The sequence below is a fragment of the Aquila chrysaetos genome, chromosome 4 (genome assembly GCF_900496995.4).
Source record: "Aquila chrysaetos chrysaetos chromosome 4, bAquChr1.4, whole genome shotgun sequence".
In the NCBI taxonomy this organism is placed as follows: Eukaryota; Metazoa; Chordata; class Aves; order Accipitriformes; family Accipitridae; genus Aquila; species Aquila chrysaetos.
Genome location: NC_044007.1, coordinates 31,328,937 through 31,401,025, shown reverse-complemented (window position 1 = coordinate 31,401,025; position 72,089 = coordinate 31,328,937).

Here is a 72,089-nt window from a genome sequence, read left to right as displayed (position 1 = left end):
CTGAGGAGGAAGGAGTGGCAGAGATAAGGTGTGATGAACTGACCCCAACCCCCATTCCCCATCCCCCTGTGTTGCTGGGGTGGAGAAGGTAGAGAAAACCAGGAGTGGAGTTGAGCCCGGGAAGAAGGGAGGAGTGGGGGGAATGTGTTTTAAGATTTGGTTTTATTTCTCATTACCCTAATCTGGTTGATTGGCAATAAATTAAGTTAATTTTCCCTAAGTCGAGTCTGTTTTACCCATGATGGTTAATTGGTTGAGTGATCTCTCCTTGTCCTTATCTAGACCCACGAGCCCTTTGTTATATTTTCTCTCCCCTGTCCAGCTGAGGAGGGGAGTGATAGAGCAGTTTTGGTGGGCACCTGGCCTCCAGCCAGGGTCAACCCACCACATTCTCACATGCCAAAGTCTTTACTTCTACCTGTAAACTTAAGCAGGTTGAGGACAAGTGAGTGGTCAACCTTGCACAATCAGATAAAAGAGTAAAAGTAGGTATAGTACTTTATTCTTTCTGTAAGGAAACAGCAAAGTCCTGACTTGACCAGTCAGCAATGGAGTGTAATGGGCTGGAGGATGAAAGCTGAGCTAATAGTCAGAGCTGAGCAGATTCATCTTGTTTCCCTAACTTAGTATGGTTCAAACATTTTAATTTTAATTTTTTGTTTCATTTATGGAAGCAGCAAAGGGGCAAATGGATTCTGGAAGAGGTGAGAGCTGAGTAGCTCCATTGCCTTTGTATAGAAAATCCCAAATCTTGAAATCCCTTCGCAGATGTGCATCTTTTGCCAAATGGATTAACTAACATAACTAGTTAATGATTACCTTATGCTGAAAACTATGTGAAAATAAAAATTTGAAGCAATATGATATATAGACAAAGCCTTCAGACAATATTAACTGCCGTTAGGTTAGATTAACTCTTATACCAGAGGATTAACCTCTGAACCTGTTAATGGTGCCTATTGAAGGCAAGCAATTGTTAGGAGACGAAAGTATTTTTGTCTTATTTTATAGGTGGGGGACTAAATCAATGGAAAGTGACCATAATATCCTCCAGACAGAATAGACAAATGCCATTTCAGGGCTTGAGGATTGAGTGTCTCCCTGGTGACCAGCCTGACCTGTGATTAATCTCAAATGTCAAGGGGTTGGACTTGATGATCCTCATAGGTCCCTTCCAACTCAGGATATTCGGATTCTGTGTGCAAAGTAGATGTTTGAACCATGTAACTGATAGGGAAATAATACTAAGTTTGACCACTAACCTACAATACTGATATGATGGTTTTCTCAATGTCGTGCAAAACAAATATAGCAAGCCCAGGAACCGATCTCCAATGTCTTGAGCCTCAGTGTGGCAAGCATAAGACCATTTTTTCCCTTTCTGAAACTTTTCTGCTGAATTGAAAACTTGATAGTTATTTGTTCTTTTTTCTGTGTGTCTACCAAATTACACCACTAATTGTTAGTCAAGGGCACTATGCGCTTGAGTTAGATATTCTTTTCAAAATAAGTACATGTATTAAAAGGAAACATGGGGCAGCAGTGCCAGCACACCTTGAACAAAACAAATGGTGCAAACTAAGATGCTGAGCAACTTATTTGCCTATTGCTGACAGCAGCAAGGGAAAACCTGGAAACACCTATTAGTAAATGAACCACTTTGATAGCTTAGGGAAACAAATTAACTGAAAGATTAATATGTACTTTTTTCTTTTTTGCTATACTGGACATTGAAAATGAATGTTATACGCAAATCCTATTTATTTAAGTCCTCATAGCTCTTTCTAAATGGTATAATCAATGCCACTAGGTACCATGTTATCACTAATTCTGATGCTAAGCTCTTATACATCAGAGTGACATACTATTAAATTATTTTCTAGTTGAAATACATTTGTGCCTATGAACCTATGTTGGATAATAGCAACACCTTTCCAGTTCTGCAGTAGTTAATAAGTTCAGATATTGATGTACAATTCATCACAGAAAGATTGCACTGCTTAATTACATTCTTCTGGGGATGTAGATACAAAAGGATAAAGGTCCTATCTTAGTGTATCTATTTCCCCACAGGGAAGGAGACTATACTGTTCTCCAGAACACACACATACACAGATGTATTACAACTGTGCTCACACTGAGGAAGGTAGTAGCATAAATATTTCAGTAGAAAATCACATTCCTAACAGAAATAGTACTGATACAACCACTGCATGTGTGCCAGACTCCACTGGCAACAGCTTTTTCCTCATTCCCATGATAACAACATTAATAATAGTGAAGTCCTTTGGACCTAATGTTGCATACGAGTGTAATTCTGAAGGACAATCACCTCACTGGCTGAAGATAATCTGCAACAAGGTGATCAGGGCAAATGGCTGCATTAACAGGAATGCAAGTAAATGCTGTGGATAGAAATGGATATATCTTCCCTGCTCCTGATTATTATGTCACTCAGACATATACTAACTTACAGTATCAATGGGCTATTTCAAAGGTTATCAAAACTTCATCATGAATGTAAGTGTTCTGCTGGATCCATAATCTTTTTTAGAAGGCATATTTGTGAAGGCTTTGATGTTTTTAGTCATGCTCTATTTCTCCTTCTGAAACTCCAGATAAATGGTCTAGAGTATATTTACCCTATTTTAGTGATGGGGAAAAGAATTAGGGAGAGAGACCTTCCAACAAGCTTTTACTGTTTTAGGTATTTTTATTTGTTACTTACACTTTTTCTTTCAAAGGAAAAATCCCAGTCTTTTCAATCCTTCTTCAGAGAAGTTGCTTACATGTTTTTGTGCCTTTAACCATTACTATCATTCTTCTCTGACTGCACTTTCATTATTCCACAGTATTCTGTCTTTTTGCACAGTACAAAGCAAAGTATTTCAGATCATACTGTAACACATACTAGTACTGTGACTTCACCTGCAATGTTTTCTGTTCTACTCCATTCATCTGAGAACTCACTTTTTTGAAGTGTGATTTCCTGTTAAATGGACACCTCTACCGGGCTAGCAACAGAGTCCATCTTTTCCTAAACTGCTCCTGTTAATATAAAACAGTAAGTGCAAACGTAATTCAACTTTCCTCTCCAACTGTTGAAAGTGTCTATATCTCTGGAAATCACTATTCTGAGAATATTCCTTGAACTTGAAAGGATAGCAGATAGGCTGGTTATGGCAATTGCATATCATCTTCTAAGATACAGTAGCCATAGTTATAGCAATGAAGAGAGTACAAGTGGTCTAAGCTAATTACACCTGCTGTAGGTAGAATGCTCCATCGTGGTCAAAGAAGACCCCACTGGCACACACTGATCTCCTGACAAAGGTGTTTGGGATTAACATGTGATTGAATGACTAACTTCTGTGTCTTCTGAAGGATTGTCTGAATTTACACTGAGAGATAGGAAATGCCTCACATATTCTGTTACTCGACTCCTTTATATGTTGTTCCACGAATTACATCCTCAGAGAGTAAATATCTGTGGAAATCTAACTCCAAATTCCCATTATTGTTTGAATAATGGTTATTGGATGATACTGTTTAGAAATGCCATGGAAAACTTCTAATTATTCTGTACGAGGCTCAGAAATTTTCCCACGAGTTTCCTTTGTGGTGTGTTTTGCTAAAAAGTGTGACATAGGTTAATATATGTTATATGGTGCAATCTGGACTAATTAAAAATTAAGCAAAATTAATCCTTGTCCTTGGATTAAGAGAGAGAGATGGAAAACTTTAAATATTGAGCCAAACTTGAGTTTGGTGACAACATTAGTGAACTCCTATCTATACATATTAAGTTTTTTTTGTTGACTATAGAATAAGCCTAAACAATGATTACATTAGTTGCTTACCTTTTAGGTAGATAGTTTTAACAGAGCCGGAAATCCACGGAGGCCAATCTAAAAATTTCTAAGTATATCACTGGAATTTAGGTCACACCTTGAAAGAAACACAACTATTCAACAAGAAAAGGAAAGGATGCTTATTCACTAACTGGAAATTTCTGAAATATCAGAGTTGTTCTCCAGATGAGATATGATGAAGACATGCCAAGTTCCTGAAAAAAATCTTCTGTTTCATACTTGCTATGCCAGACCTGGAACTGAAAGTTGACCGAAACTGAAAGCACATTGATATGTATCAGGGAACACAGTAGTTCAATTTTACTAAGGGAGGCCGTACTTACTGCATATAAGAAGGGATGTAGACACATCCTAAAGGACCTCTTCCCATCCCAGTAGTATCATCTACCTGCAAGGTGTCCTTGCTGACCATTGCTAGTTTTTCAAGTATTAGAGAGTAAAGATGGGTAAGATGTGACAATATGAGCTTTGTCCAGTTGTAGCTCAGACAAAGCAGCACACACATTGCAGCTGATGTGGTGCAAAGCATCTTACCTGGCCTCACCTGAGAACAGACATGACTCCACTTAGGCTTTTATTCTGCAGTGTATGTATCATATTGAAAAGCAAAATGGCATGATTCGTAAAGGAACAAATTAAAGGAAAACTAAGTTGAAAGAGAAAGTATTTGGGGGTTGGAGTTTAGTAATAGATTTCAGTGGAGTTAGGAAATATTGAAGATCTGGGGATGTGGGCATTAGTGGTGGTGGGAAGGCAGCTAAAGTAACTGTCGGTCCCCTTCTAATGACAGCTGTTGAGTACAAATCCTCTTTCCGTGGGGGTCTGATTGCTGGGACTGGGGAGAGGGAGTTTCTGAAGAAGCTGGGAATGAGATTGGGAGTCCTAAATCTAGTGCTGTAAAGCAGCAACCTGACTTCCCTAGGCTTTAAAGGTGGTGGGAAAATGGGATTGCAGCAAAACCATGTTGGGGGCGGGGGGCAGATTAAGGACAGCCCTTCAAGTGGAAGCAATTAAGGAAGGACTTCTAAAAAGGTTTTTTCAAATAATTTATGATCAGAGTGACCCAGGTTAGCAAAATCTGATTAAACCGCAAATCTGTCACTAGTATTTCCCCCCATGTATCCAGGACATTTCTTTCTTACCATTTTCCTTGCTGTCTCCTGTGTGATTACAACTGCAGACACAGTTAAGGAAAATTGAAGAATATTAATTCTTCTATGTGTTTAGACCTGTAAAAACATTTGCTTACAGCCATTAGCTTTTCAGTTTGTCTCCATTTGTATATTTTTCCTTCTTATAATTTCTCCCAGAAGGGTTGCCTGGTTGTGTGTTTTTTCAGGCATTTACTGCTTTACTGTGATCTTATAAATCTGATTGTTCTTTTTTCCCTATGTTGCTGCTCTGGCAATAACATACTTTTTCCTGATGCGAGGTTGTGCATCAATGTTTCTTTTTTTTTTTTTTTTTTTTTCTCTAGCATTACTCCTTCTTTGGTAAATGGGTTGTAAAAAACCTATCATTTTCATTTCAGGTGCCAGGAGTGAGTTGACAAAGAAGACTTTCTGCATACCCTGCTGCTCTGCCTGGAAGGGAAAGAGCAATAATCTTTTTGTACACCACACGAAGCAGGTGATAGTCTTTTGCAACTAGAAGGATGTGAAAACTTTGTGAAAATCGTGCTGTTTAATACTTTCCCATGGCAAAGGTTAGCTCCTACATGTGCGTGCTGGTTGAATAATACATTTTCCTATTAAAGCGATATGCTTCAGAATGATTTTGTAGCTGATGAGAATGTAGGAAATGTAGTTTGCCACTGCATTTATTAGGGACACATGCCACAGTCCTAGCTGGGTGCTGCATATCACAAAATACAGAGAGGCATGCATAGGCTGTCTGAAGGCTGTTTATTCCTAAAATGCAGACATTTAAAAGAGCAGCAAAGGGCATGTTATTATGCAGACTTTCAGGCATATTAAGTCTATTTGGAGAAATATGATACAGATATATTGCTGGCAATGCACAAAGAGGTTATAGGCAAGCTATGTGCTAAACAGTGTGGATTTTACAATATGGAAATAAAAATTGATTCCCTGAATGCTTAGTAGTAATATATGCGGTCTAGAAGGAAGGCTTGCTAAGTTGAATTAAAAAAATGCAGAATTTATTGCAACCATTTTGGACTTTGGGAGGCAACATGACCTTGTCATTACAATACCTTCCTGATATCTATCTGATAGGAAAATGGAATTTCTCTTTTAGAACGGGAACAGTTACTTATATTTCCTTCCTGACAAATAAAACTGAAATAGAAGAAGAAACCTTTTACCTACGGGCACCTCGTTGTTATTAATTCCTGCTGTTTTTTGTCAGCATTAGAAAATACATTGTCAAAAATGTCACCAAAAATAAATTCAGGTGGAAGGTATTTAATTTCCCTCTGCCATACTGCTGACTTCATATGTGTTCTTTATCAATCAGAAAAGGAATCTAAATACTTTACAAAGGAGAAGGAAACTCGCCTGTTTTCTGAGGTTAAAAATATGGTTTTGGTTTTTTTTAAAAGGTTGGCATTGTGAGGCCTATATTCAATATGACAGATGTAGATAAATTAATTAAATAAATTCTCAACAACTATAACTTTTAAAATATTGTCAAAGCTGTGTTGTTTCATATTAAAAGAAAAAAAAGTTTATATACTCATTAGGCACTTAGGTTTTGTTTTCTCAATGACTTGGCCAATTTTACTGAAGTTAAAACCCAGAGTAGAAGGGTAATACTTAACATGTACTTCTCTGAAGCAAATTCATATGCGAGGTGAATGAAAGTGAGAGCTGCTCTTAAATCACAAAAAAGAAATGAGATTGAGAGCTGGGCCTTTAATGGAGACACAAGCAAGAGAGCAAGAACCAAATGAGCTAGGAAATCAAAAGACAACATGGGCATCATGAGGGCTCTTCAGATTTCACAGTGACTCAGAAGTTGAAAGCCTCATAACCTATAAGCAGAGGAATGTGAGAACAAGAAGACTCCCTCCCTCCTTTATTCTGCTACATAAACTACTTGGATTACATAATTAAAAAAACCCCAAACACTTAAAGAAAAGCCAATTGAAAAAAAAAAAAAAAATCTACCGGATGAAAACAAATTCTAGCTACTTAGCAACAAATGGAATAAAAACAAAGGAAATCTTGAACTGAGCATGAGAGTCACTGCCTCAGACCTGCTTCTTGACATGTGGTTTGGATTATGCCTGGTTCCTGGAACAGGACCCATCGTGGGTTTGGCTTTAAAGTGCCAGTCCAGCACTGGAATGTTTTCTGACACTTTGAAATAGCTATCACAGCACATCATAAGCAAGGGTTTATTGCTGTCAGAATCCACACTGGAAAAATAGATGCTTTATAGCTTCTGCTGCTCCATAAAGAGAAGCATCTGAGTAGGGATGTAATTAAACATTTAACATCTCAAGCACTATGTGCAATGTTAATCTAAGCAGGTAAATCAGTTCAGCATGAATAACAGTGCAGAGGGCATGCGGTACAAGAATTTACACAAAAAAAATAAAAACAAGAAAGCACAGCCTTTTGCAGGTACTGAATAATAATCATCAAAATGGACTCTACAAGGACAGGTTACTGACACAAAAGGAAAGCAACTGTAAAGCACATACACACCCCAGAAAACCAACAGAATGCAGATTAGTGAGGTTGCTTCTGCTTTCCTATTCCCAAACTTCCTAGGTATTAGTACTTCAAGAAACAGTTCTTCAGCTCTTTCCACATGATTAAATTTTGGTTATCTCAGTGCAGCAGGATAATTGTATGCAGATCTGCAAGAATTTCACATTGTTATCTCCTTTTCAATCTTTACTATACATAACCCTTTGTTTTCCTTTAAAACCAAAAAAAATTAATAAAACTGTTAAGTTGGCTCTTGAGATTTGAATTGTTATTGCTTGCTTTGGCAAGAGAAATTAAAAGGTTTGCTGGAAAAATTGACAGATTACCAAAATTAAGCCACCCATAGTTCTTAAAAACTTCCAGAGAGCTGAAAAATTCAACTAAAACTTTATGATACCATTTGTTTATACAATTTATATGACAATATCAAAGCCTTGGAACTGGTCTTTTCTGGGATAAGGCTTAAGCTTACAGAAATGGTTATTTAATATATTTTCTTCATAAATCTGTCTGATCTGTTGACTAGGTTTGTGCTTTACACAAGGGAGGAATAGGAAGTCTGGACACGAACTCCACATTTCAAGCTATCAGTTCAAGAACTACTGTTACTTCTACGTAGTCCCAATGAAACTAAAGCTGAGCTTCAGGTATTCCCCTCATATGTACCCAGATATCTAGTCCTTTCCAGATATCTAGCTTTCTTATTTCTACTACATCAAAAAGGAATAATAACAAGGAACCCATCATGAGTTGCCACATTCCATAAGATAGGATGTCACATCTTATTCACTCCTTCTAGTCATGAAGACACAGTTGAGACAGCAAATCCTTTGGCATCATGCATTTAAGAACCTAAGGTCCTTATTCAATTAACACAGAAAGGTAGGTGCCTCCTCCATTCACCTGCAGATATGATCCAGAGAGCACCGACTTTAGAAACTCAGAGCAAAAAACTTCTCACACAAGTTGAGATGCTGAGCTGAGACCATGGATATACTCCATCTTGTGGAGAGAAGTCAAGCCACAAAGATGCTCACAGTTACCTGCAGGATCTATTGCTTTAAGTAAAATTCCCTGGTGTCACAGTTGGGCAAGCCTTGAGATGATGTTTTCTTCCAGTTTGATACTGGGTACAAAATCAAGAAAAAGAAACTTAAACACATCTTACGTTAGAAGTTCTCCTTCCTAAGTTCCTGTACAAGTGGGTGCTTATCAGAAATGACCCTTGTGGTGGTATTCTGGGTCTATTCAGCTTTTTAATACTTTTGATCTGCTCCTTCTTCCAAGGCAGAGAAATTTGCAATAACTTTTTCAATTTTAATTTTTTAAAAAATGGATTTTAATGTTATAATGTTTCCCCAAGTTTTGTATTTTTAAGCAAACATTCTATATTTTTAAGCAACATTAACTTGGAAAACTGCTCTACTTTCTTTTCAGCTACATTTCTCTTCTTGCCTTGTCTTGTGCAATGCTACTGTGTAAGACCCTACCTCCCTGCACATAGAATCGGAAATAGTTCAGTGGTCTCTTGATGACAAAGTGGAATACCACAAGATGTTTAAAAAGTGAAATGTTAACATTTTGGGAAAAGAGTTTCCTGATTTATCAACCTGAAGATGAAGATCACTGCTTGAATCTTAAAGCTCTACAAAAACATGAGAAATAAACCCCCAAACCTTTACAGATAGTCAAACACACACATGTAGAGGAAGCATAGATTTCAAATTCACAATTCCCGTACTTTTTCTGTAAATTATTTTGACTGATAAAATAGGTCTTTCAACAGAGTTTGAAATTTACCGCACTAATCCATGTTTTCCCAAAGAATCCACTACTGTAAGTGTATCCATCAAGTAAACATTTTAAAACCTGTCACCTGTTTTCAACTTCAGAAGTTCTTTTGAATCACATGCACACGATAATTATCTTAGTCCTCAGCCACAGTCTGTTTCCACCCTCCAAAGGTCTTCTGGTGGTATATTTGTACTGAAGCTATGGTGTTATCTTTAGCTGTTTTGCAATTTTATATGACGACACATCATTGCTGTTGCTGAGCACATTTTCCATAACATGGTGGATGATGGTCTCTGGTTAAAAAGAATTATTTTGGCAGTGCTAATTGATGGGGCTGCAAATATTTTATGATCTAAACTATTACCCTGACAGGAGTTTTTCTGGAGCAGTATGGACCTACATGGCAGAAATCTCCTTTATATATGATGAAAATACATCATGTTAGAAAATGTATCAGCTGCTCATGGTTAACACTAGAAGCACTGACGTGTTTTCTATTATGATGCATTTTCCCATTATAGGGAAGTGATATATCATATTATTTAAAGTCCATATTAAGGACAAGTATATGGACTGCCAGAATAAGAATCAGCTGTAGATGCTGTATGAAGGTAATCTCTTGGTCTATTCTCAGGTGCTCTACCAAGCAAAGCTTACTCCATCACAGGAGGCACAGAAGTGTCTCCTGTGTGTTTTTAGCTTCCATACATTCATTTTGCCTCACAGATGAAAATCGGATACTGCAGGTCTCAGATGGTGTAAAGGCTGCTAACTGGAAGTGTGCAATAAATAACAGTGTTCACAATTGTAGCCAGAGACCAATTTTGGAATATACATATTGTTTTTCAGATAGGATTCAGTTAGTTAAAATGGCACAAATTATCAGTAATTATTTATACTCTGCAATCATGACTATTCAAATTAAATGGCTTATGGTCTGTGCACAATCTAGCAAGCAACTAATCTTCACATTATTGCAGGCAGTATGTACACATCTTGCAATATGGCATTCTTGTACTGCACGGTAACCAGGGGGAGATATTTTTTCTTTCCTGTATATTCCTGGAAATGAGGAAAGACGACACTAAAGTAAATAATTTTCTGGCTGGTTTCACTTAAAAGCTCCTGTGGAATCTGCTGATAGCTTGAAAAGAACTTAATAAAAAGTTGGAAAAGGGGAGATTGAATAGGATAAGTGATAAGAACAAAGGTGAAGAGAAACCCTGAAAGATTAATCTAGTGAAGTATACTGAGCTTTGAAAGAATCCCTTGAATTAGACAGCTCTCAAACCACTTCAGCTGAATGTGGACCCTGGAGTGCAATTTGCAGTGGTACCAAATTGATAGAAATTGTTTTTCTATAAAGCACCTTGGAGTGTTAGCTTTGATTAATCAGAGGCAATTATCACAGCTAACAAAGCATAGCTACGAACACAGAGAAACCACAGTCACGGCAAAGTTCACAGCCTTCTTGCCCCTAGACATATGAAGTTCCAGAGGAATGTGGTCCATATGCAGACCAATTTGTTGTATACTATTGCAAGTATATTTTCTAAGCACCACAGCTTTTTGTTTGCTTCAAAAATAGATGAGCTCAAGTCATAAACACCTCTGCACTTGGGAATTTTGAAATAACTTGACTGGTTTTCTGTAAACATTCAAGCAACAAGATGCATAGGTTTCATAGTGCACCTCGACCATTGCTAGGGTCCTAAGCCAACTTACAGATTTGGGGTAAATCAGTGCCAAACTGAATGAAAAATGAAATCTTCTTTTAAATGGAACAATTGCTGGTATTCCAGGGGCCAGACTTCCAGTGAACTCTTTCATCCTTTTGCTCATTTTGCTGCTTTAAAATATTTCGGGCTAAATATCACCTGGTATGGAGAAGCAGGTTGGATTCATAGTCTCTACTGAGTTTACTTGCAATGGACTTCAGTTTTTGTTGTCCCCATCTGAGGGGGAAGTAACAACTTCAACTGCCTCAGCTAACTCCATCAGGGAACTGTGAATCAAGGTCCTGCCCTCCCTGTTCTAAACTTAAAGATGCTTGCAAATAAACTGGACTCATTGATGGTCTCTATAAATACAGCAAGTTATGGATTGTGGCAAGTCAGGGTTGAACAGGAGGCTTATTCAGCCAGCTCTGCAATGGGAGCTGTGATACCTGACAAAAGGATCGGTGGTCAGATGGAGGCAGCAAATTCTTATAGCTCCTTGGTCTGACTGTGAGCTAGACTCTACATTAGCTGTTTCAGGGCCAGAAGGGTGACCTGAATTCTTATTGCCTGTGTTCAAGAGAACAATTACATCACTTGAAATGCAGGCTGACAAAGTTCCCCTGAGCTGCGCTTATGACTACTCTCTGCATGTTCAAAAACAGCCGCTGAAATGCAGAACATATAATCACTGGTTTTTTAAATGTTATTGTCTGTATTTCATCTTTTCCCAGGTAACTTCATAAACATTTATTTCCATGGGTAGTAGGGTTAGAGGTTTTTTATAGTATTTTACCATAAATCACAACTAGACCCTCCAAAACAAATAAAAGAGTAATTGTTTCCTTATGAAAGCTATCACAGCAGCTCACCTTGAAGACCTATTTCTTTCTTTTCCTAAGTGCTGTTGGAAATAATCCAAATATATTGGAAGTTATGCTTTCTATTTTGCAGCAAGGAAATGGAGGCATGGGGACATTAAGACTATAGCTCAGAAAACACTTTCAGAGCTGCAGAACCGATCCCTGTTTTACATGGCTGACTGTGGTGGGTTGACCCTGGCTGGATGCCAGGTGCCCACCAAAGCTGTTCTATCACTCCCCCTCCTCAGCTGGACAGGGGAGAGAAAATATAACAAAGAGCTTGTGGGTCGAGATAAGGACAGGAGAGATCAGTCACCAATTACCATCACAGGCAAAACAGACTCAGCTTGGGGAAAATTAACTCAATTTATTACAAATCAACCAGAGTAGGGTAATGAGAAATAAAACCAAATCTCAGAACACCTTCCCTCCACCCCTCCCTTCTTCCCGGGCACAACTTCACTCCCGGATTCTCTACCAACCCCCCCAGCGGTGGAGGGGGACGGGGAATGGAGTTTACGGTCAGTTCATCACACGTTATTTTCTGCCGCTTCATCCTCCTCAGGGGGAGGACTTATCACGCTCTTCCCCTGCTCCAGCATGGGATCCCTCCCACGGGAGACAGTCCTCCACGAACTTCTCCAACGTGGGTCCTTCCCACAGGCTGCAGTTCTTCATGAACTGCTCCAGCGTGGGTCCCTTGCATGGTGTGCAGTCCTTCAGGAGCACACTGCTCCAGCGTGGGTCCCCCACAGGGTCACAAGTCCTGCCAGAAAACCTGCTCCGTAGGCTCCTCTCTCCACAGATCTGCAGGTCCTGCCAGGAGCCTGCTCCAGCGTGGGGTTCCCACGGGGTCACAGCCTCCTTCGGGAACCCACCTGCTCCAGCGTGGGGTCCTCCTCGGGCTGCAGGTGGATATCTGCTCCACTGTGGACTTCCATGGACTGCAGGGGGACAGCCTGCCTCACCATGGTCTTCATCACGGGCTGCAGGGGAATCTCTGCTCCGGTGCCTGGAGCACCTCCTCCACCTCCCTCTTCACTGACCTTAGTGTCTGCAGGGTTGTTTCTCTTACATGTTCTCACTCCTTTCTCTGGCTGCCCTTTCCATCTGTCCCAACTTTTTTTCCTTCTTAAAAATGTTATCACAGAGGCGTTACTACTATCGTTGATTGGCTCGGCCTTGGCCAGCAGCAGGTCCATCTTAAAGCCAGCTGGTATTGGCTCTGTCAGACACAGGGGAAGCTTCCAGCAGCTTCTTACAGAAGCCACTCCTGTAACCCCCCCTGCTACCAAAACCTTGCCACACAAAGCCAATACACTGTCATAGTGCAATTCAGAATCCTAGGCAAGGAGCCTATGTGCCCTGTTCTCATCATGGGGTGGCCTGAGCTCCTCCGAATGGTGACACAATTACAGCAGCTGCTTAGAGGAAATACTTGTCATGGGGGGTGAACCGCAAGCTCTGACTCTGAGCATCTAGAAGAAGTTGCCATCCCCTGCAGTGAAGAAGCCCTGCTCGATGAGGAGCACCTGAACAACCAGCATCTCGTGGTGATGCTACCACTTGCCTTTTGCATAGCAGAAATAGGAAAGCAGGGTGGGGGGGAATAGCTTCATCCCCTCTCAGCCTGAGGATGTCCTTTGCCTCCTCTGAGGGCCTCCCCACCCAACAAGATACAGACAAAAGCGGCAAGGGAGGACTTACCCTCCCTTCCCTCTGCTGTAGCTGTGCTGCTGGAAAGATCATGGCACCAATGCTAAAGAGCACAAGAAGAGACCATAATTGCATCCTATGCAGACAATGGCAGGGGTAAGAATGCAGCAGCCCCAGTGCTGTTCTCTTTTCAAAGGCAGCCTTCACCATCACCACCTTCTTTTCTTTCTCCTTACCCACTCACTGCTGTGAGGCAAGGGGGTGTCCTAAGACTGATTTCTGCCTGACAGCTTGCAACACAACTTCAGTGTCACGTTTCATAATCCTGGACCTCCTTCTTTTTACTAGGTTCTGGGTTGGGTTTCTTTGGCGGGGGGGTGGTTTGGTGGTTTTTGTTTGTTTGTTTGTTTGTTTGTTTTTCCCACACCATGCTTCACCTCTAAAATTAGGAGCTGCATTTAGATTAGAGACTGCAGCCTTCTTGACTGTGGTGCCATGCTTCCTTCCGTCCAGCAGCAAGCCATCAGCCATTCTGCACTGCCCTCTGAGGAGAAAGTTTCAAGAGAAGAAGGAAGGCCTTGTGCCTTCCAGCTCTGCTGGGGCAAACAGTGGGGCAGGACTTTTAAGGCAAAATGAGTAGGATGATTTTTGGTTTGATTTATTTTTCTGTGTGGTGGTAATGCTCTGAAGCTAATCTCTATTGTATTATGAATTGTACATACCTGTAGCAGTGATGGCCAAGAAAATGTTGGCTGTCACAGTAAACTCTGTGCGAAATGAAATAGCATGAAGTAAGTGCTGAGCAAAAAGACACAGAGGTTTCGTTTCTTATTGAAAGGTATTGTCATCTCTGTAGAAAATTGATTCCTTCAAAAGTCAAATCTTACAAAAATGCATTAGGACTACAGAAAAAATTATCCTCCTTTAAAAGCAAAAGTAGCAAAATGTAGCCATTTTGCCAGGTTTGCAAGTTTCATTTTTCTTAAAAATGCAGTTGCAAATGAGTATATTTTTTTAAATTGCACAGAAGGCAAAAATGAGAAAAGTTTGGGATCCAAAAAAAAAATTGGGGTCTCTAGCTCAGCCTGCCCCATTAGTTATGGCTTAGCAATGTGCATTATGCAAACACAGCAACGAGCCATTTAAAACCCGATTAAAGACCTGACCTACAGATTAAGTAGTGCCATCTTAATATTGCACATGAAAGGAATGTCCTGTGTTGCAGGCTAAGATAGCAAGGAATAGGAGGAACTACTCTGGGTTTAATTTTCCGATGCTTATTCCAAAAATAAATAGATTTGTGGGAACAAATAAAGAAAAATGAAATTCAGAACTGATGACCTGTAAAGTCTTTTCTTTAAGTACAATTGTCCCTTATCTGCAGTTCTTTAAGGAGCAGATAAAAATATTATGCAAAATGTTAATGACACATGACAGACTTTTAAAATTTTTTTACTATCTTCCTTCTTTATACCAAAATTATAGCTATAAAGAAGCTTTAGTATTTCTTTCTAGATAGGGAGAGAAACCTTTTTTTTTTTTTTTTAAGTATTACCTTTCATTCCATTTATCTTCTATAAGAGAAGGATTGAAGTACATTTATAATATGATGAGATTAGAAAATGCAGACAATATGAAAGGATATGTGCTCAATATTATAAGAATATTTTTACAGGTAGCTTTTTCTACTTTAGAAAAACTACTTGCTGCTGTTGTATTGCTCCCTTTGTGATGTAGGATGAGAATTGGTTGGGATGCAATGCTGCTTGCAGCTCAGGCAGTTGGGATAGATGCCTTCATTTAATTGGATTGTATAAGCTTTCAGATATGAAACTGTAGGCTGCTGGTGTAAACAGTTGATCAAATTAAAATGCCTTCTTGGACAATAAGGAAACAAAGAAAATAGCTTTATCTGCTTATTACTTTAAAAACATCCTTGCGCTAAAGGAAAAAAAAAAACCCACAACAGAAAAAAGATAGCAAAGATAGGAAAGGTGAAGGCACTTTTGAGAAAGGAATTTTCTTATCATAAAAATGTTGTCAGCTAATAGATGAATAGGTCAGTTGAACAAGCTCTTTAAAATCCATGTGACAGTGGTTACAAAGTGAAAGTGGATAAGCAATTTACAGAATGTAATTTACTCTTTGAATATTAGTTTTACATTGAGGCAATATCCATGATCAGACTACAAATACTTTGGTTAGAATTACTACATTCGGGATAGATCTTTTATGAGTTGATCACAAATAATCCTGCCACAGGTATATGTGTCTTCTAGTTTTGAAATAGGATCTTCAGTGTTTGGTTCACATGATAGCTTTTGAGTATCCTGACTAAGTTTAACCCAGTGTCCTGGTTTCAGCTGGGATAGAGTTAACTGTCTTCCTAGTAGCTGGTACGGTGCTATGTTTTGAGTTCAGTATGTGAAGAATGTTGATAACACTGATGTTTTCAGTTGTTTCTCAGTAGTGTTTAGAGTAAAGTCAAGGATTTTTCAGCTTCTCATGCCCAGCCAGCGAGAAAGCTGGAGGGGCACAAGAAGTTGGCACAGGACACAGCCAGGGCACCTGACCCAAACTGGCCAACAGGGTATTCCATACCATGGGACGTCACATCTAGTGTATAAACTGGGGGGAGTGGGGGTGGGGGGAATCGCCGCTTGGGGAATAACTGGGTGTGGATCGGCGGGTGGTGAGCAATTGCACTGCGCACCATTTGTACATTCCAATCCTTTTATTATTGCTGTTGTCATTTTATTAGTGTTATCATTATCATTCTTAGTTTCTTCTTTTCTGTTCTATTAAACCGTTCTTATCTCAACCCACGAGTTTTACTTCTCCTGATTTTCTCCCCCATCCCACTGGGTGGGGGGGAGTGAGTGAGTGGCTGTGTGGTGCTTAGTTGCTGGCTGGGGTTAAACCATGACACCCAGGAAAAAAAGGGCTGGAAGCCAAAAGGATCTTAATTCTCTGAGTTAAATCTGTTTAGGAATGGTACTGCACACAAAGGATTAAAGATTTCTGCCAAGTTTATATCCCTTTTCCTTTTCTGAATCCCCTTAACTTTACCCTCTGCAATACCATTAGCCAAACTGTAACCCTAAAAAGATTTGGGTTTGATTTGCTTCTAGGGTTTTAGACAAGGATCTCTAGCGGTTATTGTACTCACACCACATGCAATTCACGCAGCCCAAGTTAGAGTGCAGAATCTCATTCTAACATTTTTGTAGGAAATTCTGAGAAAACAAGCTAACAAAAAATCCTGCAGTTGTGAATTCTTGCATTTCTGTGTAATGATGTTCCTGCATATAATGAGTATCAGTGCTGCAATTTTGAATTACAAGAGGACAACTTAACTCCAGTAAAAGTCAGTTTTCACTTGTGTTTATAATGTCTAAATTGTTGTACTGTCTCTTTACAAATAATCAAGGAAATGTTTTCATCGGGATGATTCCGTTTTGTGCTTATCTTTCCTGATCATCACAGTTGTAGTTTTGGTTAGATTTCACACCAAAATGCAAGGATAATTCCATGCCCCCGAGGAAGCAAGTCCCTCAGTCAGCACAGAGGATCTCACTTTTGTGTTCGTTCAGGTCTTCTGGGGCTCCAACCACTGGCTGTCTGGGGATGACAGGGGCCAAATCTTGTATTGCATGCTGAGTTCTTCTGGTACTTATTTGACTGTAGTGGTACAGTGAGACTGTAATTATCATATTTGGCCCTACTTATTGGAGTGCTCACTGTTAGATTATTCTATATTCTGCCAGGTTCAGAAAAGGAAAATAAGGAAAAAAAGAAATACCGAGAGAGGCATTTCACTGGCTAATTTTAGACATCTATCTTTGTGTTCTGCATCTCCCTCTGAAGGCCCTTTTTTTTCTTTCTAGTGTTTGCATATGACTTTACGACTGTAGCTACAGAAGCTCTGATATGTGCTTATGTTAGACAATTAAAGGAGTTTAATGTGGATGTGAATTTTCCCTTAGGCTTATGACAGATGTCCCCAGAATTTGTCTTTACTCTAGAACCAAGATATCCTTTAACATTGGTGGTCATGTATGATTCAGCTTTTTGACTAAATAAATCTTATGTCTTGCCATTTTAATTCTGTCATAACCAAATAAATTCCAGTTGCTGGTTAAATGATTTGAGCAATTTGGGTTCATATTAGAAACAAAGAGAAAAGGATCTGGAAATTATTTGGGCTTTAACCTATCTATGCAATTTAATATGGATTAAACTCTCTGTTGCAAACAAATGGACTTCTGTAAGAGTGATTATACTTATGGATTCAATGTAGTACACAGTGTTAAATTTACTGTAAATTTCCTGAATTATTCCATGGTATTCAAAATGGCACAGACAGAATTAAGACTGGTTCCAAAATCTGGAATTTGGACTACAGTAGGCAGAATTTTTCTGTGCTGGAAGTTTCAGGATTGGTTGTTCTTTCAGTTACAGGTTTATTTCACTGTATATCTGATAAACAAGATTTTACAATAGAGAGATTTCAACAGCTTCAGCTTTAGAGTTCAGCATTTCTGTCTGTTAAACGAACTCAACCAAAATTCTTCCTCTGTACTTTGTTACGTGTCCCTCCTTGTGCAGGTTTCTGTGCTATGTTTTAAGGCTTGGAAGGTTAAGAAAAATTTACAGAATGACTTTCCAATAAGAAGAGATTGGAAAATGACTAAGGCAAATTTGGGTAATGATAATAAAATAACCCACTGATTATCCACTGTCAGGCACTGACAGCTGATGTATGTTCAATATGTGGTGAGTACTGCCAGTTTCATCAGACTGTCTCCATAATGTCAGTGCTCATAACTCTATATGCTGTCGTTTTGGTCTGAGACATGAACAATGGCTTTGTCCTATGAAAAACAAATATTCCCTGTGCTTTGTGTCTTCAGAGTAACAGGACACACTGGTCAAAGTAAGGGTGGTCTAAGTGAAGGCTGAAATAAATTGTCTAGCATTTTATTTTGCTAAGCCTCAAGATAAATAATGATTTGCCAGTCCGTGTGTGGTCACACTCTTGTTCTTGCTGCTAATAATCATACTTGTGACACTAAACAATTTATATAGCCAGTAATATATCAGCCCAGCAAACAAATATGAATCAGTGAACCTGCTGAAAATTCTGTCAGAAATGCCCTTCCTCCACAAAGTCAGCAGAGCATAACACATCAGAATAAAGGTCAGCACAACCCCAATTTAAACATTGCTAGTCGTCTTTGATTGGTTTTGACTCTGAGTCCCATTTATCAGTGTTAGCTACTGAAATGATCTCTGTATTTCCAAACTGTTTCTAATTTGTTCCACTGCAGTCCTTAAAAAGAAAGACAATAATTTCTTCCTCTTCCCTTTGTTCAACATCTTTTGCATTCTCCAAATACAGGATTCTCAGGATTCCAGAAGTAGACGGAACTACATTAACATTACTACTACTACTGCTGCTACTGCTACTACTAGTACTTATTACTATTACTTGTACTACTATTTCTGAATTTTTTAGTTACTCTCAGATACAAAATAACAGAAGTGAGGAAAATAACTGAGAATCCTAAAGACCACTGCTCCCAAATGGTAGTTTTTTCTAAACCAGAACCATCAGGAAAGGCTAAAATTGGGTGGTTTATAAAGTTTTTTGCCATTTTTCTGGTGGGCAGCTAAAGAAAATGGGACTGAACATCTACAGTATGTGCTTTTAGCTTAAGGGCCAATAAAACTGATGAAAAGGGTAAGTGTAGGAAATGCCATGAGATGAAGAGGAAGAAAAAGACAATAAAGATAAATAGATTTGGTAGGAAGCCAGCCTCCTTTTGCTAGTTCACAGAAAATGGAAGCTGCCTTTAGCTGAAGATCTTTCCTGAGTGGATCAAAAGGCACAAAGGTGTTCACTGTTGTCCAATTTGTTTAAATATTCATAGGACAGCTAAGGGCAAGATTCTCCTCCAGTTTAATCAATGGGAACATTGCCACTACCTGCAATAGGAGTGCTTATGGCGTGGTTTCCCTAAATGAACGCGATGTGTATTCCTCTATGCAACATGAATATTCACAGGCTTCAAGGCAATTTGCAGCTCTGTTTTCCATTTATTTGATGATTCCATTGCCTACACTTTATCATCTAGTGACATTTAAAATGCAGTATGGTATCTGAGGCATCCAAACAGGGCTGGTACATATGTCACAGGACTTAGTGGGACCTGTGCCTCCTGGACTGGCAACAGCCAGCCAGGTTGATTGCCCTAGGGTATCTCAAATGACACTAGATGACTATATTAAGGCAAATGTTTCACCTCAGATTTGCTGACCATAAGCTTCCAGTCTTCTACCTCTGCTAAGGTGGCTTGCCGCTTGATTTAAGTCACAAAAATTAGTGAGGAGTTAATTTTGTTCGCAAAGAAATGTGCAAGGCAGAGTACTGCTCTAAGCACTTGGTGGTGATAGGTCCATCTCCTTTTAATGCCATTATTAGCTCTTCCAAAGTGAACAGATTCTAAAATTCATCAATATATCTCTTCTACTGTTAACTGACAAGGTGTTTGAACCACCTTACAGGGCAAAACCAGAAGGGAAGCACTTACTCTCTTGACATTTGTTCTCTAACCCAAATTACCTTTTCTTTCTCTTGCAGGGCCCACATACTGCTCATTCAGTTATATAGGCATTTTGGCAATAGTGTGAGAGCTCTTCCCTTGATGTCTGTCAAGGGTCCATGTCAGTAGTAATAAGGACACATCCTTTCCTGGTGTAACTTGACATATGCCCAATGAAATCACCTAGTACATTAGCTCATTGCTTTTACCCTTGAATTAAAAGAAACAGAAAAAAAAGAATCTTTGGTTTGAGTGGGTAGCTGAAGCAGATAATATCCTTGGAAAGGAAACATAAACTTCTGTTTTTGTGCTTCTTGGAATTTTGTGTTTGCCTTAGCAGCTCAGCTAAAAGGAGAAAGCAGGTTGGTAAGCATGATTTGCATAGTTTGGTAAGGTCAACAGCAAGACTGACTATCTCTTGAAGCATACAATTAAAACATTAAATCATTGATTTCCACAGACTTAGTGTGAATCTTTCTTCCCACCTGAATTATAACGTGGTTTGACAGTTGAAGACAGATTTGTTGTTAAGTCTAAAATTCATGGTTGAATAAAGCTTGAATATAAAGATGGAACATGTTTTCAAGCATGTATAAAAGCAAACATCTGAATCCGTATGCTGTACTCTCAGATGCCTAATAAAGGTCGAGAGCTGAAAAGAATATAGAAGGTTAGAGTGATTGACTTATAGGCAGTTGTTCAAGGAGCTGAATGTTGATAGCTTAGCCAGATAACTTAGCAGGATAAGGTAACAGTCTCCAAGTACTTGAACAGTATAACCATGAAAAAATGCAAGGGATTATTAAGGCCGACAAAAAGGGTATCAGAATCACCATAGCAGACAGTAATGAATAGCACTGTTTCCAGAGCATTTTGTACACAAACACCTTTATAATGAATTAAATCTTATGACATTGTATTGGGTTTGCATGGCAAGGTTTTGGAAACGGGAGGGCTACAGGGGTGTCTTCTCTAAGAAGCTCCTAGAAGCTTCCCCTATGTCTGACAGAGCCAACGCCAGTGGGCTCCAAGACGGACCCACCACTGGCCAAGGCTGAGCCAATCAGCAACAGTGGTAGTGCCTCTGGGATAATGTATTTAAGAAGGGGAAAAAACTGCTGCACAACAGCAACAGGAGAGAGGAGTGAGAACATGTAAGAGAACCAACCCTGCAGACCCCAAGGTCAGTGAAGAAGGAGGGGGAGGAGGTGCTCCAGGCGCCAGAGCAGAGATTCCCCTGCAGCCCGTGGGGAAGACCATGGTGAGGCAGGCTGTCCCCCTGCAGTCCATGGAGGTCCACGGTGGAGCAGATATCCACCTGCAGCCTGTGGAGGACCCCATGCCAGAGCAGGTGGATGCCCCTGAAGAAGGCTGTGACCCCATGGGAGAGCCTGCGCTGAAGCAGTCTGTGCCTGAAGGACTGCAGCCTGTGGAAGGGACCCACGCTGGAGCAGTTCATGAAGAACTGTAGCCCATGGGAAGGATTCACATTGGAGAAGTTCATGGGGAATTGTCTCCTGTAGGATGGACCCCATGCTGGAGCAGGGGAAGAGCGTGAGGAGTCCTGAGGAAGGAACAGCAGAGACAAGGTGTGACGAACTGACTGCAACCCCCATTCCCCATCCCCTTGTGCCGCTGGTGGGGGAGGAGGTAGAGAAAACCGGGAGTGGAGTTAAGCCCGAGAAGAAAGGAGGGGTGGGGGGAAGGCTTTTCAAGATTTGGTTTTATTTCTCATTACCCTACTCTGATTGGATTCGTAATAAATTAAATTGATTTCCCCAAGTCAAGTCTGTTTTGCCCATGATGGTAATTGGTGAGTGATCTCTCCCTGTCCTTATCTTGACACACGAGCCTTTCATTATATTTTCTCTCCACTGTCCAGCTGAGGAAGGGAGTAATAAAGTGGCTTTGGTGGGTACCTGGTGTTCAGCCACAGTCAACCCAACACAGACATCAACATGAGAAAACGAAAAAGAAATATACCCCTCTTTATAGCAGAGGATGGCTTAAACAGTTATAGGCAATTCCATAGTTATTCAAGGTCACTCAACATGTCTTTAGACAATCCAAGTAGAACTTAGGGGTTTTTTTTATTTTTAAAGAGAATCAGGCCTGAAGCAATGGAAAGAAAGCAGTCATAATAATTCCAGAAAATATTTTCCAAATGTAAGATCTATTATTCTGAGCAATAATCTTTGCAGGGAAACAGTAAGAGAGGCAGCATTGGAGTCCAAACTCTGGAGGATATATTGCAGAAAGCAATCTTGTGCTGACATTGGCATTGACTGCATGATTTAATGTTGGGATTTTTTTCCACCCTATCTCAAATATCAATTATTTTAAATTAAACAAGAACTATCTCACAGGATTCATGCAATTTACCTTGTAAGAAGAGAAACTTTGAGCAAGACTGTAAATATACCTCTGAGTTTTTATGACATCAAGCAGCCTTGATTTACTGGTGTCTCTGCAACCCTATGCAGTACTGTCTGTAATTCAAGGCTGCTCATTGTAATACATAGCAAACATTTTACTTTTCTGTCTTCAATGTGTGTGAAATAGTTAATATGAATCCAAGATGAATCCTGGCTTTTTTTTTTTTTTTTTTTCTGTGTATGCTAGTTATTTTTGTTAAGCTTGGCTTAACTACTGTAGGGTCCAACCTCCAGGCTATTTAGAGAATTTTCCCAGAGATGTCTGTATCGCTTTGTCTGCCTGAGTACTAAAGCTTAATGCTCTTGCTTTTCCTGTTTAAATGTTGTTGCCTGGACTAGCCAGGTAATTTGACAATTTTTAAGAAACAAACATTTTGCAGTTTATTTTGCTGATGAAACTGTAAGTGACAGTTGTATTATGGGTTGTATAATTTACTGTAATATAAACACACACTTTAAACTGCATAACATTTGGCCACAAATTATTTCCTTCTTGATATGAAAATATGACCAATTAGCATAGGGTATTATTGATCACACTATTAGTTATTTCAATCTAATAAAGCATTTTTAAATGAAAATCTTAGTTAATGCTGCTCTCAAATATATCTCTGATGATCTCAGTATGGTGATCTCAGTAGGGTGATGCATATTTTGATTTACATCATTCCATAATTCTCATCTGATTTATGTCTGTACAAATGCATTTACTTCAGGGGAGCTGTGCTGGAATAACTGAAGAAAAAAGATGTAACTAATATTTCTCATAAAAAGGAATAAATGGCCAATGGTGCATGAAAGTGCCAAGCGGACATTTGAATAGTCTCTGCCTCATTGTTTGACATTAATATGAAGATTGTGGATGTCATTCTGATCCTAGCTGACATTATTTTTTGCTTTTTTAATAATACAGCTCATTTCAATATCTCAGTTTCAGGCATGAAACTAATCTTTACTTATTTGGAGAAACCATTTCATGATATACTTTTAGGTCTGCCATTTGCATGTTATAATAGTTTTAACTTCTAAACAGAAACTGCATGGCTTATTTAAATATCTGATATGGTATAGCTATAATGAAGTCTCCTTTGACTGAGACATCGGTCAATCCATACTTTAAGACTGCCAACTTTAGTCTAATAAGAGACTAAGATTTCTTATATCAACATCTGTGACTAGTATTTTACATAAGCTTTTGTTACCTGGGAAATTCTATCCCACCCAGCTGCAGATATGTTTATTCATGGAATCATTGGATCATAGAAAGGTTTAGGTTGGAAGGGACCTTTAAAGATACCTAGTTCCAACCGCCCTGCTGTGGGCAGGGACACCTTCCACTAGACCAGGTTGCTCAAAGCCCCATCCAACCTGGCCTTGAACACTTCCAAGGATGGAACATCCACAACTTCTGTGGGCAATCTGTTCTTGTGTCTCACCATCCTCATCATAAAAATTTCTTCCTTATATCCAATCTAAACCTACCCTCTTTCTATTTAAGCTAGTTACCCCTTGCCCTATTGCTACAGGCCATGGTAAAAAGTCTCTCAACCTTCTTATAAACCCCTGTATTGGGTTTACATGGAAAGGTTTTGGTAGCGGGAAGGCTGCAGGGGTGGCTTCTGTGAGAAGATGCCAGAAGCTGTCCTCATGTCAGACGGAGCCAGTTCCAGCCATCTCTAAGATGGACCTGCAACTGGCCAAGGCTGAGCCCATCAGTGACGGCAGTAGTGCCTCTGGGATAACATATTTAAGAAGGGGGAAATAAACCTGTGCAACTGCAGCTGAAAAGAGGAGTGAGAACATATGAGAGAAACAACTCTGCAGACCCCAAGGTCAGTGAAGAAGGAGGGGGAGGAGGTGCTCCAGGCGCCGGAGCAGAGAAGGTGTTTTAAAATTTGTTCTTATTTCTCATTATCTTAAACAGATTTGATTGGCAATAAATTAATTTCCCCAAGTCAAGTCTGTTTTGCCGGTGATGGTAATTGCTGAGTGATCTGCCTATCCTAATCTTGACCTCTGAACCTTTCATTGTATATTGTCTCTATGTCCAGTTGAGGAGGTGAGTGATAGAGCAGCTTGGTGGACACCTGGTGGCCAGCCAGAGTCAAACCACCACAGCCTCCTTTAAGTATTGAAAGGCCGCAGTAAGGTCTCATCAGAGCTTTCTCTTCTCCAGCTCTCTCAGCCTTTCTCATCAGAGAGTGTTCCAGCCCTCTTATCATTTTTGTGGCCCTCCCCTGGATCCTCTCTAACAGGTTCATCTCTTGTGCTAGGGGCCCCAGAGCTGAACACAGTACTCCACTTGGGGTCTCACAAGAGTGGAGTAGAGGGGAAGAATCACCTCCCTTGGCCTGCTGCTCACACTTCTTTGTATACAGCCCAGGATACCATTGGCCTTCTGGGCTGCAAGTGCACATTGCCAGCTCATGTCCAATTTTTCATTCACCAGTATCCCCAAGTCCTTCTCTGCAGGGCAGCTCTCAATCAATTCATCCCACAGTCTGTATTGATAGTGGGGATTGCTCAACCCAGGTGCAGGACCTTGCACTTGGTCTTTTTGAACTACATGAGGTTCTCATGGGCCCACTTTTCAAGCCTTTCAAGGTCCCTCTGGATGACATCTCTTCCCTCGAGTATATCAACTGTACCACTCAGCTTGGTGTCATCCACAAACTTGCTGAGGGTACACTCAATCCCACTGTGTCATTGATGAAGATATTGAACAGTATTGGTCCCAGTATAGACCCTTGAGGGACACCTTTTGTTACTGGTTTCAACTTGGACATTGAGCCGTTGACTGTAACTCTTTGGATGTGGTCATCCAGCCAATTCCTTATCCATCTAACAGTCTATCCATCAAACCCATATCTCTCCAACTTAGAAGTAAGAATATTGTGGGGGACCATATCAAAGGCCTTACAGAAGTCCATGGAGATGACATCAGTTGCTCTTCCTTTTCCCTCTGATGCAGTCACTCCATCATAGAAGAAAGCCACTAGATTAGTCAGGCACAATTTGCTCTTGTGTTGTCCCACAAACCGGGTCCATTTATCTGGTGTGCAAGCCAATAACACACAGTAGTTGAGGTATTTTCAAATTAATTTCATTGATACACATGAATGGGTGTCTGTCTCAAGACAGCACACCCTTGTCTCAAAAATTCTCACATTTATACACTTAACTGTTAGATATTCATTGTTATTTTCCTTAATGATTGGTTCCTTCTTCTCCACCCCTCATGTAAATTAGTGCACAGACTCTGTCTTCCTTCATTGTCTTCTTTTGAGTAGGTGGTATTGCTGGAGTAGGTGGTCAATGAGTTGGTGGTCATGATCTCCCTCTGTAGGAATTACCTTTTACCTACTTATTCTCTAATCTTGGCAGTTTTAGCAGTTCTTCAAGGTTTATTGACCAGACCACAATCCATTACCTTTTCTGACATAAACATAAAGCCCCATTGTCTAGTAGTTAGTTCCTAAACCCTAAATCATGTCTGGTTACTGTTTCCCTATTTTAAGTATTAACTGATGGGGGCTCTACACAGGACTTTAGCAGCTCCCTGGTTATTTCAATCATATTATACATATTAATTGGTAACACTTGGCAAAGCCATGTCTCTAATCACCTCCCTGTCTTCCATATGTTTCGATATGTCTTCCAGTAGGATCTGTTCCATGATTTCTCATTCCCACTTCTTGATTGGTCTGCAATAAATGTGCATGCTGAAGTATGAAATCTTTGGATGACATCAAACAGAGATATGTATTTTAAACTTGTGAATTTATATATTATATGTGATATTAAAAAAAGGCAGCAAACTGAATTGATGGTGAGACACCATGTTTAAATGAGTTAGTAATTTCCAGATGTAGATAATTATTTCAGGAATAGCAATGTGCACTACAGTTTTGAATATCAAAGCTAGATGGTCTAGGAACACTGTCGACATTGCTAAACACTACTATCAGGCACAAGGTAAGGCCGAGCAAGCATAATAACTAGCCAATATTTACATGTGACCAGCCCTTTTTATCCCTTTACCCCTCTATTTCCTACACTTGTTCCTCCCTGAATTACATAAATCTCTCCCTTTTCCTGCCTTGGGTTCCTGCCCAAAACATGCCATAAGGAGTCCTGTGCAATTCTAAAACACTCTTCCCCTGCATACCATCAAGTGTCCCACTCCCAGGCAGCAACCCCCATTAGTCTGAAATGTGATCTGGAGAGCTGCTCCCAATGACTCACGGTGATGAGTTTTTCACACCTGGGCACTGGGGCTGAGGATCTTCTGGGGCAGCCCTGAAAGGGGCCCAGACAAGGTGTTCATTCCTTGGAGGTCCTTATTTTGGGTTCACACCTGTGATTGTGCCCCTGCGTTCCTCTGGGCTTGTCAAGATGCGTCATTGATGAGTTGAAGGCTCCTGTGATGGGCCTGGGAGTAGCTGGGGGCAGGGTATTGTTTGGGTTCTCCCCACCTTCCCCACTGTCTTTTTGTGCTCCTTTGTGAGTGTGCAGATGACATCTTTTATCACATAACAATCTCATGTTATACTATGAGTATACCCATAAAGGTGTTTTTGTTTAGTCTCTTAGATGACTAAAAGGAAGAAGAATGACTCTAAGGACTGGGCAGTATCTGGACAAGCAGAAACCTAAGGTCTAATTCTGCCTTCCTCTGTGACCTTGGATAACTGATCCAGTCTTCAATTGTCAGTGTCTCAGTTTCTAAAAGGAATATGAGAAGTCATACCAGAATCCCAGGGCGATTCTGAAGACAAACACATAAAAATCTGGATGATATTAAAATATCAGAACAATGGAGTCAAGGTAAGTTCCAACGGTCAAAGATCAATCACCAAATACTCTGATGATTGTTACTGATATTGTGATAGCTTGCAGAATTTAATATATTTTGCACTTGTTAATTTTTTGCAGTATTTTTAGCTAATGAGGAGTTTTAGCTGTGTCTCAGAAAACTATTCATAACAATAGTAGAGAAACACCCTCAATATTTACAAAAATGTAGTCTTTTCTCATAACATGCTTTGCAATTATAAATGTTTTCTCTTTCTTACAAAGTACAAAGTTCTGCAAGCTAAAAGCATGCAACACAAAGAGTCAAGGGACCTGCAAGATACTATTAATTGAGGTGTATAACCTCACTGTTCCCTTGTCCATTTATTTTCTTAAATAACAGACTTGCCTTACAGGGAAATGAAAAAAGGTGCTATGGCCAACCCCGACAACTCATCTTGTTCTGTAGCTAAATTACTCAACATCAATCATTTAACATCCTACTGTGGAATTCAGGAATTCAGTCTAGGTGTAATTGTGGTTTCTCACTTGCTTTCAGTTAAAAAGGATTCCATTGTTCAGTTAATGCACTTGAGAAAAACATTGTGACCACTCTAAATAAAAAAAAAAAAACCCTCCACTATTCCAATACATCCTGAAGAACATAGTCTCTGGACATAAAATGGCCATCCATAATGATTTACCCTTGTAGATGCATTACTCAGTACATACCCTAATGCTTTTAAAATGCATTTTATCTAGGAATGTACAGAAGTATTTAATGTTGAATGATCTTTTTCAAGTGATCCTTTTGCTCTTGCTTGTTTTTGCTCAGAGAAGGGGCTGAATGCTATTAGTTTCAAACATGCTTTTTCCTCATGCAAAACTTTCAAACAATTCTATAATTTGTTATTAGTTGCAAATATTTTTTGAAATTTCAGTTTAATTGTGAATGTTGATATCAGATTTACAGTTTTAGGCAATAAAAATATTCTCTTTATCATCATCAAAGGCAATCTCTAGTCAAACTTCCTGTATCACTTTCTCAGCAGTGGACTTCTAAAGATGCATTGCTAAGAGAAGAGAGAGATGGGGAAAAAAAAAATTTCTTCTTTGTAGCTTACAGCTTTTAATTCTATGTGTTTAGACTGCTGGCAAGAAGGACAGTGTTACAAGCCCTGGAGGATATATTTGCAGTCCATGTGTGCATTTGTTCATTAAAGATCAAAGTGAGGTAACTAGCTCAGTTCTTAGGAGTCTCCAAATAGCATTTCATGACATGAACTAAATTTAAATGAGTAAGCCAGTTGAGAAAACACTTCAAGGAGAGCCCCATTATATATATTCTGAATTATGAAGTCCCCATCCCATCCTGGCAAATATATATGATAAATGTTAATTATAACAGGAATGCTAAAATTCCATTGTGAAGAGATACTTGTTATCCCCAAAGTGACCATCAGCTGTACTTAGCTTTAATCACAAACAGGAGAGGTTTTTACCTGCTTCTGGTACAAAAGTACCAGCTAGCTGTGTTAAATGGGGCAAAGATCCTATTTCCTGGGTACTCTCCTCATAGTATTGGACACACTTGTCTTAAAATGCCAGTTCATCAGCTCAAGTGGCATCATACCCTCAAATAAGAAATTTCTTCTCTCTTAAATGGACACAGCCTTTCCAGAGGGCATCTTTAGGTACTACTTGCAGAGACTCATTTATGTCTTTCTCTTTCTGTGGGATAGAGGAGAAAATACAGGAAATTAGGAATAGGTAAATCTATAATCCTGTAGCTTGGTATCAGCTCACATTAATTACAAGGCTGCTTTTATAAGCTATGTTCTATTGAGACATTTTATCACTTTGAAGCCAAATGAAATGTTCCATGCATTTTTTTGAACCAGCTAAGATAAAAGCAATATATTCTAAATCTGTCACTATCCAGCTCAGGACACTTCCATCTCAGCTAAACTTTGAATGTTATCACTGAAAAGCTTATTATTCTTTGGGTTACATCTTTTTAATTGATTTTACTGTATTTCACTTCTATGTATTTTTCAGTTCTTTTCAAGTTTTCTCATTTTCTATTCCTATTATCCCTTCATTCATCAGGTCTCTTTGTATTCCCACATATAGTTCAGAGGTTTAAAGACACTTTTCTCCAGATCTTTGCACTTTCATTAGCGTATAGTTAAATGGTACTGAGAGATCTTGTTACTACTATTTCATACTGCTCATTGCCATGAGACTAATTTTTTCTCTCATGGAACTTCAAACAATCCATCAACAATCCTGTCTCTTTATATTTAGATCAAATGTTGAAGATTTGTTATAAACAAGAATTAATATCTCAAAACATTCATTACAAAGATTGTTTTGTGAAAATTGTACTTGGACTTTAATATAGTATCCAACCTCAAATGGCACAACAGGCCACATTCAAAGCTGATGTTATTGGGTACAATTCTGTTGAGCTAAATTAAGCTGAACTTGTTTATATGGGAACTCAATCTAATTTGAAGCTGAAATGTGAACATGAAAATGCATCAGATAAAGCACTGGTGTCCTGTTAACGAAGCTTGATGGCAACAGTTCATATAATGTTCTAGATACACACCACAGACATTGCCAAAAGCAAATTTAATTAGATATGTGAAGAATTCCTATAGATCTGTTCTCACTTACTGAAATGTAATAAATGAGGGTAGATCTATGTCAATTTGCTATATCAGCTTTTAAGCTGGCTTCAGAATGCTGCATTCTGAAGTAAAAAAATCCAACAACCGTGGACATCTATAGAATAATAAATACCTCATTTTCTGTACCAGGTCATTACTGAGATCTTTATTAACATTGCTGTATATTTGAATTGAGCCATTTTCTGTGTATTGTATGCATATTTAAGTCTGAAAAATAAAAAAAAAGGAGATAGATGGGTAGATAGATAGATAGATATAAGATTTGTAGACACCACAGAGTCATTTGGCCATATCTGATTATCGCATGCAATTAATTAAAACTAAATGCTGGCTCATATTCATCACTTATTAGAAGTTCATTTGAATAACAAAAGGGATAAAATACAAAACTGCATCATGAAACAGAATGGGCATTCAGTCTGGAAAATACAAGCATTCATTAGGGCCGTATCAGGTCATGGCTGCATGAAGGGTATTTAAAATGCAGAAGAATTTGAATGAATAATAAAGTCTTTTTGGAAGCTGATGTTACAAATCAAGATAATTGTTCTTCTAAATAAACAAACCCACAAGTTCCACAGACCTTAGTGTATAACTCAAGGTTCAGCCAGTTTGAATTTGTTTCTGGAGATAACATTTTTTTAAATGAACGATCACTTTCCAAACAGTTTTTAAGAAACAGGCACACAACAGTGGCAGACCTCCAACAAGGCAGGAAGAGTGTGTGTGTGTGCTGACTTAAAAAATGAGTGGGCTCAGAACACCGCTTGAAGCATATCTGGGGCAGATTCAGCTCTTGAGAAGGTCAAGAATTGAAGTACTCTGGCCAAAAAATCAATCCATTCTGTAGAAATGGCTAGGGACTAACTGTACGTTGCAATAATGTTCACAAAAAGAGAAAAACAAAGCTTATGCCTTTGATGGAGATATTGGTTTGTGATGGACTTGTATATCATTTTATCCTCTGCCTGCCTGAAAAATGATGCCTTTCTTGTTAGTAAATGCTGGGAATTTTGCGAAAGCAGGTAAGTGACAACTTCAGTTGCAAATACTGCACTGTTTGAGCTTTGTGAATGTAGCCCAAAAGAAATACTAGAATTTCTATTTCCATTGTCAGTTATTTGATTGACAAATGATAAATACAGATCAGGAGTATTGCGATAGCTATAATGAAGAGAGGTACAAATATATTGGCAAAACCAGCCAATTTGTTGTCTGTCTGTCTGTGTATATATGTACACATGTAGTTATGTATGTATGTATGTATCTTATCTCATTTCATTATATGTATTTCAGCAAGAGTTATCCCTAGTTGTTTCCTTGTCCAAACTAAACCAGAAGATTGGCAATTTAGCTTCCCTTGGGTAGTTTTTAAAAGCAAGAAACAATCTGTTCCTGCAGATAGTTGTCTCCACAGTGGTCCAGGGTTGAAGTTACCTTTTTATATTTGGCTGGTATAACTCTGTAGTTAAAATGGAATCTTTTCTCCTCTAAAATGGTCTCAGTTGCCTCCTCCACTCTGTTTAGTAGACAGAGCAAACAGTACTCTTTCTTTCACCTCAACTGGAATCACTAAACTTCTTTTGACTTATTTAGTATATGGAGACATGTCTTGTTCATAGGGCTCTGTTACTCTGCAGAAATGTAGGAGTGTAGGTATTTACTGCTTCTTTTCTTTAATGATTCTTAAATAACATTACTGTTTTTATTAAGATATTTCTTCTTGCCTTGAAGTGCCTTGCATTGTGGGTCTACTGCTTCCCCTGCACCTTTGTTTTATCTCAGTAGGATGCTTCTTTCATGTCCCATGACTGCATGTTTTTGAACATTAATTTTCTCAGCATTTCTAACTAATTTTCTGAAAAGCAATAGTAAAGTATTTTAAATAGAATGCATTTAAAATAGAGATTTATAAACACGTTATTAGACATATGGCATTCATCCCTATTTGAATACACAAACAACACAACAGTGAAATTGTGAAAAGAGGCTTTTGTAACACAACCCCGCCTTCCGTTAGAGATCAAAAAGCAGTTTTCATATGAGACATAGCAGACTATTGCAATTATTTGATATATTAGCTGCTTTGTCTTAAACTTTTCTGCCATGGTAACAAAAGTAAATGAGTTTATGTTTACTTGAATGTATTAATCTGCTTTAATTACTTGAAATAAACTAATAATGGTAATTTGCACCGAATAATACTGCAACATTAGTTGCCAATTTGATTTTGGTTAATAAATTAATGTTGTGTATGAGCTCTGGGAGAAACAATGTTCGAGAATTTTGTTTTCTCAATCCACTTGTTTCATGAACACATGCAATCCCCTTAGACATCAATAATTTTAAATTAAATGTTTTCCTTATTGGTACCCTGCTGACTTTTAGTCTCTGCTACCCCCAAATGAAATGTCAAAATATAGCTAAGTCTCTGTAGTTTAATCTAGTGCCAAATAATCAAAGTTTAAAAATTATATTCTAAAAATGTGGTTTTATTAAAATCTTTGTATTCGAAGACATTTAACAAAGTACTAAAAGGACTTTCATATGCTGCCACAGACAGTATAATTACCTAGGGTTTCTGTATAAAATGTCAGTAGGTGACCATTTTTTGTTACTCAGAAAGACTCTCATTTGTAAATTAAAATAATGTTGTTGGTCTGGAATGATCTATCTGATTTCTTTTTTTCTTGAGATTATAAGTCATATATTATAAGAATGAACTGAAATAGTATACTGAAGTAGGTGAGTAATTTTATAGAGGAAATTAAGAGCTCATAGTATTATTCTGGGGAGATGTAATATTTTTCCAATGCATTCTGGTCTTGTTAAATGCTGAAAGATCTTAATTATGAGCAAAAGACAATGAAAGTACTAAATAAATAATAGTGAAGTTTCTCTGGTCTCTGATAAAACAAAAAAGGCTGGGAAAAAATATCTCATTAGGCACATTTTATTTTTCTAGAAAATTCTCGAGTCAAGTGGTTTTTGAAATTAAAAATAACAGGCAAGCAATAATTGGGAAATAAGTTGTACAGATTTTTAAATAGTTAAAAATACTAAAGAAGTTCTGTCTTCAATATGCTTTATACAGCCTCCTTATTTAATATCAAAGTATGGGATAGCAAATTGCCCACTGTTTTTTGAGAGAACACTCCTTTTAAAAGAGAACTCAGGGACCGGGCTTTCACCGGGATTCTCAGGTTTCTCCACATGTCCTGCCTTGTGGAAAACGTCCACAGATTTGCTGTTTTGAAATCCTATCCACATAGGAAAAAAAAAAAGGAAGTAGATAGCACTTGAGACACTTGCCCATGATTTCTGGATGTCCCACATGGCAACTAGAGCAGTTGCAGAAATGTCCAGAAATTCCAGATTTTTTCACTGTTGAGGATGTGCTAGTCCTATTATGCAGAGAGAATCTGGGAATGTCAGAGCTAGTCTGATGCATTTAAGATGTGTCTAACTTTCTGAGCATGAGGACATTGGGGTATTTGTCTAAAGCTTCCACAGTGCCTTGGTCTTACCTTTTTTTCTCAAACAGGGTTTTTCTTTTCTTAGAACAGTACTTTTGTGAATATGATCATTTTCAACTTCTTGAAACTTTATACATAAGGAAGTCCTTTTGTGATATTAGTTGACTAATTGTTTACCACTTAGACTGAGGAGTAAAAAAGAAAGGATAATAAAATAGTAGCATGGAACAAAACCATAACACTTCTTAGAAATATCCTGTAAAGTACTTCTTGTGCCCACAGTGGTATTGAATGGTAGAAGGGAATCTCAATCCAAAATTTTCAGGTTCTCTTCAAAACTTCTGATTATTAAATTTAAAATAAAAGTTATCCTAATGAGGATTATTTTGAATAAATTTCCAGCTAATCTTTAACTTATAAACTAAGTTTGTACTAAAACCCCATGTATAATAATGTTTCACTTAATGACCCAAAAGCATTTACATTTGATGAACCTACCTCATACAGCTGTGACGTAGGTAAGCATGGCTTAGGCAGTTCTAGTCTAGAAAACTATGGCTTCAAGCAGTTGAGTAAAATGACAATGGTTAGCTGCAAATCTGTCATAACGTTGGAAATGAAGCACAAAGCTATGTCTATACTAGTAAACAGGGCCAGACATGAGCCCGAGTACTGGGTTGACATCTTTCTGTTTGTCACAACATTAGTGGGATTGCTTACATAACTTCTTGGAGCCCTTCGTAGTTAAATAATTCAACTTTTTGCATTATTATTTGTAGTTATTATTATTTTATTTTTGTTGTTATTGTTATTATTAGTCTTTGACCTAAACTGTGCTTTCAGTAAAATCATATCTACCTAGTGCAATCATTTTTCAAAGTCTCTACCTGCAGTCAATTAAGCTATAAACAAGCTTATTATGCATTTCAAATCTTGATATCGGTAAGATGCAGCACTCCCCCATCCTTCACAGAAAGTGGATGTGAAGCTTAAGGAATCAAAATTTCAAAAAGTTGTATTCAGAAGGCAAGTTGCTGCATAATCAACACGGTTGCTGAATTGTTCTCCTGAGAGCTGATGTGTTATTTCAAGTGCTGAGTTAACTAAAAATGTGATTATATATCACACATTTATTTTAGTGATTGTGCTGAGAAGTAGTGAGGCTAGTTAAAAGTCCACTACACCTCACAGAGAAGAAATAGCTTTAGTATTACTCAGTCCTCTCAGTTCCTGCAATAAATGGATTAAAATCAGCATTGAGAAGCTGTAAATTAGTCACACAGCCACTTGATATTGCTAAAATATGTTATTAATTTCAGAAAAACTATTTTAAAAGTTGAAGTGTCACAATCTCTTGTTTATCCTGCTTTTGTATCAATCTAAAGAAAGGAAGCTAGTAGTTAATTTAGTGACATTCACTGCTTAATTTACAAGGAAAGTTCAACACTCATGCCAAACAGCTATCCTTGTGCAGACAGATATGTAAAAAAGGAGAGTCATATATTTTGAACACTTTCTTTAAGAAGTTGTGATTTGCTTTTCAGTAACAAACCTGATATTACCTTTCTGAAAATATAAATACGCAATAGTTTGGAGTAATCTAGTCTGCCTGTTTTGAAGCTTGCTTCCTGCACCATTCTGACAAACCTAAAAGTTGGCAGTCTTTCCATTCTGGAGTTAGCACAGTAGAAAAATATCTTTTGTGATCATTATGTTCTGAACTACCTGAACTACAGGTAATAGAACACTCTTTTCCTGGTCCTAAGCAAATATCATGACAACTGGTTACAGAGTCAGCCTATTTGATTTTCTTCCAGACCCATGACTACTATTTTTTTGGTCACATTTTTGGGCAGCATATGGTTAGTATTCCTGTTCAGGCTCCTCTATAGCCTCAGTGTTTTGTGCCTTATTTAACTGATTTTTAACAAAACCTATTGTGCAGAAGATGGATTATGGCAATCCTATGATTTTGGAATGAAAATACCTGTGCCATCTCTTTGTGCTGTAAAGGAGACTACAGCATGCTGAAAGCACACCTAACAGATACCACTTGGCCTTTGGGCAGAGTCCAGCCTTCTCTCCTTTCTGCGTATGAATTGCTACAGATTTTATTTAGGAATTAGCAATAAATCCACAATATCACTCCTAGGGATCTTTCAGATCTAGTGAGATTTGGGGCCTCTACTGTTTGGTGACAGCAGCCAGGGAACAAGGGCTATGTGTAACAGAGTAAGCTGCTCCTTATGCTTGGACATCAAAATTACACAGAATTCTCTTTTTAGGCATCAAAATAGACTTTGTGCATCTTGCCCTAAATGACATTCCCAAGGCTGTGAAGAATGTGTGGTGAGGAAATGTTCAGCCCAGCTCACCTATTTCCATCTCCTCAGGCCAGGCCCTTTCTTCATGTTTCCAGTGTTAATGCAACAGTAATTGCCTGAGAGATGATGTTTACATTGATGCAAGTATCTTTAAGATTTTTTTTCCCTCTGTTCTTTCATATCAGTCCAAAAGACTGAGAATAACTGAACCAGTTCAACCCATCTATGTTGAGATGGAAGGACTAGTGTTTGCTGACTACTGGATGCATGCCATTAGCAAGAGCTCCATCCTCTAATATCTCAGTATCAAATATATATAGCTTCAGCAAGAAATGCACTTGGTCTTGGTAGATTTCCATTAATAAACCCTAAATGTCTTCTCTTTCCATCACTTTCCCTCTTCTCCCTCTTATTCCGCCTTTTCTTGCCCTCCCCCCTGATACATACATGTACATTCCTAAGAACATCCCAGCATTTTGACTGAGACAACTTTAAATTTATCTGGACCTCAATAATGTCAAAAATTTCAAATAAGACAAACAGAGGGGAAAGTATGCATCGAGAAACACACTCCTGAACTGCATAAGGTTTTAAAACCATGGGAAAATAGGCAGAAAACTGAAGCATGAAATTTAATGTTATTAAGTGGAAGGAAATATTTTGGGTTTATTGTCAGTTCCTCATGCTACTTAGCAGAAGAGGAAGAGGTCTAAAAATAAACTGCTGTATGAGGGCTACAGCAAATGTGTATGAAAGAATGACTTGCATCAAGCTTGTTCTAGAAAAATAAATAAATAAATAAGGCCATTAAAGAAGATGGGTGCAGTCATCAGAAAACCTCTGACATTAACTTTTATGAAGCAGTTAAAATTCTCACTGCAGCTCCAGATTTGCATGTGAACTATGACCAATCATTCACTCTGAAAACAATATGAGATAAATTTACAATTTAGCTTGTGTTCTGTATGGCTCAATACAAATGAATCAAACAATATGCAATAAATTTCATGGACTGTTAAGTTTTAGTTCTGGTGATGTAAATCACAGGTGGGATTGTATTACAGATATGCTATTGGGTTGAATAAACAATAAAGTGGAAAGCCAGATCTTGTTCCGAGTAGCCAGGCTTCAGTGTAGTGAAAAACACAGTAGAGAGAGAAAGAGTTGTAGAAAAAACAAAAGCTTATTGCCTTAAAGAATATCCCATAAATAGCAGCCATGAAACCACCTGTTTAACCCACCTGTAGAGAGACTGCAGAACTTAATCAGTGAGCTCCACTCAGTGACCAAAAATGCTAAGAGAAAGTTTCTAGAGTAACAGTCCAAAAGTATAGCTATTACAATTTCTTTCAAGCTGTCCTGGTTTCAGCTGGGATAGAGTTAACTGTCTTCCTAGTAGCTGGTACGGTGCTATGTTTTGAGTTCAGTATGTGAAGAATGTTGATAACACTGATGTTTTCAGTTGTTTCTCAGTAGTGTTTAGAGTAAAGTCAAGGATTTTTCAGCTTCTCATGCCCAGCCAGCGAGAAAGCTGGAGGGGCACAAGAAGTTGGCACAGGACACAGCCAGGGCACCTGACCCAAACTGGCCAACAGGGTATTCCATACCATGGGACGTCACATCTAGTGTATAAACTGGGGGGAGTGGGGGGGGGGGGAATCGCCGCTTGGGGAATAACTGGGTGTGGATCGGCGGGTGGTGAGCAATTGCACTGCGCATCATTTGTACATTCCAATCCTTTCATTATTGCTGTTGTCATTTTATTAGTGTTATCATTATCATTATTCGTTTCTTCTTTTCTGTTCTATTAAACCGTTCTTATCTCAACCCACAAGTTTTATTTCTTTTTCCGATTTTCTCCCCCATCCCACTGGGTGGGGGGGAGTGAGTGAGCGACTGCGTGGTGCTTACTTGCTGGCTGGGGTTAAACCACAACACAAGCTCAACTAGTTCTGTCATATGAAAACAAAAGTATTTTATTCTCTGGTCTTGAAACAGTTATGGATTTTGGTTTCACAGCAATATTTGTTCTATATTTTGCTCACAATCAGAAGAAGATCAGGCATGTCATGAAGCAAAATAGGCCTATATTTCCACTATATGGAACTAAGCTCTTGTGATGATTCTCCTGTCTGCTTATATTTACATGAGATTCTGAAATAATGCACATTCCGCAGTAAATCGGAGTTTCCAATCAGCTACTGATTCTGTGGATATCATTTGTGTGAATTTCATTCTGACTTTTCTTCTTAACATAATATTTTCTATACTTAACTGCATAAAGTATCCACCTTAATTTCTTCTTTTGGATTTCCTCAGTTTTCTTGCCACTTTAGATTTGTCTTCTAGAAAGCATGTTTGGGGAAGGGTCTTTCCTTGACACCTATCTGTTTTAAACGCTGAAAATAAAGTAAACATCATTATCACAGACACCATTTAAAAAGCTTTTGCACAGAATAACTTCCAAATATCCACTTCAGATGCAGTATGTAAGGGATTTGATAATTTGGGGTGGGGGCTGTTTTCCATTCTAAGGTCACCAGATCTGTATAATTCAGCAACTAAGCTAGAAAACTAAGGAAAACATTACCTCAGTTTTTTCAATGATTTTGATTAGTGATAATGTATACTTCAGTACTTCTGATTCCAGGTTGGAACAAAAGGAAAGACTAGTAAAATTTTACATTTCACATGAGTAATTTTGACCTGTAATGAAGAATATTTCTGTTCCAAGTTCCAGGTGTGGGGTATACCTCATTTATGATCTACTTAAGCTGCACTGTAAGATTGGTTGTACAGTACTGAAAGATTACTGTTCTGTAAGATTAAGCTTTTGAGAATGAAAGGGCAAACGATTCCTTTAAATCTAATTAGTGTTATGAGACCTCTGTAGACCAAGCATGAAACACTGTTGGTAGGCTTCAAAAGCAAGAAGTTCACAATCACCCAGGCCTTGCAAAGAAATGGTGGCTCATAGAAGCTGAAGGTTGTTATGAAACATGCTGACCCAAAGGTTAAATTTTGCTCTTTTCCTGCTTATCTCTGAGGAAGGGAACTTCACTTCAGCTGGAGGACTAATGTCCCCATAAGCACAATAAAAACAAAGCACAGCATTGGAAGAAAGTGACTCAAAATCATAACTAAGCTTCAAAAGTATATCAAGCTCAGTTCTGATTACACTGGCCTAGTAGTTGTTAAGAAGTATGTTCTAACATTTCAGAAAAAGTGAATAAATCAATTTTAGGGAACAAAACCCAAGAAAAATTGTAAGAACAATGACAGGAAAGAGGAGGGAAAAGGGCATAGAAAGAAAATAAAAAGACAGGAGATGAAGCATGTACTTAGAGATTTACACCCAAAGTCCTACCAAATCTGTTTCTTTTGTCACCCAGCAATAAATCCACTGACTGCTATCTTTGTACAAAAACAAATCAGCGCTGTGCCTCTCTGCCTATCATTAGACAACTCTCTCTGATGTTCTCAGAAGCAACTCATTTAGCCTGCCTTGAGCAAATGTCTCATTAATAATCTTACTTCTTTGTTTTTGTTGGTTGGTTCATTAAGTTCATGTGTGCATAAAGTTGCTGTTGCTGCAGATAATGTGCAAAGCCTTTATAAACCAAGGCTTTTCAAACTGTTAAAACATTTATTAATTCAGGAAAATGCTACACATTTCTAAAATCTTACTTCAACCAAGGCAATTGATTAGTCTTTTGTTTTGTGAGTTTTTTTTTTCTTCCATAACATGCTTATTGACTTTTCAAATTTTCTGTTTGAAATCAACTCTCTTCTGTGAAGATGTGTTTTCTAGCAAATGCTTCTCTCTGCTCTTTTCCCACCTGTTTTTATTTGCACCATGAGCCCTTGGGGATGGGAGCTAGAATACCAGGGTACTGGGCTTGGCTGTGCAAGTCCCTGCTTGCTTTCTTTGAACTGCACTCAGAAAATAAAACAGCTGTAAGTATGTATTTAAAATTTTAAAATGTTTTGTTATTTTCTGCATTGCAAAATTGAATCAAAATGTTTTGTTTGCTTCAGAAATGTTCCATCTGGCACAAAATAAAACACTTCTGAAGATATTAGTGGGAAAACCAAAAAAGGGTGAGTGAGAAAATTACTCTCCTGAGAAAGTGCTCTTGCTTTCTAAGCTGTAGGGTCATCCTGGAGAAGTGTTTTCAGTCCCTCCTACAGCCTCTGTCACACTTCAGATAAATTGTTAGATATTTGCTAGTGCATCGGCTGGAATCCATCAACAAGGCAAATGGCCTAACAGCCAGGCTGGAATCATTTATGCATCTGGCGTAATGACTATTTAAGTATTTTTATACAAAGAGGAAACATATAAGCAGAGACTGTGAAAGCTCTGCCTCAGAATATCTAGATAGCTAGTGATTAAGACATTCATGCAAGAAGTAAAGTGTATGAGTTCAAATTCTGGTCCTGTATCAAGCAGGGGCTTTGAACTTGGTTTTTTTTCCATGTGAATTTCTATTCAACAATATATCCCATTTCTAGGACTGGACCACTTGTTATCCTTTTCATTTGCACTGTTCCAGTCTCTACAAAGTTGAAGTGTGGACCTGAATATGCTCACAGTGAGGGTGGAATTTAGCCCAAGTCTGTGTAATCAGCTCACTGCTGAGGCACTAAATACAAGCTGCTGACACCACCTTTTTCTATGGTTCTTCTTTAAATTTAGCTTTCAAAATATTTCTCTAGATAAAATTATTGAACAAATTCAACCTGAATTCAAAAAGTAGTTTGCTTGTACAGAAAAGTAATTTTTGGCCATTGTTAGCATTCAAAAACAGAAAAAGAAACCTCAGATGTAGTGTCAAGAGATGTTCAGAGAAAGGTAAGAGGCATGCTGTTTTAAGGCAAGGTAGAAAAGATATGAGGAAAAGAGAATCTGAGGGAGACCAAACAAAAAACCCCTTCATAGTACAGCTATAGCTATGCTCATGGTATTTAGGAATTTAGCCTGATTGCGTATGCAGGCATTTGAACATAAGAAAGTTATTATCAGCTCACACTTTTAGATAGATATCCTCTGTCCTGTTAACGTTAGCTAGGCAACAGATAGTTCATTTATTTCTGCCAGAAGAAATTGTTACTTCATTGTGGTTCTGGCAGACTATGGCTGGGTTCTTCCTCAGCAACACGTGAGGGGAACACTAGCAACAACCTATTCCCTCTCACACTGCCCACAGAAAGAGCATCAACACCATGATAGCCCATTTTATTCAATATTTGGATTATTCAAGTATTATTGTATTATTTTATTTAATTCATAATATATTATGCAATTATTCAGTTATTACATTCAATTTTTCACTATATTTGTAATGTGAGTCCCAAGAGACAGGACTACATAGAGCTCCCTATATTGGACTGGAACTCACTAAATATACTATATGGATAGCCTTAGCAGAGATTACTTTCAAACTTTGCATTACTTTTCTGTCTTGGCAATTCATCCTCTCATCCCTTCCAAATGGGAATTTTACATAACAGTTTCAAAAGTGTCTGACTTATGTGAATATTTAAATCTCAGTGTTACTGATTTTAAATGCAATTTCAGCTCCTAAATCACTTAAGCGATTTTGATAAAAAAGCTGCCTTTTTCTTCCGTGCATTTGTGAGTTGTATTTTACCACCAAAAGAAAATTAATGAGGTTTGTAGTTTAAAATAAAAAAATAAACCACTACAATAACACCTGAGAATTTTTATGGCAGGGCTGGATCTCATTATTTCAGCCATTCTTGCTATTTTCACTTTTCAATCCTCAAGTTCATTTAATGCAGTTGGAGTATGAGACAAAAAAAGTTGTGTTCTGACTTTCTAATTTACCAGTTCACCAGTGCAGACTTCATAGACTCACTGCCTTCAAAGTAATGGAGTGGAATTCAATATATATTGTATCTTCTTTTAAAAGGAATATAAATAGCATGAAAACTGTATTTTGCTTGTTTCTGATGCTCAGATTTCAAAATCCTGCACACTAGGATGGGAAGCAACAGTCCGCACAAGTAACGTAGCTCCTTATGTACTGTTTCAGAAGAATTCTATAGTATGGCAAGACTCCTTCTGGATTTAAAACTAGGTAAAGTGATTTTTTAAAAGGGTATGAATGAATGCAAGACTATTGATAAATGTCTACAGAGAAATGATTTGGTTCAGCACATTTACTGATTTTGTGTATGTTACATGACGAACAGCTTCTACAGAAAACTATGGGTGCAGGATCTCCCACCTCAAACGAGTTCAGTGCATAGTGCATTTGTGAATGAGGCAGCAGGTAAATGCTCTTGGTGCTGCAGTTTACATGTACTCCAGGGTACCAGCAAGAGCATGCAATCAGGTAGTACCGTTGCTATGAAGGTTATCGATCTTCTGGTGTCTGTTACTGGTTTTATGAACTAAAAGGATTAGCTAAACAGAATGGCAAATCAAGGGAGACAAGAAACCAAGCAGAAGGGCAGAGAAACCTAGAAAGATGTAGAGTTGTGGCAAGAAAATTGTGGGAAAGGGAACAGTACAAAGAAGCCTGAAACCACCGGACAGCATTTGGATGTGCAAGGACATAAAAACTGAAGAAAACTGACATCTTTAGTTCTGCTGAATTTGTTTCCACACGGGATTTATTTTGGGAGTAAGGCACCAAAATGTAGGCATCTACATGCATGTATCTGCATGTGCATAGATGTCTAAACTCTCATTATATTTAATGGCGATCTAGTTAACAGAATCAATTGAGCCTGGAGAACTGTTACATATGACAACACTGAATAGAAAGATGACCTCTCTCTGGGTAGAGAGCTGGGCCGGGTGGGATACGGCAGGGTGGCCAAGCTGGCTCTGCATAGCTGTGTGGACAGCTCAGCTGAGTTGCCTGTTATCTTTGTGTACGTCTGGCTCCTCACTGGAATTTCTTTCTCCTGAGAGTTACACAGATTCTTTTTTTTTTTTTTTTTTTTTTTTGGTTGGACTCGATGATCTTAAAGGTCTTTTCCAACTTAAATGATTCTATAATTCTACGATTTTATGATAACAGAGGTATATGCCATATCCACTTCAATTCTGTCTTAGGGGAGCAAAGAGTCATGCTTGGCTGACCTCTGCCTTGCAACTTTTTTTTTCCTTTCAGTGTTTCTGGAAACTAGATATGCTTTAATTTCTGAAACAAGCTTGCATTTCTGAGAAATCTAAAGATTTGTATGGAAATCTTTTTCTCTTGCCCAAACTACTTTGTTTCTTCATTATTTCCAAGGGTTCTAATACTGGGAAGTTAATTTTTTCTCTCCCTGCACCTTTACTGCTAAGAAAACAATGGAACTGTATAAAACAATCTTCTGTTTTCAGGATGGAATAAAGGATGCTTACCAGATTGAAACATTTACTTTGAAGAAAAAAACAATCAAAATAAAAGCATGAATTGGGAAAATTTTCCCTCCTTTTCAAACAATTTCAATGACCATTTTTTGCAGCTGACTCACAAAATGACAATGAATGTTGCTAGTGGTGTTTTTCAAGTGACTTGTCTTCTGGAAAAGTTTTTGGGTTCCTGAAATAGTAAGGTGTAGGTACCTGGAGTAAGTTCTTGATCAGAATACCCCAAAGGGAAACATATCCAAGTGCTGCTCTGTGAAGCTCTTTAGCAAGAAAGCTGTTAAATGTACATTTGAGTTTCTTAATCATCTGGAGTGTGGAAGTCCCCCAAGACCTTGGCAATAATCACAATTCATTGTAAAGTTTTACTTCAGTTATAGTCTGGGGTAAAGATCTAATTAAAAGATAGATGCAAGAGCTAGACTGACGTCATTAGAATAAATATTTTCAGGGTGATGGCAGGCTGGGAATAAGGGTATTTCCAAAAAGAGCAATACCGTATGAATCAAATGGAAACTCATCATTAGTAAGGGAGAGGAGTGAGGTATAATACATTGTGACATGATTTACTTAATGGATTTCAAATCAGATTTACCAGGAGAAGCAATTTTATACTATAGCACAAATTTAGCATGTGACAGACAATAATATGTAGAATTTTATATCTCCATTGCCATTTCTAAGCAAAGAAACAATGCCATTATTTTCAAAACACCATAGGAAAAAAATGGAAAAAGTCCACATTCCCCTTTTCTTACTCCCATGAGAGTCATAGTGGCATCATCAGGGAAAAAAAAAAAAAAAAAGTAAGCAGTGTTTAATTTATCTGTTCAGAAACATGCTCTGACTTTGGGAAATTGTTCCATGCATTCAAGTGCTTACTAATTGCAGTAGCAGTGGCTTCTTTCAGCAAATCTGGAAGATTTAGTACTGCATATAGAAATCTTCACTATGACCCCAGCTCCCACTCTCTTAAGCCTCAAAAATGTTTGTTTTAAAACTCTTCAGGCACAAGTTTTTTCTGCTCAATAACATCAGGTTCAATGATGGTTGCAGTAGTGGAGGCTTAATAATAGTATCATGTTACTCTGCAGTTCACTGCTTTGGCCTTCCATCTCCTGGTTTGTCTTCCCTAAGACCAAATTATTATCCTGTAATAAAATGAAAAGCCACTATTATTGCTTAATGTAAGTGCACTTAAAATTATTATTAGTAGTGTGCTTCGTAAGGTTAAATCATGAGGTCTTTGATGCTAACTTCAAAAATTACATCTCTGATTTAACTAGAATAAATGAGATGGTTGCTTCTCTCTAATTAAAGGCAAAAATGTATCTATAGTACTTGGCAATTTTCTGTCACTTAACACTGTAATACAGCAGCATTTATGACATTCGTTATATTATAATTACAATTACCTTACATTTACTGAGGGCCCAATCCTCAGAAACCTAAGCTGCCTGAAGAAAAGAATCTTGTTTGTTTGAAACCAAAAGGAAGCCTATATACCAAACTGAAGATGACGTTCATGAACCTGTTAGGTATTTCATTGGCAGAGCCCATTAGTCCTTTTCTCTATGTACAGAGTTAGGGTGATATTGTCAGCAGCTATAAAGATCCTCACTGACTGCACTCAAGGGCCCTTTTGCAAGGACACAACTGCAGGTGCTTTTCAAAAAGTGAAATTATTCCCTTTGCCTGATCCCTGAATTTTGGGCTGTCAGTGTAGTGGAAAGACTATATTTCCATTTCTTGTCTCTTTTTCAGGCAGACAGTGGCAAGCAGTAACTGGTGACTGGCAAACAGAAAGGGAACTCTAGTTGGTTTTACCCTTGCAGGGAGCGAAAGCAGCACGGCATGGATGGGGCACCAGCTGAGCTGAAAGTTTAAGAGAAAGGAGGAGAACGGTTACCTGGGAGTCAACAGTGAGTGCTAACTGACTAAACAGAACATTTTCTAAAATGATCTCACATTTCTATTTTTTTTTGTGCCAGACAAGTGTCATTTCTTCTTCCTCCTTCTTTCCTGACCCACCTGTATTCACGTTCTTTCCATTTTGGCTCTAAACATCAACATAATCATGCTTTGCTCACCCGAATACTCCCTAGAAAACAGATTTAAAACTTAAAAGCCTGAATAATTATTATAAGATTTTAAATTTTTTTTTTTAATGGGGCATTTGATTGCACAACGTAGAGTTCACGCTGTGTTAGTTAGTTTCTTAACTCAGTGGAGAGCAACAATTTAATGCGATCTAACTATCACCGTGCAAATTGTGAATATTCACAATCTACAAAACAAGAGCTTTGGTTTATTAGTTGTTCAAGAAACCTGTGAAAATTTCAAAGTCCTTATTCCGCAACGCATACAGAAAAAAGATACTTATTATGAATTATTCAGTTCTTGTTTGCAGTTGGAAGGAAACGCTTATAAAAGGTGAAGTGACTACTTCTGTTTGTAGATCAAATACAGACAGAAGCAGTGAATACAAACTGCTGAATGAGTGAGCAATATAATTATACTTAGAGCAAATAATTCAGAAAAGAATTATTCTACTGTTCGAACAAAACAGTGGGTCAATTCATCTGTGTAAGGTCATTATATTTTGTGAGTAATATACTTTCAAAACATTCAGAACACAGCACAGAAGACATTTGTAGTCTCACAAATGTATCCCTACTTGTTATTGCTGTAATTTACCAGATAGATCCTGCTGTTTCGCTAAGATCTCTGCCTATGCCATTGAAATCAAAGGAAGCTTTGATTTTAATGGGAACAGGATCAAGGTTTAGCCACTCAACATGTCCTTGAGCCAAAACAAAACTTCCAAGGAGGTTAATGTTGAGAGCTCTGTTTTGATTGCATAATGATGCCAACAGACAAGATAGGAAAAATCATTGGGCTGCACTGAAATTGAAAGTGTACGTGTCTATTTTAAACTGCTAATACTTCATCTAACCTACTGTGCTGAACAGTCACAAAATGAACCTATGCAGTGTCTGAACCACTGTCCATAAAGCAAAAGCAAGCAATAGAATGTTATTCCATTTCTATAATACAGTTATTTCTATGTTGTTGCAGCAATAATGAAAAATTTACCCCAATGCTGAGATGCTGCATTTTGGGAATCATTTACAGATATATTATTCTAAAACAGCATTTTCTGTGAAACTGTGAGATGCAATATTTACAAAATGAAATTATTCAGCAAGGTGATCAAAAATTTACTCCCTGGGTAGATTTATCCACCAGTACAGTGGCATATACTGAGTAAAGCCACAGTCTTTCAAAAGATTAAAGTACTTGGAGTTAACCTTTAAATTAAATTCCTGTATAAGCATGCTTACTGCATCCTCAGTAGCTGTCTGTGGCTTGAGATGGCGTAGCATTCTTTAGGATCTGATTTTAGCAGGTGAATTCTCCCAAAGGGGTACAATCTTACAAGTAAAAAAGCTAAGGAGCATATTCTGTTAAACTCCGGGAAAAATACTAATATTCTGCTAAGAAGTTTTAAAAATATGGGGATCTCCTAAACAGTTTGAAGGTGTTCACGAAACACATTTTCTTTTTAAACTGTATTTTCTTACACCTATTCTTGAGAAAGCACAATTACCATTTTAAAATAAGTTTGGGTTAAACATTTCCTGTAGTATATACCAATTTTAGGACTGACCCTGGAGTATGTTGCTTTTTTTTCTCCCACCTTATGCTATAACTGAGGATGAGGAGAGACTGTCCTCACAGAACACGTTACTCAGAACTCAAGAAAAAATCCGAATTTAGTTTCAGATTCAGGACTGAATTTTGCAATTTAATTTATCATTGCTGTGAGTCAAACACTCCTATTCATTATGGTGAGTCAACCTATATATTTTCTGGTCAGCTGGAAGTTATACTAAATAAATGTATTCATTTACAAGCACAGTTGCAAGAGTATGCGTTCCATATTTTTTTCACTTCACTTGTGAAATTTGTCTTCATACGCTATATGGCAACCTCACTGGAATTATTTTCCGGTATTCTGTTAAATATTATTATTTATATATTTTAATTTTATTCTGCAGTTTCAAAGTTGCTTCCATAATCTTGCTGAAATACTTCACCCATTAATAGTAAAACTTTCTTACTGGGAAAGATAATAAGAATAGATAGGAAGATATAAAAATTTAATAGTCTTTTCAAGATTTAATGATGCAAATCAGCAAATGCATCTGTGCATATTAATTCAAAGCAATCCTACAGTAATGAAAACAAAAACCTGTTTTTCTAAAACAATAGTAAATGCAATTAACTGAATGTTTTAAGGAAAATTGTACTTTTAGTTATTTTATTAAACAATTCATAAAACAATACTAAGGTATTCAGTGGATGTAAACAGCTGGTGTTTATGCTTCTTCTGCACTACCACAGATGACTAATTATTTTCCAGGTGTCATGGAGGAAAAAAATGGTTAATCACCCAGTCAATGTAGCCTAATGGTCTGCAACTGAGAACTGCTGCTTCAAGCATTGTGTGTGTATGCATACGCACGTGAGCCTGCATGTGTGCACATAACCATATTCTGGACCTTATTCCACTCCTTACGAGATGGAGAGGTCCAGGCTTTGGCAATGAAGTTGCACTGATACAGATCCAGAACAAAGACTTTGTGGCACACAGATAAACTCGAGGAGCAGACTAAAACATATATTTAAATTCTTTACTGACACAGATCAGAGGGAGAAAAAAAATGGAACTGTGTTGAATCTCTTCTGTAATTCATAATTGCCTAAAACCTGCTGAAAAGAAGACTTAGAATGAGAACAAGGTTTTGGAGAAGTGGATGATCTGGCCTAATACTCATTATCACAAGCAAGACCATTGCTGCAACCTCACTGCTGTATGTGGGGAGGGCAGTTGTATACCAAAAGCCATGATTAGCACTTCTCAGTGTCTTTTTCTCAATATTTGATTTTTGCATAGGTCAGTTACTCATCTGAATCTCCCACAGACACCTAGTATTCTGCTGTTTAATTTAGCAGAGCAGGTAGATTCATGGAGCTATCTCATGGAGAGCTTAGGAACTGGATTTTCTCAGGCTGACCTCTAAAGGACACTTATTCTTCTGAAGTGATGCCTTCTTTTCCTCACCTGATGTTGTGACACAGAATTCACAAGCCTGCATATCATTTACACAGATATATGTTACACACTGTTATTTTCAGAAGAATTTTTGGAACTCTTTTTGAGTCTCTTTTTTGTATATATATATATATAAATATACATGCTTACATATATATGAAAAATCTTCTGGAACATATCAAAAACAACATGCAAGGGCCAAATACTAAAATCCATCTCCAGAATAGTTTAAGGACTATTACATCCAGACTTAGTCCTCTGGACTTCAGCTGCCCACCAATTTACTTTTTTTTTTTCTTTTATGTAAACTCCATGTATGGTTTTTGTTGTCCTTATAGGATAATACACATCTTGCCATAGTTTTGTTGTTTTCACATTATGTGTGTTTGCTTTATTGTTTTTTTTAATTGATTACTTTTTTTTCTTTTTTTTTTTTTTTTCTGTCTTCTAAATAATTCTGTGAAAATTATGTCTTGGCAAGTACTTTGCTTGCACAGAAAATACACAATCATATGGATTCCTTACAGATAATCACAGTCTGGATTCTTTACAGATAATTAGTGGATCATATTGTAGTGACAGGTTGGGGAGGAGGCAGGTAACCACAGGAGAAGGAAGAGAGGTAACACACCATCGAGCGACAGTTTGTCTTAGCTTGAACGGAGCAGGAACTGAGAGCAGCTCATTAGTGCGCATGCCCCATGGGTGACATTTCTGCGGACCCTCAAGAAGGTCATCTCCATAACTGTTTCTTGATATTATCTTAACTGCAGTGTTCCAAATGCAGTTTTTGGTATGTGGATTATTAAAAATACTTATTCAGGGGATCTTTGAGTCCAAACAAATTTTTAGGATCACAGCGGTTAAATCATAGTACAATCATATGAACTTAAGGAAACTACTATACTTGCTCAACTTGACATATCTTATAGACAGAAGTCAGTAGAAAACTTTGTAATACAGTGTATTTCCACACAGCCCCTGGGAGAAGCAGAAGCACTGTGTCAATCCTGGGCCTCCACCTGTGGTCATGGCCAGGCTCTTCCCACAGCTGCAGTTATCACCAGCAGTGACCACTCTGTTAATGCTCTGGAGAGCAAAGAAAGATGGATGTAGAAGGTGCGAGAGTAGCTGTGCTGATCAAACAAGGTGCCGATGGCAGGCAGTCTCAGCGTAATCCTTAGCAGATGTTGGCTTTTAGTGCTATTCTGCTCTCACCACCACACTACATGAACAACATCTGTCCTGCACTTTGTAAGGTCCAGCCAGAGGGAAGAGTAGGCTTGATATCTGAGTCATCTTCCTTCATCTGCACTGCCCAATGCAGAGACCAGCCACAGGCTGCTTCCAAAACTGATGTAACACGTGAAGGTTGGACCATTCTGGAAAGCATCCCACAGCTGAACTATACACTTAACTTTGGTCTTGGGACAGCACTATGATAGTATATGGGATATGTGGGACATCCAGGTATACATTATCAGCAACCTACAATGTAAAGCAAGATCTTGGTGTACTGGACAGTCAGAGGCAAACAACCACAGTCCTTAAACTACGTAGTCCTCTTGTGGTAAGCATCTAATTTAAACGTCATTGCTACATCTCTTCAGTAATAAAAAGAACATGTGGCATCTGGCTCCCTGGATAGTAGAAATTCTGAATACAGACCCCTGTTTAAACAGGACAAGGCAGACATCAAGCTTGCAAAGCCTTTAAATGAAAATATAAAGTCTATTAGCAAACTTGAATCTAATGATTCCTTCTCATAGTCTGACATTAATAGTGTTAGCATGTTGAAATTCAAGACATTTTACAATATTGCCCTTCTTCTTTTTCTCCCTCAAAAATGCTTTAATGGCCTTTAAAACCAGCATAATCAAGCCATGATTCTATTGTCAACAGGCTAGAATAAATCTTGCTCTCTGGCATTTAGTTATTAGGTAACATAGTCACGTTTCTTTCAACTGTGCTGTGAACGCAGAATAAATGGCTTGTGATGTTTAGCACTCTTGGTTAAAATCCCATTTTTACAGTTCAAGAAAAGTGCTATGACCCATGCACTGCAACTACTGATTTATCTGCATGGCAGCTTGGTTACCAGACCAGTTTTAAAACACTTCTGAAAACATCAAATGTGTTATGACTTAAAACAAACAACAATAAAATAACACTGTTGAGTTTCTGGCAAGTGCAAAAATTCAGAGAAATGCCTTAGTAAAAACTGAATGCAAACAAAACAATGTATGTCAACTTAAAGGCACCTTGCTTGAGAGAGAATTTGTAAACCATATGAAAAAACTGTCATATAGTAATGTCAAGGAGCAAGTTCAGACACTAAGAGATCTGAAAATGTCAAAGATAATTAAATATTTATATGATTTTTCCCCTAAAAAATTCTGAAAAGCTTCCCTCATGAGCTCACACTATGGAAAGGGCTAGAAACAGATTTACATTCTTGGCTATATCAGTATAACCAGTTCAACCGACATCAGGCTGGCTGCAATGCTGGCATGCAGTCCTACAATGTGGACTGATTCCCAGTACCAGCCTGGTTTTGGATGCCCGTGAAAATGTTGCTCAATTTTTTTTCCAAATTACAGAGCATACGAAGCTAAGCTGTCTTACCTGCAGAGCTGCCACTCTGAAAAGTTTGTGTGTGATTCAAAGGAGGGCTATTCCTCATCCAGATTTTCCTGGACTCCTAAAATTTTCTGCTGTATAAACTTTGCTTAGGTAGGTTTGAACATTTTTTCAGAAATAAAGATTAAAGCAGAGCAGATATGAGCCCTCCCCCACCAGTCCCAGCACAGGACTATACCCTTCTACTGTGTAACCAAATTCATAGACTTCCCTCTGCTCCATCACACTCTGCGTCTTCCTTTATGCAGTGGGAAATGCATTGCTAAAGAAATATATTTCATAACAGAAAGCTAGTTTGGAAAGTGAAAACTGTCTACTGTAGATATGTGGAAAAGCTAATTTAGAGCTGTCTTGGGTATCTTTAACAAGCCAGAATTTTACAGAAACTGCAGCAAACCTTACCTAGATTCTTTAACCCAGGTTTCTAGAGTCCAAATCCAAGTATATGAACTACAAGAACTCTCTAATGCCATGCTTTCCAGCAAAGACCAAATAACTACTTTCTATTGCTATGGTAGTAATTCCTTTCTCTTCTCCATACCTCACCTGATGAGCTTAGAGGGTTCACCTTCCTCAACAGCGATTCACTCTTAAAGGAGGGAGATGCGGTGAGGGGGAGAAGTTACAAAGCATCCCATCATCTGCTTCGCTTAAACCTGCAGCTGGTCCCTGACTGCACTGTGAGAATGATGAGGAGCTGCTCTGTCTCTGCTCCTGTACCCAAGAGGCTTCAAAGGAGACGGGGCTTTGACCTTGCCCATATGCTGGCCAGCAGACCTGGCTGGCTGAGCTGGCATTCCTCCAGGAACAAAGGAATTATGCACTGCCCAAATTCAAGGTCATGTTCCATAAGTTAAAACTATCCTTCAGTGATACAGCGTGCAACAAAAGCTCACTCACAATGGGTGTTCCAAAACTTTCCTTTAAAACAACGTAGAGTCGCTGAATCAGAAACATTTAATAATGTGTATTTTTTGGGAGGAATTTTGATAGCCAAAATACTGCTGAAACAAAGTGAGAAACCTGAACAATAATGCTGCAAGGCTTTAATTTACAGGTAGAAATTGCCTGTCTAACCTTTTTTTTTCCCCTGGCTTTGTTAAAATGTTGACAATAATCTATTACAAGAATTTATACAGGGTAGTCTATAGAATCCTAGAGCCATTGAATCGTGTAGTTTGGAAGGGACTTCCAGAGGTCATCTAGTCCAAACTTCTGCTCAGAGAAGTTCTAGTTAGGGCAATTTGCTCTGGGCCCTGTAGGGTGAAATTTTATGTGTCTCCAAGAATGCAGATTTCACAGCTTTCTGAGCAACTTAGTCCATTGTTTTACTATGCTCATAGTGAATGCTTTTTTTCCTTATCAAGTCAGAATTTCCCATATTCCAAGTTGTGTCCGTTGTCTCATATTCTTCTACAGTACCCTTCTGTCCTCTTCCTCCTCTATACCTTCCCATCAGGGAACCTTTAACAGCAGTAATATATTCCCTGAGTCTCTTATTTTTAAGATTGAACACACCCTGTTCTCTCAGCTTGTCATTGTATGCCACAAGGTCCAGCCCCCTAACCATCTTAATGTCCCTCTGCTAGACTTTCTCCGATCTATCCATGCCCCTCTTGTACCGCAGAGCCCAAGAATGGACATGGTACTTGATGAGGTCTCCTGAGTGCTAAGTAGAGAGGAACAATCAGTTTCCTTGGCCTGATGGCTACACTCTTGCTAAGACACAGTTGGGATTCTTTTGCTGCAGGAGCACATTGCCGACTCATGTTGAAAGTATGAAATGAACCTATACTTCCAAACTGAACTATCTAAATAATTCCAGACAGACTTTAAAAATATTTCTATGGAATTTTCAGCTTTATTTTCTGCTTCAGAAGGCAATAATAACAAATGTTTTGTGAAATTTCTTGCAAATAAAAATGAGATTTCCCATAAAATCTATTAAATAGACTTTTCAAAGATACAAGTCTGCAATAATTAAAGTACTGTAATCAGGAAAATAGGACAGATGATACCGCTTCAGACACCTGTTTAAATTGTGATGTCCTAGTATATATGTTTTTTCTTAACCTGAATGCTTAAGGATATGTCTAAACGGAAGTGATAACTTCCCAGAGCTTCTACTTGAAGCATATCTACTTGTAGAATAATATTTTTAGGTCAAAAGGATTTTGATACAACAGAAACATATACATTCTGCAATGACATATTAATGGAAATATTTTCTTGATACTATACTTTTTACAGTTTTGTTAGCTCAATCAACCCTTCTAATCATCCAGAATGTTGTGCAGCGTATTTTATTAAATCAGCTACCAGAGCTACACTGTACAAGAGTGTATAAACACAACATGCAGTAGACAAATAGTTTTAACAAATATATAAGTACACATGCAAACCACAGTACTGGCTAATATAGAGATATTGAACCAAAAAGTCATATAGGAGTAGGTCACAGAGATGCCCTTCTCTTTCTTGATATCTATGCAAATGGGAAGCACAATGCTAAAGCAAGTGCTTTGGTGCTACAAGAGGTACTGTCAAAGGACTGTACACCTCTCATGAGTCTAAATAAGCAGTTCTGGGGATTACACAAGATTGCCCCATTCTTCTGTACATTTGTTGCTACTTGAAGTCTGAAGCTGAAGGAAAACTTCCTCCATCGCATGCAATGACTGATGTTTATTTGTTTGCTTTACATCGCTATTGTCATTATAGTCTGAAAATAAAGAGGAGAATATATTTCTGAGTCTGAGTTTCTTAGGAATATAAAACAATTATGCAAATAGCAGAAGTAGGTCTTTTTAGACTATGCATTGTTCTTGATCTGAAGCTCTGAATGAAAGTGACATTTGTTAGAGTGACATTGGTTTTCTGGTGATTCAGGGTGGGATTCATCTTGTCTCACTTTGTCCATCAAAGCATGAAATGTGCAATCTAAAATAATTGTGTGGTCTAAGAATAACCACCTCTTTTGATCCTGGAAGGTACCTAGAGAGCTTATCTTACAGTACATACCTAACTTTTTCTGTCTAATGTTACCTGAAGTGCATCCTATCCACAGTTGTCTGGATGAGTTTGTCATCTGACACTGATCACTTATCAATAATTTTGAGTAAATTAACAAATTCTGTAGTGTTTACTATCCTCATTTACTTTTATCATGACAGTCTCTGTCCATAAGAGTGAATACTAATGGTGCTGGACTTCTTGTAAATGTTTCTTAGGAAAGGTGTTTCTCAGTGTATGCCACTGTGGGAAGTGTGTCTAAAGAGGAAAAACTAGCAGGAGCAGGAAAAAAAGAAAGCCTCCAGTGAAAATAAAACTTTATTTGTCTACACAACAATAATAACAAAGTCTTGATATTTCTTTCTAGTGTTTTTTGCTAATCAGCTATGACTTCCTTTCTGGTCAGCAACCCTGGTGAGGCAATTGGCTTATAGAACCTGTGATTTAAAGTGAATCAGATCCAAAGGGACAAAAACACGTGTATCCAATCCCCTTCTACATCTTCTTTAGTCTTCAAGGAACCTGATGAATCATTCCCTAGTTCTTTATCATTAAATAGTTTGCACATCCAAGTGGAGAATGGATTAATCTCCAGCTGATCTTCAGGTCCCTTAGTGTGACATCTGAGCAGTCTCTTCACTGACAAGTTGAATTGGACTTACGAGATGGTGAACTTGTGACTGAGATTTCCATCCTGCTGAGAAGTTTTGAGGAACCTCCTCTCCCTTTCAGGAACACAGTATTTCTCAAAGTACTGAAAGCCATTTCTCCTAGGCACAGCAGAGTCTTACCTTGGGTCAGCACCAGCCTTTGTCGGCTCATTCATCTGTTCCTTTCCTAATTACTTCATCTAAGCTTGATGTATTTGGCAGATACCTCAGGAAGAAGTCTACATGGGTCACACCATCAGGCTCTTCTAACTGTGGCCTGAGGTAGGGTTGAGACACCTCCTTATATCACTCATGCTTGTTTCCCTGCAGAGCATAGAAAGGTCACCTGTACATTAAGTTCTCAATGAATTAAAAATAAGGTAGGAAAAATCTCCACAGCACAACATTACCTTATGTTTCTTTTCAGTGTAGCTGAGAAAGAAAAAAATTCTTAGCTTTTCATTGGGTTTCTTTAGCTCATGGGAATAAAACTGATTTTTTTTGAGAAGCACTGGTAGAGTAATTGCAAATAAGCCCATAAAAGTAGACTTTTCTCCACTCAGCCTCTAAATAATATTTTGATAATCACATATTTTCCTTCACTATCACAACTCAGCAGAAGGAAGATCATTTTATAAGAAGAAAACTTTAGAGACTCTCAGTTCATCTCAGATGTCATGAGATTATCTCTTTTATTCATTTGAATTTCTTAGACCAGCACAGTTATCTTATTAGCTGCATGTGCTGTCTGTACAGCACCCACATTGTCACTTGACAACAGGATGTTACTGAAGGTTCCCAAAGATACTCAGACAATTTTCAGATATCTCCTTCTTTCTAGACAAACAAAAATCTGGCCAGCTGGTCTCACATTCTTTTTTTTTTGGCCTTAACCTCACAAAAGTCAAACAACAAGCCCTGGGAAAGAGTGATATTGCAGCCTTTAGTTGTCCAGGTGACTCTTTAGTCAGGTAACGAACACTTACTTTGGATGTTAAATGTCACCATGTATATAATTCTTTGTGAATCTTGTCACAAGTCTCTCTGCTGAAGATCTTCAAACCATCAAGACACTGTTCCTCTGGTTTTAACAGGAATTCATCTCCTTTCATCTCCCGTGATTTGAATCTCAGTCCTCTGTTAAATGTGGTGAAGGCATTGCTTTCTCACACAGAAGGGTTTATAAAGGCAGCGACACTATAATCTTGAGGTGTTTTTAGATTCTTGTGGCAATGGGAGCTACATACGTAAATTAGACAACGAATTGGATATACTGAAAAAAGCAACATCTCGTACCAGGAAGACCTCAACACATCCTTATACATTAAAATAAAAATGGATGCTTGTTTTGGAGCTTGCATGCATTATAACACACAGTTCAAATAGAACTAGCACTCTCTTACACTAGGAAAAGATAGATGTGCCATATTATAGAAAAGCAGGTGTACATTGGCAATGTCATGTGGAAATCTTACTGAATCATACATTGAAATAGATTGTGCATTTAGGGCATCGGAGTAGTAAAACTCATCTTCAGTTTCCAAGAATACATGTATCCATTGCATTTTCTACAAAACCAGGTATTTCCATTAAATCACATTATAATTTAAAGATATATGAGCCAGTCTAATTTATTACACGAAAAAAAGGACTGTAATACAGAGATTAGTAATGGCAACTTGTGGTTACATCACCTTTGCCTTTGCCTCTTCCTCTCTTGTCCAAGTTGGTGATAACTGTCCATTCTTCCTTGGTCTCTGACAATGACTCACAAGGTATCATGTACATTTTTACTTGGTGTTTCCCTTTTCTTCATTTTGTTTCATCCTAATGAAAGCAATAGTCTCTGCCTCCTCCCTCCCCCCCAACACTTTCACTTGTGTTTAGACTTTTTTCCTACTCCAGGTCTCTTGAATATCACCCAAGTAAGATATAAAGGTCAGTAGGCCAGTAAGGGGCAGGGGGACATTACTCCTCACGTGCCTGTCACCCAAACCTCATGTCCTAGGCCGGTAAGGTACAGTCCAGATGAGTCTCTTCATTAGTTGTTAAGTGCTGCTTCCAAGTTGCTTTAAGGGTATTTCTTCTAATCCCAAATGGAATATGTTGGCTACACATCTCTCTCAGTTCCTCCGGACAATAAAATCAAGGCAAGAAATAAATCTGACCCCGTCCCACCAGTAGCAAAGGGTCTGGTATAGCATACCTCTGGTTTTGTTTCCAGTTTTGGAAGCAAATTTCTTTACAGCATCTTTTGTCAAAGACCAGATTACTTTCATATAATGGTTTACATATTCTCTTCCAGACAGGTACCTGAAATGCAAGTTGTACTCTCAGCACAATGACCTTGCTACTACAATTAGCTTGTCTAAAATTAATTCCATACCAAAATATTTTGGAATAATGCACCTCAGAAGATTTTCTTTCTCACTTGTCTTGTAAAAGCTGCCAGACAGACTCCAATCTGTCTTTGAATTTATCAGCAACCAGGGGGCATCCATTAGCTTTTGATATCCAGGCAGTTGCCAGGTGTTTGTTATTTTGCTGTCTGCTCTGCAGGGGTAGTTACCATGTGGCAAAACAGGCATTTATCTGCAAGGCATGTAGCATTTTGCTATGTATGTTTTTCTGCAGTCTAACAGCCAAACAACTCTCACAGCCTCTATGTACCAAATCAGTGCTATAGGATACTGTACACATTTGCTTTAAAGATGATCAATTTATGACAGACATCAAGCAGATATTAGAACTCCAAATATTGAATCTATGGCAATTGCTTTAAAATATACACAGGGCAGAAAGCTTATAAACCAAAGTAGGCATACTCAAGGGCAGGGACCTTTACAGTAAGACACAGTTTGTGACTGAAACTCAGCAAACTAAGTATTTTGTTTATATCACTATGTGAGATCATTCATAAAATTATAATCTGAGTATAGGAGAAGCCAGCCTTAGAGCAATGTGGTGATTGCTGTCTTCTTATATTTTAACTTGGGCATTTTCTTTCTCTATTTCTTTGCATTTAAACTTCTACATCAGCTTTGATTTCCTTGAAAGAGTCATTAAACTCTTTGGTTGAAGTCCACACTTGCATTTCTGCAGAGTACAGGTCACGTCATCTCATCAAGAGGCAACCAAGGTTTGTACATAAAGGCTTAGTTCGCTGGATCTGATCAGAGGAACAACTTAAGAATCCAAACTGGAAAAGGGGAAATGCATGCTGATTAATAAAGTTACAATTTTATCGTTAATAGGAATATTTCAGGCTGGTCACTGATTTAGACTTCATTGTACTAATCATCCTGTGAACTTCTGTTCCATGTGGCTAATAACAGTAGCAAATCTTTATTCCCTTTCACTCAGACTAGTTGTTAATGAAAGTCATACTTTCTTATCAGAAAGGTAGTAAAAGAAAAAAAAGAACGTCTTGGTTTTTTTTAACTTTGCGTTAATTTCCTTTCTCTTTCCAAAACAAGAATTAAATTAACATCAGTTCTTGAAATAAGAATTGACTTTTGCTGAGTTTTTTGTTCTTGTTGCTTAGCAGCAGCAATGCAAGCATATGGGCGTGTCTGCTTCTAGGGCACTTTTACTGATATTTGATCTCTTCAGAGCACTTTCCTCATTAATGAGATAATGTTGAATTTGATGTTCTTAAAAAAACCAACCCTGAAGCTCAGTTTCTGTTTCTTAGTTTAACTGTAAAGTGGTTAAAGAGGAGGACAGACAAATACCTGTAAGGTAATGCCTGTCTTGCAAAAGAAACGCATATCCATTGGTGGGAATTAATTTTCAATTTATTAACTGCATATCACTTTCTTCTGTGCCTTGTTTTATACAAGCAAGGCTGGTTCTATAAACTGAAATCATTTGAGCATCTAAGAGGATTAGAAATTAAACATGTAACTCTCTTTTTCTGCATATCTGCCATTAAGTGGTTGAAGTTATAAGTGATTAACAGTTCTATTTGTTATTGAAGTCTAAACCCCTAAACCAGTGGGGAATTCAGACCTAGTATCTGGTCTTTTCATGTCTGCTATAAGGGTATGCCTGCAAAGATGACATTAAATCAATATCCTTTCTCTATGATTTTCCAGACTTTGAGCCATATTGATACCCAGAGTCTAGCTACTGCAGATCACAGAAGATTTGCTACACCCCCTTGATCCTCACAGATCAGCTGCTCTAGTGGATTTGGTAGAGGAAGAAACTTCAGGTTTGCTAGAGCAGTTGAACTCTGCTGAAAGATTACCTTGATTAGGGAAAATTTTGTATACTTACGAGCAGAATTGAAGGTTATTGTGCTCAGATCAAATGACAAAAGTATCAGCCTTAGTAAGCATAATATCTGTTCCAAAATGTATAAGATAACGACCTGTCCTGGTTTTGGCTGGGATAGAGTTATTTTTCTTCCCAGTAGCTGAAAACAGTGTTGATAACACAGGGATGTTTTCGTTACTGCTGAGCAGTGCTTACACAGAGCCAAGGCCTTTTCTGCTCCTCACCCCACCCCACCCCACCAGCGAGGAGGCTGGGGGGGCACAAGGAGTTGGGAGGGGACACAGCTGGGACAGCTGACCCCAACTGACCACAGGGATATCCCAGTCCATAGGACATCATGCTCGGCATATACAGCTGGGGGAAGAAGAAGGAGGAGGGGGGACATTTGGAGCTACAGCCTTTGTCTTCCCAAGTAACCGTTCTGGGTGACGGAGCCCTGCTTTCCTGGAGATGGCTGAACACCTGCCTGCCCATGGGAAGTGGCGAATGAATTCCTTGTTTTGCTTTGGTTTGCGTGCGTAGTTTTTGCCTTACCTACTAAACTGTCTTTATCTCAACCCACAGATTTTCTCACTCTTCCGATTCTGTCCCCCACCCCACCGGGGGAAGTGAGCAAGCGGCTGGGTGGGGCTTGGTTGCCGGCTGGGGTTAAACCATGACACAAGATCAGAGGGGAAAAAAAATTACACATATTTTTAGAGTTATTGTGGTACTTTCAGAATACAAAAAATCAAAAAGGGGAAGAAAAGGACCCAAGATCTCAGCAAAAAATCAACCCAAAATGTAACTGCATATACAATTGTGTGTCCATGGGAAAATAGGAATATGCAGGTAAAGATACTTAGGCAACTAACTAAATGAGTTTGTTGCAGCAGTGATGGTGATATACAGGCTTGTGAACAGCAGTATATTAATGTTGGATATAATGAGACTATTTTAGGTCTCTAGGTAAATGTTTAAACTATTTTAATGGACCATTAAGTTAAATGGACCATTTATGTCCATTTAAAATTAATTTAAATTGTTAAAATATTTTTATCCTTCTAAACTTTTTTAAAAAAACACTTACTTTAAAGATTTAAAAAAAAAAAAAAATGTTTATGTCATAGGTTGAGACACTTTTCCAGTCATTTCAATTGTGATCCTTCAGGAGGCCAAGTTTGGCTACTTTTTGAAGATAGGAAGTAGTTAGCAGAATGGTCTACTCAGTTTTGCAATTTTTAAAATGCTTATCTTTCTCAGCCCTTCTAAACTACTCCTGTTTTTTCCAAGATTTAAGCATGAGTTTGAATTCCATTGACTGAGATAGTTTGCAGATTTTTATGGACAAAAGACCCCTCATTGCCAGCCCTATGTGTCCAAAATTCTGCATTACTAACAATCTGACAAAATGAATTCATTTTGGTTGTGTAAATATTTTAAGTCACTGCAAAAAATATTTCAGACTCCTGTAAATGAAAAAAGGTACTACACTGGGGAGCAATATTATGCTGTGGTTATTACTTTGTCTGGAAAAAAATCAATACAAATGGCATGAATCTGTAGGAAGTAGAATAAGAAATACATTTAAGGCTGGATGATGTCTATTTACCTGTCAGTCCTGTATATTCATATGGATTCTCTGGTATGCTAAAGATTTTATGGACCAGCTCAGGCCCACACTGATGGATGATTTGTGGCAGGGGAAGCAAACAAATGTACTGTATTTACCATTAGTGCCATTATAAATATTTCAGAAGGCTGAATACTTCTTGTTTCTTTTGGAGCAATTTTCCTAACTTTGTTTAAACCTTATTTTAACCCATTAAAAACTACTTCTTTGCCTACTTCTAGTAAACAAATACTGTTTCTGTGAGCAAAACATTTGTTAATTTGATCTTTTCTACATAAAAGTCAAACCTGTTATCCAAACCTGGCTTTTGCAAAGATGCTCTGCAAATGGAAGTCAATTACACACCAAGACTAAAAGCAGTGGCCCATGTCAGATTTTTCTGCCCATTAATTCACTTTTTTCTTGATCGTTAGACCAATATGTTATATATTGTTTCTACATTTCTGTTTCTAAGGTGAATTAGAACCACAGTTGCTGTGAGCTGTTTTCCAAAGCTATGAACTTTCCCAACTGGTAACTTTCTTAGCTGAGCTTGCTTGGAATAATGTATAAGTATTCAAGTCTGATTGACCTTCTGCAGAAAACTACCTTATTTTCCATATCAAAAGATGACATGCTGATCACTGCAGTATTTGGTTAGATCAAGGAAAAGGCCTTGCATAGTCACTTTTAGAATGTATAATGAAGGCTTCCTTCAGCTCCAGTTCAAACAAACTGAATGCTTCCTAGGGTCAAGGCTCCTGCATTGCAAAAGTCAGTCCTGGATGTGAGCTAAGGAAGCTGAGAAACTCAGGAGTCTGGCCAATTAGTCTGACAGGAGTAATCACTGGCATGAGTCATACAAGGTCTCTGCTTTCATGACTCATGCTTTTAACCCCCAATCTACCAGGTGCCATGCTGAGTCCTGCTATCACATCATTATTTTTTGAAAAGAGGAAATCAGGAAAAAAAGTAAGTGAGGTAAGGAGTTTGTATCAGAAAGAACAACTATTTGGAACTAAAATGAAATGCAATATTCCTAGTTAGTTGCCTTGCTTATAAAGCATTGATTGACTAAAAACTACTTGTAGGAAAATCATTGTTCTGGTTACTCGAAGTACTTTATATAGGCCAATCACTTTGTTAGATGAACATATAATGACTGCAGGTTAGATAATTTTGTTAAAGCACTATATTATTGAATTTCAGTCTGTGCCACAAGCATTTTGTTTCTCACCAGTCTTTGGGGGAATTCCACCTTCAGAGAGAGAACGTCTCCAAACATGTCCACCAAAATAAAGTCAATGTGCGGAATTCACATGCTTTTTGCACTTTCCCAGAAACGTGACTGTTTCATAGAGGTTTGTTGTTTTTTTATTTTATCCTTCTCTAATTCAGGGCATGGGAGCATCCTAACAGCCATGTTCAAAACATATTCTTCTTTAAATAGGGTGTTATAAAGATGCAGGAGAATTCTTATTCCATTTTAATCAAAATGTAGCTATTTCCAAACTAATTTCCAGACACAAAACAGTTATTGCAAACCAAAGAAAGAGAAACAGTCTGCTAAATGAGGCTGGGACAGTATCTTTAGGTATGAAACGTATACTTTAGGTATGGAAATGTATGGCTTCTAAGATAAGCTCTTGTGTTTTGTTTTTTTTTAACATATCATAGCAGCATATTCACAGTGGCAAGAGTAATAGAAGTTTAATTTAGAAAAACTGAGTAATAACAACTCATTTTTATTCGGTAGCCAGACATGAAATCTCTGTTGGTTCAACGGCCACAGTTACTGGTCTTGAAAATTGCTGGCTTACAGACAGATCCAAGAAGAGTATTTTATTTTTAACAGAATACTTAATACTGTCCTACTGTCTATAATTGGGAAATTAGAGTTATGATTTCAATTTCAGGCCCTATGTCTGCTGCATTTCTTCAAAGAGAATATTTTGTCTCTGTAGGTTTCATAAAATATGTTATAGTCCGTAATAAGCTTTTATGGACAACAGTTGCTGAATCATTCAATATCTTCAGTTACACAGTGTCTCCTTATCTCCTTTGACAACTCTTCATTGGGATAAAATGTATGGGAATAAACATATACAGTGAATGCCTATCCTAATTTGTCAGCCTTAAATGAATCCTATTCACTATCAGTTTCTTTGTAATTAAAGTAGGCACATTGTTATTGGAAATAATGGCTTACTTGGTAATTTTTATTGATTACCAACATATATTAGAAAGAGATAAATGACCAATCTAATTGTTTGTGGATTATTGTTTCCTGTGCACTCATTACACTGGGTGACACTAAAATAAGGGATACATTTCTCAAAGAGAACAAATATTGCTTTTTATTAGCTGAGCCAAACACTTCTGAATGCCAACAGAAAAACATGTGGTTGCAGGTCTCCATGTACACACAGAGAAAGACTCAAGGGCAGGAGTGGAGTTGTAGTCCCAAGAATACTGATACATATCAAGAGGACACATTCCTCAGTTAAAGTTTGAGTAACAGAACCAAAGAATCATTTAGGCAGGAAGGTACTCTGAAATCATCTGATCCAAGCCCTGACTCAAAGCAGGGTGAACTTCAGTGTTTGGTCAGGCTGCTGTTTTTTCAACATCTCCGAGAATGGAGGTTCTGCAGTCTCTCTGGGCAATCTGCTGTAGTATTTGACTGCCCTCATGGTGAGTTTTATTTCTTAATATTTAGTAGGAAATTATTTTATGATTTGTCCTAGTTTCAGCTGGAATAGAGTTAACTGTCTTCCTAGTAGCTGGTACGGTGCTATGTTTTGAGTTCAGTATGAGAAGAATGTTGATAACACTGATGTTTTCAGTTGCTGCTAGTAGTGTTTAGACTAATGTCAAGGATTTTTCAGCTTCTCATGCCCAGCCAGCGAGAAAGCTGGAGGGGCACAAGAAGTTGGCACAGGACACAGCCAGGGCACCTGACCCAAACTGGCCAACAGGGTATTCCATACCATGGGACGTCCCATCTAGTATAGGAACTGGGAAGTGGGGGGCGGGGAATCGCCGCTTGGGGAATAACTGGGTGTGGATCAGCGGGTGGTGAGCAATTGCACTGCGCATCATTTGTACATTCCAATCCTTTCATTATTGCTGTTGTCATTTTATTAGTGTCATCATTATCATTATTCGTTTCTTCTTTTCTGTTCTATTAAACTGTTCTTATCTCAACCCACAAGTTTTATTTCTTTTTCCGATTTTCTCCCCCATCCCACTGGGTGGGGGGGAGTGAGTGAGCGGCTGCGTGGTGCTTAGCTGCTGGCTGGGGTTAAACCACGACAGATTGTTGCCTCTCCAAATGGAGTTTGACTTTATGGTCTCCATAACTAACCAATATATAGTTGAAGACAGCAGTAAGATTATTAACCTTCTTTTCTTGCAGCTAAACAAACCCAGCTCCCTTAGTCTCTCCTCATACACCCTGTATTCCAGCACACTGACCAACCTGGTGGCCCTCCATGGGGCAATGTCCTGTTTGTCTGCTTTGCACTAGAATGTCTCCAAACTGGACATAGTGCTCCAGAAGCAGACTCATAAATGCCAGACAGAAGGGAATAACCATTTTGCTTCACCTACTGACCATGCTCTTGTTAATGCTTGCTTTTTTTTTCACTTGACATATACTTATCTTGCAAGTAATAAGGTTATTTTGCCTCTTTTAGACATGATAATGGTGAACACAGGCTCTTTGTGCTGATTTTAGCTGGGATAGAATTAGTTTTCTTCATAGTAGCCAGTATGGGGCTATGGTTTGGATTTGTGCTAGAAGCAGTGTTGATAACACAGGGATGTTTTCGTTACTGCTGAGCAGTGCTTACACAGAGCCAAAGCCTTTTCTGCTCCTCACCCCACCCCACCAGCGAGGACGCTGGGGGGGCATGAGGAGTTGGGAGGGGACACAGCTGGGACAGCTGACCCCAACTGACCAAAGGCATATTCCAGACCATAGGACGTCATGCTCGGCATATACATCTGGGGGAAGAAGAAGGGGGAGGGGGAACATTCAGAGTTACAGCCTTTGTCTTCGCAAGTCACCGTTATGGGTGATGGAGCCCTGCTTTCCTGGAGATGGCTGAACACCTGCCTGCCCATGGGAAGTGGCGAATGAATTCCTTGTTTTGCTTTGGTTTGCGTGCGTAGTTTTTGCCTTACCTACTAAACTGTCTTTATCTCAACCCACAGATTTTCTCACTTTTACTCTTCCGATTCTGTCCCCCACCCCACCGGGGGAAGTGAGCAAGCGGCTGGGTGGGGCTTGGTTGCCAGCTGGGGTTAAGCCATGACACTGTCCATGGTAATTTAGCTTTTATCTCCATTTCCAAACTAAAATTGGTCTGGGTAACAGAGTTCTCAAGTTCTTGTAAATACGTCTGCACATCTCTAGATACCAATAGTATGTTAGCCAATGGGGCACTCATATATTACAATGAAATTCATTTTGCAAAGTTTAGAAGTAGTTCTCAGAAATATCTCTTCTTTTTTCCTCTGCTTCTGCAAAGGGATTAGATTTTGAATCCAGGTGTGCTGTGAGATATGATGTGAACTTTAGGATGTTTAAATAAAAACTAAAAATTTTCGGATCGGATCCCAAGAAGAAGGAGAGTGCCACCCAAGGGAAAAAAAAAAAAAAAGTGGTGGTTGAAATACTCATCTGTGATGCAGATAAGAGAAGGTTAAGAAAAAGAAGGTTAAAGTCTCTCCTCTGCTAATTTGAAGAAAGGATTCACAAGGTACGTGAACGTCCTAGTCAGCAAATTTAACATCAGCTGTTTTCTTTTTTTCTCATGTTGGACCTACCTAAACAAATAATTAAAAATTCATTTTGCCAGAGGAGAGTCAGAAGTGCACTGACTGCAGAGTATACTGGTTCTGGCTGGGATAGTTAAGAGATGCAACATAAGGTCACAGCTTGCTTTGCTTTGAAGTCTCAGCCTTGAGACTGTGCTGGGATGACACTTTATTTTTTCTTTGAAATGTTCTACTGTAAACCCGAGAGACATTGTTGGTAAAAATTTCTTGAAACTAATTTATGTTCACCAATAATTTTAGTTTTGACAAGTCACTATTTTCTAATGGATTTTTTTTTTTTTTTCAGAAAAATCACCCTCATTCATTTTAACTACAAAATTTGCTTCTGAAAGTGTCCTACCTTTGATGCCTGTGTTGCAGTCATTGCAGGGGAGTAAAGTTACACGTAGCTTGGACTTACCTCAGCACAGAGGAAAAATATGAGCAAGAGGCCTAGCAAATGGGTATGTCAGTAGTTTATAGCTCAGAGAAACCTGTTTGTCACAGGAGTGAAGATATTCATACTCCTGAACTCTGCAGCTGAGAAGAGCAGGAGTTGTGGATTGTTGCAATGGCAACATGCTTTAGCTTTTTTTTTCCTGAGAATTTCTTGGTTCGAGGATATACATTTCTGAGGGAACCAATCATGCTACAGATTTTGCTGTATCTGGATATCAGACTCTTTATTGCTTCATATGACCACAACTGAAGCAAGACTCACTTCTACTCTCAGGCTTGCATGTACCCTCTAGCATAAGAACTGCAGGACTGCTTTATAATAATAATTTTAATTTAACATATGTATTATATATTTCATTTTCTATGTGAATATCTATAGTATTTTCTTTGGGTTAAGTGTCATACAATTAAGATATTTTTTTAAGTTTTGGTGGTTGTACTAAATAGAAGTAATTTAAAATATTGAAATATATCCATGTTATTTTCACTGCTTTTACTTGTAAATTCTTGTTATTCTTTGTCTGCAATGACATGACAATAAACTTTTTTTCAAGTTTTGTAATGTCTATGAAGTGCTAATCTATTTCATCTCTTACCCTTCATGTTCCTTTGAAATAATTTTCTACATTTTTTTTTAATTGACACTAATGCAGAAGAATTTAGGTTAATTAATTGTGTTACTTACATAATCACTAAAGCCATGATTTTTTACTGATAGTAGTAAAGGCTGGTTTATTCAGTCCAGTTTTTGCAAAAGGGTGAGAAACGTCTTGCAATATATCTTATCACTTCTGCTCTGGCTTTCTTTTATTGGTTGCGTTATGCTTTCTATTTTTTCTCTTGTATACTGGAGAACTAAAGGTAAAAAAATATCAAATTCAGGCATTCTGAATACAGAGCCACTTCTTTTTTTTCCTAGTTTATTATGGCAGGAATGTACAATATGTTGCAGTACATCTAGAACCTAACACTCCTGACTTCTCTGTTATTCAGCTGTTCAGCCAAGCAAACCCAAGGGGAACAAAGCAGTATATTTTGAATCAGTATTTTACAGAGTCATAAAAATAGGAGTTGGAAGGGACTTATTGAGGTTACATATTCCTGCCTCCTACTTTAAGCAGACTGTTGCTTACCCTAAATGAGTTTAACAGTGGTTTTGCCTAGCCAAATCTCAAACTCCAAACAATTTCCTAATACTCATTTTGAACCTCCCAAGCTGGAATTTGTGACTGCTGTCATACCTCCTGATACTATGAAGAAGACACCAAAAATGGACACAACATTCCAGGTCCAGCCTCACCAATGCCAAGCAGAGTAGGCTAACAATTCCCTTCAGTCTTCTAACCAAACTTTGGTCATACTATAACCCAGTATCTGACATGTATCTTACAATAAGAGAGCACTGCTGACTCAAACTCAGCTTGGTATCAGCTGTGATCTCCAAGTCCATTTCTGCAGAGCTGCTACTAACTATTAAGTTTCTCAAGGTCCCCTGAACTGAATTTCTACCAACTGACATGTCAACCACTCCCTCTAATTTAGTATCATGCACAAATTTTCTGAGAGTGCACTCTGTCTCTTCTAGGTCATCAGTGGAGATACAGGAAAAAAGTGCACATATAGCATAGCCTGTGCTCACAGCAGTGTCCTTACTTCTGATCTCTTTCAACTAACTGTAATCATTAGCATCTTCACTTCCAGTTCATAAAGTAACAACCAGGTCAGCTCTAGAGTAATTAATATGCTCACTCCTGGTTCCCAAACACTGGCTTTTTCATGTGTTTTGCAGCTAACTTTGTCTGATGTCTGAAGTTTATGAACATCCTCTCAGCTTCCTGCGCATTCACTAGTCCTCTGTGGGAACGAGTAGGGTTCCCACTATCAAAACATCTCAGGATGTTGTCACACTGGATGGACAATCAAGAGGTTTTCTGAACTGAACAGCAGTGTGAAAAGCAGATAGGTTTCCCAGACCAATGCCGCTGTTGGCACTGTTCATAGAATCATAGAAATGTAGAATAGTTTGGATTGAAGGGACCTTTAAAGGACATGTAGTCCAACCCACTGCAATGAGCAGGGATATCTTCAACTAGAACAGGTTGCTCAGCACCCCAGCCAGCCTGATCTTGAATGTTTCCAGAGATGGTGGCATCTACCACCTTGTTCCTTATATCTAGTCTGGATCTACCTTCTTTTAGTTTTAAACCATTACCCCTTGTCCTATCACATCAGGCCCTACTAAAAAGTCTGTCTCCATCTTTCTTAGAAGCCCCCTTTAAGTATTGAAAGACTGCAATAAGGTGTCCCCAGAGCCTTCTCTTCTCCAGGTTGAACAACCCCAACTCTCTCAGCCTTTCCTTGCAGGAAAGGTGTTCCATTCCTCTGATCATTTTTGTGGCCCTCCTCTGGACCTGCTCCAACAGGTCCATGTCTCTACTGAGAACTGAAGAGCTGGATGCAGTACTCCAGGTGGGGTCTTACCAGAACAGAGTAGAGGGGCAGAATCACCTCCCTTGACCTGCTGGCTGTGCTTCTTTCGATGCAGCCCACGATATGGCTGGCTTTCTGGGCTGCGAGCCCAGAAAACAAGCCATTGTTGTAGGCTCCCACTGTTGATTTACAGGTATTAGGAAGAGACTGTAGACCTAGACCAGATCTTTTGCCTTATCAGCTTAGCACATTTGCCAGGCAGAAGAAATTTTTGGAAAAGGAGTAATTTTATGCCTTGAGTCTGGGATAGGTGTAAGTGCAGCAAATCCTAAGTAAAAGGAAGAGTTTTATGGCAGTAAATTCTGGGAAGAATTTAAGACTGTTCTTTTCCCTAGTTTACATGCACATCTACCTCTATGCATTGTATAGATGCTTTATAAAGGACTGCATATTCTGACACCATAAACAGTACTTAGAAGTTTGCCTCTGCAACCTGGAGCATTGCTACACACAAGTCCTTTCCTGGATCCAAGTTCTAGAAAAGTGCCACTGAAAGCAGTGAAAGCACTTGCCTAGAAAGCCTTACAATGGGACCAAAAGAAAAAAAATCCTACAGTTTATTAATTACCCTTTAGTCCTTTTCTAAAATATGTATTTATCAAGTAAAATAATATCTGTTCTTGACCTGAACATTTTTCCCCAGGCATGTGGTAAGAAACCAGTTCTCCTGGTGTTTTCTCTGAGACCAGAGTGTTCTCTTAAAAACAAGGTAGGAGTGAATACCAGCTATGCACTTTGATACAGCAGCATATGCTGATCAATGGAACTCAGGATGTAATTACATATGTTCTTTTATCCCATATTATGTCCTTCTAGCTTCTTACCTTTTGTATTTCAGTTGAAACTCAGAATCAAACACATAAATCAAATTGCTTGTATTCCCTGTTGACATTTTATTTCTATTATTCCAAATCAACTGTGTCACCTAATTATTAGATTTCTCTGCATTACCCTTAAATGACTGCACTCAAATACTTTTCTTAACAGGTATTTCAGGCAATCTTTTTTTTTTTTTCTTAACCCTTTAGCCTAATTTGAAACATGAATAAAATTTTGCAGCAAATTTAATCTAAAATTGAGGCTGATAAACTATGCAGGAATCCTCTGATTCATAATCTAACTGTCATCAATTAGGTAAGGCGTGCCTGATCTAGGAATGAAAACCACTAGTGCCTGCTGTATTGAGTGGAGGGTGTGAATGTTTGATCCACTGTGGAGTCACAGAGCAACTGCGGTAGGATGGCACCTCTGGGGATCATCTAATCTAACCCCTGTTCAGAGCAGGGTCAGCTAGAGCAGGTTGACCAGGACTGTGTCCAGCTCTAGTTTGCGTATCTCCAAGGATGGAGATATTACTGTCTGGCTGGGCAACCTCTTGCAGTGTTTGACCACCATCACTGTACAAAAACCTTATTGTTATTTTAAAATGGAATTTCCCATAATGTACTTTGTGCCTCTTCCCTCTTGCCCTGTCACTGGGTACCACTGAGAAAGGTCTGACTCCTTCTTCTTGACTTCTTTGCATCTGATTTTTATATACATTGATAAGATCCCCCCTGTTTCTTCTCCATTTTTTTATGATGTGAAAATCAAGGACATGTGCTATTGGATGGACGGAGGCACAAGATAAATAATGTCCTATACTGCAGCTACAATATTTAATTTACAAGCATCTTGTCCACAATACACATTCACTTACACAAACATAACCTTGGAAGTCCTGATAGCTAAAGCAGAGGATATTTCTTTTTTTAAACTGAGGTCCCTGGACTTGTTTAGACGGACCTCATGGCTCTGCCTTTTACTCTATGTCACCCTTCCCCTATGTAGCTTCTATCTCTTGCACCAGCTTTACCATCACAGGCCGTCTCCCCTTTCCTGTACCTCTGCAGGCATGTGGCACTGCTGGTTTCAGGAAATGGTACAAGACCTGAGGCCTGGAGTGACCCTGGCTCTCTCCTCTGTTCAGCTTCCTAGTACCACACTACTGAGACATGACATTGTTGTCATCTTTCCGCACCCTACATTTAATGAATGGCAACACTGCAGGCCCAGTACCACAGTTGAGAAGTCCATGTGTGTTCTAGTCAATACCATCCCATAAAAGACACCTTAGCTTGTTATGCAGTGCTATTATAATGACAATAATAACATGGTTCAGAAGTTTTGATACCTGAAAAGATAAGGCTGTGTTGGTGAAGGGTTGCTCCCAAGCTAATTGCCTCCTCTTTTCAGTAGCAGTTAATTAGCTTTGACAGAGCACTGTGTTTAGGAGACTTCAATAATTCTAGTTTTGGAGCTAGCTGAGGAATCTGTGCATGATGCAGACATACTCTATATCCATATATTCTCTGTATATCTTTCCAGCACTCCCTTAAAAAAAAAAAAAAAAAAAATTCCACTTGCAGAATAGACTTATGCTACATAGCTAGCGTGGAAGAACGGTGGAAGTGGTCCTGAGGTGGGGATGAAGACAAGTGCATATCCTGTACAGGTTGTTTTGGGTCACTAGGCAGGTTCTGCTGTTATGTGTTCTGTAGCATCTCCAGAGGGTCTTTGCTTTCCTTCCTCTAGGCCTGCTGCTTACAACCAGTGGTGCAGGTTTGCTGGTGTTACACACAAGTCCTATATAACACACTAGATAAACCTTAGAGAAATTAAGAGGATGCTTGTACATATTATGAACAATTCTCAGAGGCGGTTTCTATACTTATAGAAACATCCCTCACCATTGGTGGAGATAAATAGAAGAAATGCCATCAGCTTCAGGGGCTCTTTGTTTCTAGAAACCTTTTAAGCCTTAGAATCCAGTTTTTTTTTTTTTTTTTTTTTTTTTTTTAACAAGATGATTGAAAACAAAACAGCAAAAAATCCCAGGGCATCAATACACTAGGCATTGTTCAAATTTATTCGGAAATAAGAGTCTGTGTCCCACAGGATTATTGTGTCTGATGTTAATCTGGCAGAAAGATCCATCTCTCTCTGCCCTTAATGTGAAATGTTGATACTTCAGCTTTCTGTCACGGTCAATTCAAGTGGAGCCCATACAGATACACACATCTGTGTAAACTGTTCTTTGTTTTGCTTTCCAGGATAATTAAGTAAAAGCCTAATAGATGAGCACAATTACTCAAAATTAATCACTTTCAGGCTGATTAAATCATGACAGACTAATTGCTTGTATCTATTGTTACATTAGGATTTTTTTTATCAGCAGAAATACCTGTTTTAGTAAATCATTGCTCTTTTTATAAGAAAACTGTGAATATTTGTTTATTATAATCAATTGTACTTTTCATTGATCTTTAAAAATAAAGTGTTTCAAATTACATTTTGCATGGATGGTATTTGGCTGCTGTTATCCCAAGCAAATTCTTAAACAGTTTCATTATTCTGATACCACTTAACTTCTTTCTAAAAATTTGGGAAACAGGATGCCACTCTGGGCAAAACAGTCTGACTAATACTCAACACACTTTATGGTAAAACATAGGACTCAATTTGTAGCAGCAGCTCAGGAATTTGAATATATTATGATGTTATTTGATATAAGGAAGAAATTTTTTACGATGAGGGTGGTGAAACACTGCAACAGGTTGCCCAGAGAGGTAGTAGATACCTCATCCCTGGAAACATTCAAGGCCAGGCTGGACAGGACTCTGAGCAACCTGATCTAGTTGAAGATGTTCCTGCTCATTGCAGGCGGGTTGGACTAGATGG